We start from the raw sequence: 72,089 nt of genomic DNA, 5'->3' as shown, positions 1-72,089 counted from the left end.
CTTTTGAGGCTTCATGTAGTGAAGTGTGACGGGTTAGTAGGCCAGACTTGACTGAAAAATGCTTCCCTATTGTTTAAAGTTCTATGTATTTTGATGAATTGATTTGACTTTGGACTCAAGTAGAGCATTACCTGAACCGTATGAATCCATTCGATTTGTCTATTACTGTGATGCTGTTTTAATTAGACTGTCTTAAATTACTTGTTTATTTGTGTGTACCGTAGTGGACATTGGCTCTTGATTTGTACCACCTGGTATTTGCTTTTGCAGTTTGGCATATCAAGTTCGATCATTGTTCTGATTGTACTAATTTTATATTTAATTATTTAATTTCGGATCAAATTTACTTTTGTTGCTTGATGATCCCCAACATAGCCTCACATACATATATTTTTTAATTATTCTAACATTTGTTAGTTCAGGTCTATAGTTTTTTAATGTTGTTCTTACCCTTTTTCCCTTATTCCTCCTTAAATGTGGTTATTGGATTGTAGTGATGTGTTTGGGACAAGTTGGTTGCTTGTTTTTCCAAACCTTTACTGCCAAGATTTTTGCTCCTCCGCTCGAGCGGCCATTCTTGCACTCGAGCGGGCTTAGCACACTCTCAGTATTTTTGCAGAGCTGCAAAAAGACTAGGCGAGTGTATTCTACACTTGAGCGGTCTTTCTTGTGCTCGAGTAGTTTGTTTGTTGTCTACAAAATTACTAGAGGTGTGTACTCTGCGCTCGAGCAGGACTTCTTGTGCTCAAGCGGAACAACTTATTGTATTTGATGCTCGAGCATCAACTCTTGCACTCGAGCGGATTGTGCATATATCAGATCGTGAGAATGACATTTTATATTGCTTTTCAGATCTAAATCCTCCTAAAACCCTAAAGTTAAGACCCTCTCTCTCTAAACTTGCCTTCTCTCTAGATTTTCATCTAGTTCTAGTAATTTCTCACCCATTCGCCTTTGTTAAAAAGAGTGAGCACCTCAAGATGTCCATTTTGATCCGAATAAACTTTCGTTTCAACATCTTTGAAGTTTCATCCTTGCTTGGCTCGTCTTTTCTCTTTGAGGTACGGACTCTCTACACCTTAATATGGGTTATTGTGTGAAAAAAGATAGGATATTGGGGATATTTTGAGCAAACCTAGGGTTTGGGTTCAAGTTTGAGCTCATGGCATGAATAGAGAAGTATGTTAGAGCAGAGGAAGATACACCAGGAGCGAAGATACTGAAACAGGAGAAAAGAAACGGCTTGTCGAAATGAGGCTGAGGTAACAACGCTGTTAACAGGCAAGAGGTAGGATTAAGGGCTGCGCAGGCAGTTACCACTATATTCAAGATCCTGATCTACAAAGTTCTGGAGAGGATTAGGAGCCAACCGTATTACAGAACACCAGAGAAAGTTCACGGCGAGTTTATGGGAATGAGCATTAGGAAGCACTACGCTTACTACAATGAGGATTGGCATTTGATGCAAGGATGTAGGGCCTTGAAAACACACTTGGAGGATCTGGTCAGATAGGTTCATCTGAGGGACCTGGTGGATGAGGCCAGGACAAGGGAAGAGCATGCAAGGTTTCCCCCAGCACCGGCAGCATTGCCTCCACCACCACCACCGCAACAGGTAGATGGACCTCGAGTAATCAATGTGAGTCACCCAAAGGTGAACGAGAATGAAGTTAGGGGGGAAACACAAAGTGAAATTTTCTGAACATATCTGAAATAAAAATGAAACCTATGGCGTGAACAAAGAAGTTATGTGAAATAACATGTCATGTTAATTTTGATTTTGAATGTGTAATTCTTGTGAACATAAACATATGAACGTGAAAGACTATCTGACCTATGTGAATATATTTGCATTGAAATAAAATAACGGCTGATCTTCGGATCGGGCGAGTGGGGGTACTTTCCTTTCAGGACCTTCCCCTCTCGTACCTAAGTTCCCGAGCTGAGGCAACTTTGGTGATGACGGACTTTAGCCTTTGGCACGAGTCACAGGCTTTAAATCCCATTAAAGTTTTAATAGTCAGAATTATCCTTTAAACAATTATTGATCAACATTTATGATTATCTATAAAGAAACATGATGATTGGATATTTATTTTGATTTTTTAAAAAACAAATTTAGAATCATACACATAATCAAAATTTGCAATTAATCATACGTGCGCAGTTGCATCGACTAGCTGATCGATCCTGAGGAGAGGGAGACAATCCTTGGGACAAGCCTTATTCAGATTCATGAAATCTACGCAGATTTGCCAGGATCCATTTTTCTTCTTGACCACAACAGTATTGGACAACCAGGTGGGGTAACTGACTTCGCAGATTGCTCTAGCTTCCAGAAGCTTATTGACCTTGGCGACGACGGCCGAAGTATGCTCAGTCACAGAGCAACGACTTTACCTTGAGTTTATTTCAATAAAGCCCTTGAATTTTTGCTTAATTGCGTTTTAAACCCTATAATCGGGAAGCATCGCGGATTAATTCGAGTAAATCCTAATCGAACCTGGTAAATTAATAATCACCTTTAAAACCCTATTATTAATTATTAGACCCTATAATTATGGATTAATCACTTTAAAATCTTCATTTCCGATAACGCTGTTTTCGTTCGGTTTCTTGCCTTTGTTTGCAATTTAATTTAACGAGACCCGTGGCCCCAAGAGTTTTTGCGGGCAACGAGAGTCGAACCTGAGACCTTGGAGGAAACAAACCCCCAACTCCTAGGCGTCATCGACCAGGCTAAGCCCTTGGGGTTCATTTCTTATCATTCTCTGCTCATTTGGATGTTCAAAAATGGGGTGTCTACAGCGTCTTTCCAGCTGGAAGGGGATGCGGGTCAATGGTGGAAGTATGCGTGTGGGCGCATTGGAGGGACTTGGGAGGCTTTTGTCAACACCTTCCAGGACAAGTTTTTGCTTATATATGTATACAGAGATTGTAACGCCCCACATTTTTATTACTCGAAAACATTACCAAAGCCTATAATTTAGGTCCATTTATTATTATTATATATATACATCTATTACCCTTGGGTAATAGAAACAAAATAATACAAGTTCTCTCTCTCGATGAATACAACAATAACAATAATACATGCCAAGCTTCGCATCGATGCATGCGATACAAATGCATGGATGCAAATATGCATGCATAAGTATGCTAAACAAAACATGTCCCTAAACTAACCATCATAAGCTCTTCTCTTATTTTAAATTATTTTTTTATGTTTCAATAAGTCCTATAAATAATATAATTACCAAAATATCTAGGGTGAAATGCATATTAATGCTTACACCTTGGGGGAGGTGGGAGGGATAACTAATACTATATTAGGGAATTTTTTCCACTTGAGATCGATGAAAAAACATTAAGATTTCATATATGTATAGATGCACTCGAAACATTAATGTTGTGTTTGGTTGGCGGATTTGAGGAGGGATTTGGAAAGGGAAATGGAAAAGGTAGATGAAATGTGAATAAAATATACCTAAATTTCACCTAATTTTACACACCTTTTCCCTTTTCCTTTCCAAATCCCTCCCCAAATCACCCAACCAAACACAGCATAAATGATAATAAACTGACAGATAACTGAGGAACATAAAGGACATATGGAATAGAGACAACCGACATAGCATACGACAAGATAGACCCAACAGATATAACAGACATACCAGACCCATTAGCAGCATTAACAGTAATAGGAGATGGAAAGGGAGTACAATTTTGAAGTAAGAAGAGATGAGGAGTCATATGATGAGAGGCACCAGAGTCAATGTAGAAAGTTTAGAAATAGGAATTTGATTGGTGATATACAAGAAGTAAAAATTAAATGTAATTATAAAAAATAAAATATTAAAAAAGAAGAGAGTTCCCATAAGGAAGTGATGGATGATAAAATTGATATGCTGTCTTAAAACAAATCTGAGATGCATGATATAATATGGAAACTAGCTAAAATATTCGATCTAAACCATGTAAAGGTAAACTGAGCAAATGGCCACAAGCTTAGCTTCCTCAAGAATAACCGACAACCCCTTCCAAAATCTTTTAAATTTTGGAAAAACCATTGACACTTTCAAAAACTTCTTTCTCCTTTCTTTATTCCTGTGACTAGCATTGTTGGGGATTGTGACCAAACTTTCAATTACTTCGTCTTTCTTGACCAAGTTACTGCTCTCTGCTGAAATCAAAGACTTAACAACAACATCAACCCCTGCCTTTACTCCTTTTGGCCCAAGAGAAATAAGTGAGCTTGGCCCAAGGGATACTAGCACAGACTTGTTTTTCTCGACCGGAGAATTGCAATTAAATGATAATAATTCAAAATAATTATACCTTTATGGAGATGTAAATCAAAACAAATTGACTTCATTTGGAAAGAAAGGTTGGGTTGGGTTTGGGATTATTTTAGCCACAAAAAGATAAAATAAACTTTTTAGCCCAATAAGACAAAACATCACATCCAATCCATAATCTTATGTTCTTGCTCTTACAAAAAGTCAAAATCTTTCCCAAATGAGACTTTTTAACCCCAAACTAAAATATCTAGAAAACTAAAAAGCCAAAACCCACTCCCAAACGAACCCAAAAGGCGTGTATTCCCTAATTTCACTTACCCCGATCACAAACATGTTTCAAATTCTTCCTTGTAGCTTGGTTGATGAGGAAATGCAAGGCAAGTTAAGAGCAATGCCTAAAGAGTTGAACCCTCCATTCCTACGGGACTGGACCCAAAGTGGCGGTACATGTGGAGAGTTGGTCCTCGGCCATCAAACACCCGCTTCCAAATATTTTTTCAAGTGTTATTCCTTCACTTGTACTTGTTGTCTTCTAGCAAGACTTCTCCCGTTGCAACCTTTTCAAGCCTGACAGTTTTTTCGAGCCTGACAACTTTTTCAAACCTAACAGCTTGGTTGGTTATCTCGGGTTGGAATACCTTGGACAAGTATCAACTCGGACCCTCATCATCTCGAGTGCAGCCATAGTTGGTAACCTCAGGCCAAATAATCTCGGAGCTATCTTTTTACCGTGATCTCGGTCAAACCACACTTAAAAATATTTACTCTCATAAATATCAAAAAATAAAATTATTAAAACAAATATTTAAAATAAGTTATAGTTTTTTCAAAAGTTTTAGTTAGCAAACTTTAATCCAAACACCATCAAGTATCTAAAATAAGGTTCAAATAAACTTGCCACTTAATTACAAGAATTAAATTTCAAGTTCAGTGTGCATACCAATCGACAGAAAAAAACTTAGCCACAAAGGCTGAATTACATACAGAAATACTCCTAAGTACAAAAGCTATTGTTAATTAAGCTATGCTACTCCTAATTCCACATGCGTTGTGAATGTTGTTCTGGATCCACTTTACTCTAAATTTTCAACCTTTATGCTGCTGGCCTTGCTACTTCTCTGCTGCCACGTGTCCTACCATGGAGCAAGTTACCTCTACTTCCTGTATTACTGCCCATGATCTCTATAACCACTGGTAACTGCTTCTCTGCTGCAGCATTTTCTTTCCCTTGCAAACAAGACATGTACCCTGCATCACTTGCATGCCTAACTTCATGGCTTGACACCTAGGTCACATCCTATAGCACTATCAGATGAATCGACAGGAGAAACTGTGCCACATTTGCTCCTTTGACTGTTTCGCTCTTGTCATATGCTCTGCATTCTAGGACCCACATCTCACTATAAACTCATGGTCTTCCTCCCTGGCGTCCACTAGATCAGTTCTCTGTATTTTGTTATGTTTATTCGACAGAGAAAAATAAATTTTAGTGCCAACAATTAAGTTTGGAAATTTTGATGGGACATATGATATTTAATTCAAAAACTTACAACTCATGACCAAACACATAACCCAAAATTCTATTCAAAACTCATAAAAAAAATTTAAAAATTCTGAAAATATTTTTTTATTTAAAATATAAAATAACAGGTGCCAAAAAAAAAAAAACTGTTCTGGTCAACCAACCGGACAACCAGCCGGATGTCTGGGGGGACATACAGGAGGATGACTGGGTAGACATGTTTTCAAAGGTGGGTGTGGAATCAATTTTTGAAAATTTTAACTAAACACAGCACTCAAATCAATGTGTGAAATTACGTTTCAAAAACATAACCAAACACAACCTTTGATTTTCAAGTAGCTGGGCACCAAAACCAACTAGACCTAGTCTAATCGGTCACTATTACTTATTTAACGGCTTAATCGTTAAGGGGAGATTATAAGTTTAACTCTTCTTAGGAGAGTTGAATTAAGAGAGTAAGCACTTGGTGTTTTGCAAATAGTGAAAATGCTAACTCTCATAATTCTCATCTAACAACTAATAATTGACTTTTATTGATAAATTAAAAATAAATAAATAAATAAAAGAAGTTAGCACGGCACCAATCAGTATCTCCCTAAAACAAAGGACTAAAAAATAATTGTATGGATGCATCACTAACAAACATTCAATGATTGGTTATTTTTAGGACATTTACAAGTAAATCTTAATTTATGAATTTATATTTTATTAAATTTTAATTAAGATTTTTTAGATTTCAAGTCCTATTAAATTTTTAATAGTTAAAATTACCTTTCAAATAATGATTGTTCATAATTTATATATATAAAGGAACATTATGAGTTGACATTTATTTTGATTTTTAAAACTTTAAAATATCAACTTTCGAATTGAAAAAAAACAAAAATTATGTGCAAAATTAAAAATTTTGTGTCTATAAAGGAGCATAATGATGGAATATTGATGTACAAAATTGAAAAAAAAAAACACTTTAAAAATGAAAAAAACTGATAATGTTCTCAGTTTTAAAATTGGAAAAAAATAATAATCTTCTCGATTTTATTAGCTAGTTGAATCAAACCAATAAGTAAAAGGATAAAAACGTTTAGTCTTTTGCTCTTTTTTTTTTTTTTAATTAGTTAGTGAAACAATTATCTGAAATATTACTATACAAAATTGATAATATTCTTAGTTTTAAAAATTAAGAAAAACTAATATCCTCAGTTTTACTAAATAGAACTTATTGGTTCAAAAACTTTTAGGTAAGACCTGAGCTACTATAACATTTGTAAATAAGACTTTTAAGTAATTAACTTTTAAAATAATTATAAGACTAGTTGGTCTATAAATTCTGATTTTATGATTTATGAATTTATACTTTTGAGTTCTCAGATCGAAAAAATTAAAAATAAAAATAAAAAATTTGAAAAAAAAATCGATAAAGGATATAATAATAAAATAAAAAGTCAAAAAATAAATACTTCTTTAATTATTTTGCTTTAGTAAATATTTTTTTAAAACTTTTTTTAACATTTTGGATTCGTCTAAACCAACCCTACAAAGTTAAAAAAGAAAAAAAGGAAATTAACATAATGTTTAAAAAAAAATGAGCAACGCCAAAAATGTTTTAAAAAAAGTAACTTTTTAACTGTATGCCAAACATCCCTTAAGATAATTTACATAACTTTTCTTGAGATTTGAAAAAAAATACGTTGACTTCCATAAATTCGATATAATTATACTTGAAACATTTTAAAATCATACAATACTTAATATAATTTTCACTAATAATGCATTACTATAATAATTTTGTTATTTTTTTACTTCAAAAAATATATTTTACCTTTATTTATTCTTATATATATATATATATATCATTTGCATGAGTTTCACTCTGTTAAATTTTAAAAGTTGATGTAATTTGTAAATCTTGTTATATTCTATGAAACTTTAAGAGTAACCAATCTAATTTACCCAATTAAAAAAATATCTAATTTTGATGCCACCAACACCAAGTAATGGAGAGCCTTTAAAATTTTATACTAGAGTAATTATTCATATTACAGTCACCGAATCATGTTACAAATAAATTTGAGTCATTCATTTTTGTGGTGGAGCCTATGTAAAATCCATACAAATGATCAGTCCAACTTTATTTATGACATTGTTACATATAATTCTATTTACACCCCACTTAATTTCTCAATACCAACCATCTTTCAATTGTATCCCTTAATTAAATTATTCTCTTGTATAAAATTCTAGGGGAAAGCACCATTAAATCCCTAATTTGGGAATGTTAACCCATTTAGTCCCGATGTTTGTTTGTTGGACTAATAGGTCCTATTTTATTTATAAAGACATTAGTACCCATTTTTTTATGCGTCAAGGTCAGTAATTGAGGGGGTAATTTTGGGTTGATGTTTATGTGTAATTTACCGAATTGCCCAAAAAGCTTACTATAGACATTTTTTAGATTTCTCTCATTTTCCAAACATCAACAACATCTTCAACATCATCAAACATGGTTTCTGCCTAGCATGAGTCTAATGTTCATGAATCTGATGTTCGAACCTAAACAGTTCATTGATGTTTGTTGATGTTGTATATGTTTTTTTTACTGATGATGTTGATTGGTCCACCAATGTTGATTGGTCCGTTTTCAATGAATTAGCTTCAAAATCCCACATTTTAATTATATTTTATTTGGGTTTTTCTTGTTGGGTTTGGATATATATATATATATATATATAATCTTTCACTTCGTTCTTGGTGGGTACACTTCATTAAACAGTTCATTGATGTTGTTGATGTTGTATATGTTTTTAATCTTGAGTTACAATGTTTGGGAACTTACTATAGACATTTTATAGATTTCTCTCCTTTTCCAAACATCAGCAACATCTTCAACATCATCAAACATTGTTTCTGCTCAGCATGAGTCTGATGTTCATGAATCTGATGTTCGAACCACTAAACACCCATAAACATTAAGAACCACTAAACACCCTTTCCCATTTTGATTTCATGAATGTGATCTTCATGAATCTGATGTTCCCTCCTTTTCCCATTTTAATTGCCCAACATGAATCTAATGTTCGAACCACTAAACACCCACAACGTTTGGAACATCAGCACTCGATCGTTTGGAACATCAACAAACTGTCCAACGTTTGGAACATCAGCCATAAACAACATCAACAAACATCAACAAACTGTCCAACGTTTGGAACATCAGCACTCGATCTGTCCAAGAACATCAACACTCAATTGATGAGACCTTCGATGGAGGACCTTTGCCAATGATGGTGGTGGTGTTCGATCATTCTGCCAGAGACACAGTGTGCTCGGAGTGCGGTCTGATGTTGGAATCACACTCGATCGATGAGACCTCCGAGTGGGGGACCTTTGCCCCTGACGGTGGTGGTGTTCGATCATTCTGCCGGAGACAGAATGTGCTCATAGTGCGATTTTTCACCGATGGAGGCCTCTTCACCAACTTTTTGAAGCCTAACGGCGTCGCCTCCAATAATTTTGGGTGTGTTTCAGTGTTAAGGAAGAGGAGGAGAGAGAGAGATTAGGGTTATGATGGCTGCCATTGTTGGTGAGATTAGGAGGGGTAAAAATGTAAACACCGTATATAATATACCAAAAACATATATCATTCCAAAAATAAAAAGGACTAAATGGTTTAAGAAAAAACACTCAGGACTAACTAGAGCAACATTTACCAAAATAGGATTTATGAGTAATTTTTCCAAAATTCTAACTCTAATTTCTAAATACATAACACCACCAACCACTAGTACTACCTACTGCCCACCTCCAAATTCAGCTTTGGCACCGCCCCCTCCCCAGCCCCCAATGCCATCTCCTTTCTTCCCAGCCCTTGTTGAGTCTCCTTTTCCCCTCCCTCCCACTTCTTCTTCCCTGCCCTAATCGCATCTATCGTTCTCTCTTTCTTCTCTAAATATCGGAGTTGACTTCCTTTACCACAGACTGATCCGCGATAAAAGATTAAGTACACTTATCTTAAGATTGCAATTCAGGTTAAGTGAAGATGATGAATTGAAGGCGTGAACCATGAATCTATTCACTAAATTAGCTATAACATGTGCTTTGAAATCAAAGAGAGACCCGAGAAAGGGAATCGATATTCACTGTTTGATTAAGCTAGACAAAATTTCATTTCAAATAGCATAGAGGACAAGAAAAATGCAATAGCATCAAAGGGCATTATCCTATCTTCGTGCAGAATAAACATCTAGAGACATGACAGAATGTAGCAAAACTACCATTATACATAGATATAAAAAAAGGCAGGGAGTAAAGAACATGTCACATTTCAACAAATCCTGGAAGTTTGGCAAAACAATCCCAAATTATCATTCCTAATGAATATTATAGATGAATTATATGTTAAAACAATTTTAAATATTTGAATAGATAATTATTGTGGGCCAAGAATGAATGGTCTTAACATGTACAAAAACAAAGAGAATGCAGTAGCAGTTTTTAAGAATCCATTCATCCAACACATATTGCTCCTCTAACTTGGTTTTGCACTTTTCCCTTCTCATCAAGAGATCTCACCCCACACCTAGGGCAAAAGGTTCAAAAGGACTAGTAGATCCCACAACAATTATCTAAAAAATAAAAGATTAAAAAAAACCATGTTAATAGAAATAACATCTAAAAAAATGAAGGCAAACACATCAAGCATTGTGCCAATTCATTGACGCTGTGTTTGGTTGGAAAATTTGAGAAGAGATTTGAAAAGGAAAAAATAAAAAGTAGCTGAAATATGAATAAAATATACCTACATTTTACCTAGTTTCACAAGTCTTTTTCCTTTCCCTTTCCACACTACTACAAATATAGATAAAGATCACACTTTTTTGATGTGATGTATGTTTTTTAATCACACCTTTTAAGTTTTATTAAAGTGTGGTCTTTAGGAGTGTGATTAAAAATGGTCATTTTTAATCACACTTTTTAAGTGTCATTAAAAAATGCTTTCATCACACCTTTTAAGTGTGATTAATAATATTTAGATCACACCTTTTAAGTGTGGTTAAAAACATTTAGATCACACCTTTTAAGTGTGGTTAAAAATATTTAGATCACACCTTTTAAGTGTGGTTAAAAATATTTAGATCACACCTTTTAAGTGTGATTAAAAACTTTAGTTCACACATTTTAAGTGTGATTAAAAACTTTAGATCACACCTTTTAAGTGTGATTAAAAATATTTTGATCACACCTTTTAAGTGTGATCTTTGGAAGTGTGATTAAAAAGGATCATTTTTAATCACACTTTTTAAGTGTAATTAATAACGTTTAGATCACACCTTTTAAGTGTGATTAAAAATATTTACATCACATCTTTTAAGTGTGATTAATAATATTTAGATCACATCTTTTAAGTGTGATTAATAACTAATAAAATCTGTGACAAAAAAAAGGTGCTACATATTTGAAAAATAATCAATATTATTTTTGTATGCACGTTTGAATAATGTAATACACATTATATACTATATTTTGAATCATAACCACATATTGAATAGAATAACGTCATATATTTCATAAATGAAAATTAAATATTCAAAAATATATGCAAAGGAATTAAATAAAAAAAATTAACTGTTTTTACATATATTAAAAAATGAAAAAACTTAAAAAACTAAGTTCTTTAATTCTTGGACCATATTTTGCATCTCTCCAAAAAATTTCTGACCTGAAAAATAAAAACACAAATTAATCCAGAAACCGCTGATGCATACGAATAAACTAAAAGGTTAATTCAGCAAACCAAAATAGGAACATTAATCATTTATGCTTGATCTTAATCCTTTTGGAAGTAACTTCCCTGTTAACAATTAGATGCCATAACAGCTCAGTGTCAATGACATTGTAATTAGGAGGTCACTAATGAGCACAGTATTTAAAAATGATAAATCTCAATACAGCTTGTGTACGATCTTTTTGTGAATGTATATTATTATTACTGTTGAACCATAATTGTAGATACCCATAAATAAATAAATAAAAACTCAAGGAATTTACTCCATTTTTTTTGGGGGGGGGGTACATACTATAGCGACCCCGGTCTTTTCCCATTTGATTATTGTATCCGGACTTAGGTTCCGTAGATTCTGTCATTGTATAATTGTTGTTGTTGTCCCTTATTTTTTTTCTCATTTGGAATTATAGGATGTGTTGGGCAGGTTTGTTTCAGGTTGGTTGGGTTTAGAAACCAAGAGTTGCTGTCCAGGTTTTTGGTTCTTCGCTCGAGCGAGGAGTTGTTCGCTCGAGCGAGAGGTAGTGTTTGATTTGGACCTGTAGCTGTGCATTCTTGGCTCGAGCGAGTTTTTCTTCGCTCGAGCGAGTTAGTTCATCCTTCGCTCGAGCTATAGTTCCTTCGCTCGAGCGTGTGTCTGGGTTCAGACCTGAGGGTTTGAGTTCTTCGCTCGACCGAGCTTTCTTTCGCTCGAGCGAGCATTTGAGTTGTTGGCTCGAGCAAGGCTTCCTTGGCTCGAGCGTAGTTTCTCTGTGTCTGGTCGCTCGAGCGACCAAGTCTTCGCTCGAGCGAGCCTGTCCAGTTTATATACACAGCAGCGGGATTTGATCAGTCTTTTTCATTTTCTTTTGATTCCAAACCCTAGGTCCGACTTCTCTCTCTCCCTACTCACCTTCTTTCTTAGATTTGATCCACTTAGGGTGTGTTTCTACCCTAGATCCTTCATTAAAAAGATAGAGTGAGGCAAGGGCTACCATTTAATATGAGCATTTGGCGATTTGGAGCACTTTGGTATTTGGGCACTCATCTCTTTCTTCACCTTTTGGGTTGTTTTCTTTGAGGTAGGGATTTCCTACTCCATCTTATAGGTTTTGTTCTAAGTTTTGGTAATTTGATATGTTGGGAATACTTGGGTAAATTTTGGGAAAAACCCTAGTTGTATTATTGAATTAATTTGTATAAGTAATTCATGGAATTGGGAAAAGAGGGTTAAATTCACGGAATTGGGGAATTTATTGATTAAATGGCATAATTGGGTAATTGGTATCATTTGTCCATTGAATTGTTGACATGGTTATTTTCAGTTTAGAAATAACTGTTTTGGGCTATCGGTGGAGGATAGTCGTGATTGTTGTAGACATTGCATGTGAATTAGGAATAACTGAAACTAATCACATTGGTTAAGTCATTAATTTTGACTGTGGCATTGATACAGAAAATACGTGTATTGATTGAGCATTGCATTTGCATACATTGTTTGTGTGTGGGAGGAGATAGGGGATGTACTCCACGGTTTAGGGGAAGATAGGGGATGGACCTCTAAACCGGATTTTGTTTGGGAGGAGATAGGGGATGGACTCCATTAGCATCACTTTTATGTGTGCTTATTTATATAGAAGTGTTTTATTGATACAGCACTAAAATGTGTATCAATCTGGAAGTATGAAGTGTTTGATTTGAGCTTGAGTCTCATTTGTTGTTAATATTGGAAGGATGTGAGTATGATATTTGTGATTCACTGTTATAAGTTTGGCCAGGTTCTGAGCCATGTTGATAAAACTGGAAAGTAAAACGTATCTTTGGCAATAATGTCATGAGTCTGTAAAATGAAGTAATTGATTATTTTGGTTAACCATCTGTTGAATGCTATTGCTTTATTCATTGCTTATATGTGATTTAGTATATTTCTACTGGGCTGTGGCTCACCCTATATGGGAACATCATTTTCAGGTTCAGGTGATAAACTACCTCCAAGGACTTAGCTTGGGAGGGTTTGGCTTCTGGATTGGAGAAGACAACCTTTAGTTAATTGTCTTTAATTATTATTACATGTAAACATTCAAGCCTAGGGCTTTTCTTGTATTGAGTTAGAACTCATATTTTTGTATCCAAGTGTTGGCTTGGAAAGATGTAAGCCTGTAGGGCATTTTATTTGATGTTACATGTAATGCTTTATTTAGTAATACTCTGATGAATGAATTAATATATATTGTCTTCTTTAAATAATGCCTGTCTATGATATATATATAATGGGTTAATTTTGAGGACGTTACACATACATTGCAGTTACTATCACCAACAGCAGCAGGATTTGGAGAAGCAGAGGCTGCATTTATGAAAAGAATTCATCGGAGCTTCTAAATACACTCGCTTATTTTCTCTCTACACTCACTATATGCATTGTATATCTTGTATGTTACGAAGAAAAATTTGTGGATATAGGTATAGAGATGAACATGACGGGTGTGTGGTGGGTTTAGAAACTCCCAATTGCATCATTTAAAACGAGGATTATGTGTATATATATATATATATATGTTGTTTTATAGCATTATCCAAATGAAATTGTTTCTTTTGAAGTTGCAACATTTTTTCCATTTTGTTTTCCATAGCATTTAAAACAAGTACTCTGTTTTATGTAAAAAATCATTACAGCATTGTATGAGAATATCACCAATTATATTTATTTTCGAAAATGGATCCATTCTGTTTTGCAATCATCCAAGTTTGATTGGAGCTTTCTTTGCAATGACACTATACTAATGATGCATTTGGTTCTCTAGATGCCATGGAAATAGAAAAATCCATGGTATTTAATAATGCAATAAGAAGCTAAAATATAAAGCTGACCTGTGTGACCCACTGTTCTCTCTGAGTCATATATCTCAAAGTCATTTCCTCCTTGCTCAAACAAACACCCAAGCCCTTCATTTAGTCCTAAAAGAGTACTAAAAACAGTTAATGAAAAAAGGGCAAAATTTACTTTACCCCATATGGTTTACTCCATCTGTTGTCTACGCTCAGATGTTTAAAATAAGCATATAACCCTCTATGGTTCGAAGATTAAAGTGCACCGTCTATACACTTCAGTGAAAGGATCAAAATACCTCTGAAGTAGCCTTAACATTGAGCAAACTAAGGGCATTTTTGCCATCTTTTTGGGCATGAAATGTGTTTTAACAGAACCATTCGCATTCCAAGCACATGTTTTCACATAAGCTATTAATTTTGATGGTGCACCAAATCATAGGAAGGTTATATGGTTTTTTCTAAATATCAAGAGGGGTAAACAACAAGTAGAATTAACCAGGGCGTGTTGAAGTGAAGTTTGCCCCTCCAAAAATAAATGATCTAATACAACACATCACCACAGGGAATCAAAGCTTCTGAACAAGCTCATGGCACATGGAAAATAAGTGCAAACACTAACAGCTGGCACAAGCGTATGAAAAATCACAAAGAAAATACATTATTATCTCAAAATACCTGGCCAAGCATTGTAGCCTCAGATTCAATTCCTCCAACTCCCCAGCCAGCAACTCCTAAGCCAGCAATCATAGTTGTATAGGAATCAGTTCCAACCACGCTATCAGGGTATAGAATGCCATTTGTGTAGAAAACAGCCCGTCCAAGGTATTTAAGATTAACTTGAAAATTACCAGAGTCACTTGCTAAATGCCAAGCCTACCAAATAGTATTATAGTGCTAAAAAAATGAGAAAATTTGGACTATGATTTACAAGAGGCTAGAGGTAAATGTGGCTTTACTCCAGAAGCCCCACAAATAGTTAACAACAGATGCCTTTGCATGGACTATTGAATTCAACTAAAGCACCATGAAGGCATGAACGTTAGATTATATCTATGACAAACTATTATTGCATATTCAGAAAAATCAAATATTTTAATGCCACATTTACTTTAAAAGTATATTTAAGAGTTGGCTGACAAGTCAAGTTAAAAATTAAAGAGATACCTATAGATATTTATGAAAATATAATTGAATGTATATAATTAAAAAAAAAAAGAAAAAGGAAAAAACATCAGCATATGGAAATTTCTAAATGTAAGAATCAGCTTTATACAAATCTTCTTGTTCAAATAGATCACAATGACATACAATACAACTTAGTTCATCTGGACAAAGCAATAAATGCCAACAAGCTTGAGGTCAGGTGAACATATCTTTTCCGCCATTCAGCTATATTTAAAGCTAGATGCTCTAGGGAAAAATTAAGTTTGCATGGAACAAGTCCCCCCACCTCTTTCTGTAAATTAAAAGAACAAAAATAAAAGAATATTAACCCTTTAGAGAAACAGTTCTCATTCTTCTATACCATTATGAGCCATCATTTTCTCACTACCATGCCACTGTTATAGTCTTTTTGTCTTTATTTGACAAGGATATATTAAATTAAAAAGGCACCAAAGGTGCAGTGCCACCAATGTATCAAGAAATACAAACATGAGGAAAACATCTACTTATCAAAAGCATTCAAAATTCGGTACAAACTCCAAAAATTAGTTCAAAGATGGCTCACTACCACCTGAAAACCAACTATACAATATGCTTGTAAAAAATAAACACTTACTTCCCCAAGAGTCTCCCTTGAAAGATTACCAAAGCACCAGGTATCACGCCTTTTCCCCTACAGGAAGGGAGAAAAATTCAATTTAAACACAATAGATATATAAATATAATAAATATATATATATATATATATATATATGTGTGTGTATATATATATATATAGAGAGAGAGAGAGGGAGAACCACACAAAAGACAAGAAGTTAGAGAAATAGCATGGAAGAGATGATATGAGGCAATCAAAACAAATGAAAGCCACTTCAGACCTATCTTCTAGAACAAGTCTTCTCTCAAAGTTATTCATTGACAATTCAGTTTATTGTATGCTTTACAATGTTCAGGAGGCAAAAGTATACTGGTTATTTCCAAAATTCCTTAAGATAAGGCTTAGTGGTGGTTCATGGAACCTATTCCAGGTTGTCATTAGATCACATCTACGCAAATTCAAACTAGATGGAATTGTAACAAAATTAATAAAGAAGACTCTTCAGGCCAACCACTATTTTGGTTTCATAATTTGATCTAATCATGTTGGATTTAGGTAACCTTTGACGTGTTTATGATCATAATAAATCTAAGAAAAAGCGAAATCAAGAAGTAATTTAGACAATTGACATTAATAAAGCACCAAAGTTTGTGGTTATTTACTAGGAAGCGAGAGAGAGAGAGAGAGAGAGAGAGAGAGAGAGAGAGAGAGAGAGTCATTGTCATAGCACCTTCTTGGGCTGATCACGATTCTCATCCCTATTTGAGTACAACACCATTGAACTCAAGTTTTCAATCTTCTTAGCTTGCTCTTGCAACCTCTTTTCGCGTTCAGCTTGGGCTTTCTTTTCCTCCCCCAGCTCCATAGCTATCCGCTCCCTCTCCAATTCAGTCTATTGAAAATAAATCATAACCTTGAGGATACACAAATCATTATTTACAAGACAATCCACAAACTTAACGATATAAACCTGTAATAAAGTATTCCGCAGATTGAGAATCTCCTCTTCGGAATGTTCTGAATGGGAGCCCTTAATCACAAGAGACAAATTAACAGTTGATACTTTAAAAAGCAATTTGTATTTTAATCAAATCTCAATGGGTGTATTTGTAATTTACCCAAAATAGAATAAAACTTCAAGAAACCCAACAAGACTGCCCCTGAGTTTCAAGCTTTAATTGAGATTAAATGGAGCCTTGGAATCAAGTTTTGTTAGAATATTTTCCCTAAAATTGTTTTTCATCGCAACACATCAAACCTTAGGAAGAAGTTGAAAATAGAAGGGAACTTGAAAATGATGAACTCAAAATTAGCAGTTGACAAAATCATGCAAACACTATCAACTTAAGGTATTTTGAACAATGTTCACTTTTTCAGGTAACTTCGACAAATATTTTCATGTAAGCATCGGTACACTGAATTTACTAAGTGTTACCTGAGCAAGCATGATATTGCATATGGTACACTGAATGTGTTACCTGAGCAAGTGTAATATTGCATATGATGGCAGTATTTGCATTTCCCCCTAGTGCAGGTTGCAAAATACGTGTGAGTTTGCTATCTCGATAAGGAACATGACCCCTGCAACAGATATTGATTGATGTACATCAACTATAAAATGAAAAAATACATTACATAGCTTTCCAAAACAATTGTAATACAATAAAAAAATTCAAAAAGTAGTCTTTAACTTTGTAATCTCCGCCTGAGTTTGTTCATCTACCCAACAAGAAGTTCGAAGAAACATACAAAGCAAATTCAAAGTACCAACCTTTATTTGTCAAGTTCGTATGAGACAAAACTCAATAAAACCCACTAAATATGTTGATTTTTAGAGCCGGCATTGATGGTTGGAAAGTATCATATGAAAGCTAGTGAGAGAGAATAATGAGAAATGCATGCGGGTAAGAAAGAGAGCCAAACGAAAATCTGGTGAACATAAATCATAGAAAGAGTTCACATATGAAATTGATGAGTGTTTGTTAGTGTTAAATTGGGAATTCTAGAAAAACAGAGAGATTGATGGATAATGGATTACAGATGAAATTGAGTTGGGCACTAAAGCATTTAACTCAAATTCCAATGCTAATACCTATATCTACATTCGTATATACAAAAAATGAGTACTGTGAGAATTGATTGAATTACCCGTAGCTCTGTAGGGTTTGGTTGTCCTTCAAGATCTGCCATCGTCGGCACTAAGGTCGTGGTTCTGCGACAGAAGGAGGTGCTGCGCGACGGGCAACGGCGAATCGGTGATGGCAAATCCAACACTGATGGTGATTGTTGTTGTTGGGGATGGCAGTTTCAAAGCTAGGGTTTCTAATACAGGGGAGAGAAAGATAATCAAACCCTAGCTATTGCTAAGTGAGTGGTGAGAGGGGGAGAGGGGAAGACGGGGGGAGAGAGTGTTTGATTTGCTTGTGTTTCAACTATGATATTACATACATATAAATAAATATAATCACATTTAATTAAAAAAATAAGGGTAAATTACACTGACTCCCTTAATGTTTATGTTTATTACAGTTCTCCTAACTTTTTGGAAATAACATCTCCCTCTTGAGATTTAAAGTTTCGTTACAGATTTCTCCCTCAGCCCTTTTAATTTTTTTAAATACCAATTTTACCTTCATTGGGTAAATTACATTGGCACCCCTCACACTTTAGAAATTACAATCCTTTCGCTAAGGTTTAATGTAACGCCCTCAAAATAACAACATTAAACCCATCAGATAAGACATGCATTTACATATAAACTAACCACATTCCTTTATTCATTAGAGTTCCATTACATAACTATTACATGTTAACATCATAACAAAATGCCCTACGGGCTTACAGCTTTCCAAGTTAACACTTGGTTACAACAAAAGAGTACTAACTCGTTTACACAAAAAGCCCTTGGCTTGAAGTTACATGTAATACATCAAAAGTAAAACAACAAAACATGTCCGCCTCTAGCATCCCAAGCTATGTCCTTGGAGGTGGCATGCTTCCTGCACCTGAAAATGATATTCCCATATAGGGTGAGCCACAGCCCAGTAGAAATACACTAAACCAACCATGAACAATGGCTAAAATATTAGCAATTGATAGATGGTCAACACTGATACAATCACATAAATCATATATTTATGTCAAACGACCTATGAGTCTAAGTTACCTTTCATTTTCCCTTTTTCAACAGATAAGCATGCTAGCTCTATCATCACTTCCACAGATATGTATAAAAACTATATCTCACATTCAGATAAGCATAAAAGCTATATCTACATCCTCAAAAGATATGTATAACAACAATATCCACAGATATGCATTTAAGCTATATCCACACATCACAAAGATAAGCATATAAGCTCTATCTTCACTTCTTTAGACAAGCATATGAGCTGTATCTACGGAGTTCATCCCCTATCTTCTCCCATCACTATCCGGTTTAGAGGTACATCCCCTATCTTCCCCTAAACCGCGGAGTACATCCCCTTTCTCCTCCTCTACACATAACGTATACAAACACAATGGTTCTATATACAATCACCCAATACATACAGTTAATGTATTCTATCAACCGTCAAGTTCCATGACATACTTCATTGATTAGTTTCAGTTTGCCTAATCATCATGCATTGTCTACAACAATCACGACTATCCTCCACCGATAGCCCAAAGCAGTTATTTCTAAACAGAATATAAATGCACAAATGGATATTCAATCAACATTTCATTCCCTCACTTCTCGCCATTAATTATCCCAATTAATCAATAATGTAATTAGGTCATTATCCATAATTACCATTTCAACCCTTAGGTCCCATTTTCATCAATGGTTGAACATTCATTCAATTTTTCTATGCCAAACATGCATCCAGATTTATTATGAATAAAACCCCAACTTTTGTAAAATTACACAAAGGCCCCAAACTTTCACAAAATTACCAAACTAACCCCAACATCTCAAAATACCAAAATTTAAAGACAAAATCCATAGAGAGGAGTAGGATATCCCTACCTCAAATCCGGAGCCCCAAAGAAGAAGACGACAAAACCCAACGTGCTCCAAAACCCGAGATTTTCAGATTAAAATGAAGCCCTCGACGATCAACAACTTTTTTGTAAAGGTCAAAGGTGAGCAAATCACTTTTACTAGATCAAAACCTAGAGAGAAGGTAGAGTCTAGAGTGAGAGGCTCAACAATGGTGATTTTGGAAAAGTAAGAGAGAGAAGAGAAAGTAAAAAGTGATTTGAAAAGTCACAATTTCGGGACTTAAACCCAGTCGCCCGCTCGAGCGTAAAACACCCCGCTCGAGCGTCACTCACAGACTCCCGCTCGAGCGTCCAAACTTCCGCTCGAGCGCCGGATGCACTCTCCCAGCATTTATACAGAACCAGGCCTCCGCTCGAGCTTCCAACTCTACGCTCGAGCGGCACTCAGACAACCCCGCTCGAGCGGCCAATCCCACGCTCGAGCGTACAACACTGCACAAGAAATACTGGATGGGTGTATTCCCCGCTCGAGCGCCAAAACCCCCGCTCGAGCGTACAGGCCAAAACCTGGGCAACTAGTTTTGGTTTCTAAACTCAACCAACCTGTAACAAACCTGCCCAACACATCCCATAACTCAAAATACAAAGAAAAAGGAATGTAAACACGATAATAACCAACTACCAACATCCACGGACACATGTCCGGGTCACTGTACAACAAGGGTAAACCCGGGATCGCTATAACCTCCCCCCCTTAAAGAATTTCGTCCCCGAAATTAAGCACAAGTTTTCAAAAACAAGTTTTTCTTCATTTTAAACAATGTTACACTTTAACATTCAACAATTCGACCCATTACCGGTCATCCCCTCCTTAACAAGAGGCATATCACAATATGTAAACAACATATGTATTTTCAACATGCATCAACATTATGCACTATCTTTCCAATTTCAACAATATATTCAACATATACAATGTTACATTCAACTCCCATATGAGGCAAGTTCCCAAAACATACTTCCAATAAACCAAACATTTTCAATGTTTCACAACTTAAGACATATATAAAAGCTCTTAAGTTCAACAAAATGCAAAATGTAAATACAAGATTACATATCAACAAACAAGCCCGGATATTTCTCTCGAACTTCCAACTCACGTTCCCAAGTGGCTTCCTCCACTCCGTGATGTTTCCCCAAGACTTTTACCAAAGGAATGGTCTTGCCACGCAGGACCTGATCTCGCCTATCCAAGACCCGAACCGGTCTCTCCTCATACGAGGCATCCTCATCTACCTCTAAATCGGTCCAATCCAACACATGTGATGGATCTGGCTCATACTTCCGAAGCATACTCACATGAAACACGTCATGCACTCCGGACAACTGCGGCGGTAAGGCTAACCGATAAGCAACCTCACCAATCCTCTCAAGAATCTCAAAAGGACCAACAAACCGAGGGGATAACTTCCCACTCTTCCCAAACCTCATCAAGCCTCGCCTAGGTGATATCTTCAGAAAGACATGATCACCTACATCAAACGCCAAAGGTCTCCTCCTACGGTCGGCATAACTCTTTTGTCGACTCTGGGCTGTAACAAGCCTCCTACGGATAAGTTCAACTTTCTCCGTCGTCTCCCTAACCAACTCCGGACCCAACAAAGGTGCATCACCCACCTCGGCCCAACAAACTGGAGACCTACACGGTCGGCCATACAAGGCCTCAAACGGTGCCATACCGATACTAGACTGAAAACTATTGTTGTAGGCAAACTCTACCAATGGCAAGTGCCTCTCCCACGTCCCACTAAAGTCCAGGACACAACCCCGAAGCATATCCTCGAGGATCTGAATAGTACGCTCGGACTGCCCGTCAGTCTGAGGATGATAGGCCGTACTAAAGGTCAACTTAGTGCCCAAGGCACTCTGCAAACTCTGCCACAACCTAGCAGTAAAACGAGGATCTCTATCTGAGACGATCGTCACTGGGACCCCGTGCAATCTCATTACGTCCCGAATATACAAATCGGCAAGATGATCCACCGAATCTCTCACGCGCATAGGAATAAAGTGCGCCGACTTAGTCAACCGGTCTACAATCACCCAAATAGCATCACTACCCCGCTGAGTCCTCGGAAGACCTACAACGAAGTCCATAGTGACATGCTCCCACTTCCACTTGGCAATAGGCAAGGGTTGCAACAAACCCGCTGGCCTCTGATGCTCGGCCTTCACTTGCTGGCAAGTAAGGCACTTCGATACGAAAACAGCCACATCTCTCTTCATACCCCGCCACCAAAACTGGCGACCCAAATCTTGATACATCTTAGTACCTCCCAGATGCACCGCAAGGCACGAATGATGAAACTCTCGGAGTACTTCCTCACGGCAGGACTCCGGTACAAACAAACGGTCTCGGTATCTCACACTCAGGTCGGGATACACCGTCAAACCCTTCTCAACTTTCCCACTGGAGATCTTCTCTCGGAGGGATTCTACCTCAAGGTCACCTCTCTGTGCCTCTAGCACTCTAATCACAAGTGTAGGCTGCGCAACTACAGAATACAAGGCCGCAGCCTCAACAGATTCGCCCAGTAGCAAATCAAACTCTCCAAGTGCTCCCAACATCTCCCATTCTCGGATGGCTATACTAGCTACATCACCAATGGTCTTCCTACTAAGGGCATCGGCCACGACATTGGCCTTTCCCGGGTGATAGTGCAACTCAAAATCATAATCCTCGATGAACTCCATCCACCTCCTCTGCCTCAAATTCAAGTCTCTCTGTGTAAACAGATACTTCAAACTCTTGTGGTCCGAGAATACCTCGAACCTCTCACCATAAAGGTAGTGCCTCCAGATTTTCAAGGCAAAGATCACTGCTGCTAACTCTAGGTCGTGTGTAGGGTAATTCTTCTCGTGTATTTTCAACTGACGTGAGCCATAAGCTACCACATTCCCTTCTTGCATTAACACACAACCCAAACCCTCTCGTGAGGCATCACAATAAACCGCATAACCCAACCCTCTCTCCGGAATAATCAACACCGGAGCGGTGGTCAATCTAACTTTCAACTCTTGGAACGACTTTTCACAAGTCTCACTCCACACAAACTTGACTCCCTTCTGAGTCAGTCTAGTCAACGGTGACGCTAGCCTGGAGAAATCTTTCACAAACCGACGGTAATACCCAGCTAATCCCAAAAAACTGCGGATTTCAAACACACTCTTAGGCTGTGCCCAATCTTGCATTGCCTCAACCTTGGATGTATCAACAGACACTCCTTCCCCGGATACCACGTGGCCTAAGAATTTGACTTCCCTCAGCCGGAACTCACACTTCCCAAACTTGGCATACAGCCTATGGGCTCTAAGCAACTCAAGCACCACTCTCAAGTGTGCCTCGTGCTCCTCCTCAGAAGGCGAATAGATAAGAATGTCGTCCACGAAGACGACCACAAATCGGTCTAAGAACTCCCGGAAAATCCGGTTCATCAAGTCCATAAAGACTGCCGGTGCATTGGTAAGCCCAAATGGCATTACCAGAAACTCATAATGGCCATACCGCGTACGGAATGCCGTTTTCGAAATATCCTCTTCCCTGACCCTCAACTGGTGGTAACCCGATCTCAAGTCTATCTTAGAGAAACAACGGGAACCCTTCAACTGGTCAAACAGGTCATCTATACGCGGCATAGGGTACTTATTCTTAACCGTAGCCCGATTCAACTTCCGATAGTCAATACACAATCTCAAGGCACCATCTTTCTTTTTAACAAAGAGGGCCGGCGCTCCCCACGGCGAAACACTAGGGCGAACAAAGCCCTTATCGAGCAATTCCTGGAGCTGAATTTTCAACTCAACCAACTCTGCTGGAGCAAAACGGTAAGGTGCCATAGAAATCGGCGCCGTACCAGGCACTAAATCAATAGAGAACTCTATCTCTCGGTGAGGTGGCAAACTAACAAGATCTTCGGGAAAGACATCCGAATATTCACAAACCACCCTCGGCAACACAAGCTGGGTCTCACCACTCTCACCACTCTCAAAGCTGGCAAGTAGACTACTAAGCTCACTTCGCCCTCGCGAATCATACCCCGGTGGCAAAACACTACCAACCCGGTCTCCCAAGAAATGGAACCACTCCCCGCTTAAGGTACATAACGTGACCCTCTGGCGGTAGCAATCAATAACAGCCCGGTATGATGATAACCAGTCCATACCCAAAATAACATCAAAACCCTTCATGGGCATGACAACAAACGAAAAAGGAAGCCTATAGTCGGCGACCTCTATATCACATCCTCTAACACCCTGTTTCAGGATCAACTCACCACCCAAAGGCGATACCACACAAATAGGAGATGCTAACTGTGCTAACTCCAATTCCAAAACCGATGCAAATGCAGCAGATACAAAAGAATGAGATGCACCCGTGTCTATGAACACATTAGCAACCGAGTTGCAAAACAAAAAAGTACCTCTCACTACTGATGGAGCTGGTACTAAATCCTGCGCGGTAACAGCATACACGCGCCCCGTAGGCCCCTGGTCTACCTGCTCACCTCTCGGAGCAAAAGACTGTTGCACAGACTGGGATGACGAAGCTCCCGGATTGGCCCTCGAGGCCTACACAGACTGAGCTGGCTGAAAACCCTGCGTCTGCCTAGAACCAGACGCTCCCGAAGTGGCACTTAACTACGGGCAAAACCTCTTCAGGTGCCCAGGCTGTCCACACTGATAACAAGTCAAGGGCTGCCCCCTGCCCAAACTCTGACTCTGCGGTCTAGCTGAAGAAGAAGCAGCTTTCTGACCCCCACCCTTCTGCGGGCAAACTGAAACCTTGTGACCCAGCTGGCCACACTTGTAACAAGTGAATTCCCCCTGACCACCTCTCCCGGAGCCTACACTCGGCACTGGGAAGGTCGATCTAGCAACACCACCCTGCGACTGCTGAGGGTTAGAACCCCTCTGCCTCCTGCCATCACTCTGACTATCCTGGCTCCTCTTGGAGCCTCTCTGTCCCTCATCCTCCTCCTGCATCATAAGCTCCATATGAGCTGCAGCATCTACCAGGTGTCTATACTCTCGGATGTAAGACCCACCAACCCTCAACTTGAGGCCCCGCCTCAACTTCCGCTCAAACTCATAGCAACGGCGTTCCTCAGACGCCACCAGTTCAGGTGCAAACCTGGACAGACTGGTAAAAGTAGCCTCAAACTCGGCCACTGACAAGCCCTGTTGATTAAGCCGGCTGAACTGATCCCTCAGCTTCTCCCTAGCTGCTGCAGACAAAAACCTCTCCTGAAAAGCATTCACAAATGCCTCCCAAGTACCACCAACACGAGCCTTCTCGTACTTCCACCATTGACCCGCATCTCCCTTCAGCTGGAAGGATGCCAAGGTCACTTTCAGTGCTCCGTCCTCGATGCCAAGCATCTCGAACGTCTTACTCATTTGCTCTAGCCACTCATCAGCCTTCAGTGGCTCCTTCAGATCCCCGATAAACTCATCCGGATTAGACCGGAAGAACTCCCTCTTCAAGAAAGAAGGCCCTGCCTCAGCTGCCTGATTCCCAGCTCTAAGAATACCCAAAGCTCCTGCTATCTCTCTGGCCAAGGCACCCATAGCCTGCTGACCTACTAGCTCAGCCACATTGGCCTGCCCAACTCCCTCCTGCACTGCTGGAATCTCACCCGGTAACGGTACTTCCTGCCTCGCAGGTCTACCACGCCTAGCTCCTCTTCCTCGTCCTGACATCCTAATAAAGGCAACACAGAACGTTAGCACATTCACAAATGTGCCGGAACTAAACACTCACGTCCTAATACATGGACAACTGTAATTCATTCCACATAAGCACATAAACACATAAGCACTTACGAATTTCATTCCCGGATAATGATAGTCCCAAGGCGTTACTAGAGTTCCGGTTAGAAATAGCATTGATCAAGTGCTTTTCCAACAAGTCTCCCAGAAACTCAAGGATCCAATCAACATCCTAGAAACTAAATCCCATACCCACATAGTCACATAAGCATGTTAGCATTTAAGCACATAGCATATGATACTACATCTAAGTCTCTATCAAGCGAGACAAACCCATTGTGATACTAATCACTTCCCACGTACCCAAAGTATTCGAACCCGGTACGCTCTGATACCAAGTTGTAACGCCCTCAAAATAACAACATTAAACCCATCAGATAAGACATGCATTTACATATAAACTAACCACATTCCTTTATTCATTAGAGTTCCATTACATAACTATTACATGTTAACATCATAACAAAATGCCCTACGGGCTTACAGCTTTCCAAGTTAACACATGGTTACAACAAAAGAGTACTAACTCGTTTACACAAAAAGCCCTTGGCTTGAAGTTACATGTAATACATCAAAAGTAAAACAACAAAACATGTCCGCCTCTAGCATCCCAAGCTATGTCCTTGGCGGTGGCATGCTTCCTGCACCTGAAAATGATATTCCCATATAGGGTGAGCCACAGCCCAGTAGAAATACACTAAACCAACCATGAACAATGGCTAAAATATTAGCAATTGATAGATGGTCAACACTGATACAATCACATAAATCATATATTTATGTCAAACGACTTATGAGTCTAAGTTACCTTTCATTTTCCCTTTTTCAACAGATAAGCATGCTAGCTCTATCATCACTTCCACAGATATGTATAAAAACTATATCTCACATTCAGATAAGCATAAAAGCTATATCTACATCCTCAAAAGATATGTATAACAACAATATCCACAGATATGCATTTAAGCTATATCCACACATCACAAAGATAAGCATATAAGCTCTATCTTCACTTCTTTAGACAAGCATATGAGCTGTATCTACGGAGTTCATCCCCTATCTTCTCCCATCACTATCCGGTTTAGAGGTACATCCCCTATCTTCCCCTAAACCGCGGAGTACATCCCCTTTCTCCTCCTCTACACATAACGTATACAAACACAATGGTTCTATATACAATCACCCAATACATACAGTTAATGTATTCTATCAACCGTCAAGTTCCATGACATACTTCATTGATTAGTTTCAGTTTGCCTAATCATCATGCATTGTCTACAACAATCACGACTATCCTCCACCGATAGCCCAAAGCAGTTATTTCTAAACAGAATATAAATGCACAAATGGATGTTCAATCAACATTTCATTCCCTCACTTCTCGCCATTAATTATCCCAATTAATCAATAATGTAATTAGGTCATTATCCATAATTACCATTTCAACCCTTAGGTCCCATTTTCATCAATGGTTGAACATTCATTCAATTTTTCTATGCCAAACATGCATCCAGATTTATTATGAATAAAACCCCAACTTTTGTAAAATTACACAAAGGCCCCAAACTTTCACAAAATTACCAAACTAACCCCAACATCTCAAAATACCAAAATTTAAAGACAAAATCCATAGAGAGGAGTAGGATATCCCTACCTCAAACCCGGAGCCCCAAAGAAGAAGACGACAAAACCCAACGTGCTCCAAAACCCGAGATTTTCAGATTAAAATGAAGCCCTCGACGATCAACAACTTTTTTGTAAAGGTCAAAGGTGAGCAAATCACTCTTACTAGATCAAAACCTAGCGAGAAGGTAGAGTCTAGAGTGAGAGGCTCAACAATGGTGATTTTGGAAAAGTAAGAGAGAGAAGAGAAAGTAAAAAGTGATTTGAAAAGTCACAATTTCGGGACTTAAACCCAGTCGCCCGCTCGAGCGTAAAACACCCCGCTCGAGCGTCACTCACAGACTCCCGCTCGAGCGTCCAAACTTTCGCTCGAGCGCCGGATGCACTCTCCCAGCATTTATACAGAACCAGGCCTCCGCTCGAGCTTCCAACTCTACGCTCGAGCGGCACTCAGACAACCCCGCTCGAGCGGCCAATCCCACGCTCGAGCGTACAACACTGCACAAGAAATACTGGATGGGTGTATTCCCCGCTCGAGCGCCAAAACCCCCGCTCGAGCGTACAGGCCAAAACCTGGGCAACTAGTTTTGGTTTCTAAACTCAACCAACCTGTAACAAACCTGCCCAACACATCCCATAACTCAAAATACAAAGAAAAAGGAATGTAAACACGATAATAACCAACTACCAACATCCACGGACACATGTCCGGGTCACTGTACAACAAGGGTAAACCCGGGATCGCTATATTTAAAGTAGCATTACCAATTGCCCCCTCAGTTAATATTAATTGGAAAAAAATTTATTGAAAAAAAAATTAATTAAAAAAAAATTGTTAATGAATTTTTTAAATTTTTGTTTGAAAACCAACGTAAACTCATTTTTTGAATTTACGTTTTCTCCTCAAATTTACAAACTGAGACAACCATTTATAAACCAAAAAAATTATCAAATAAGTTTTTATGACAATTTTTAAAATTTTTGTAAATATAAATTGAAAACTGAAAATGAAATGGTTACCAAACAAGTCTCAGATAGTAAAAATGTCGTAAAATTAACAAATAATTAAATAAGTTACCAATGTAAGAAATGACTTATCAAAAGATTCTTAGGTTATGTATGGTTTGATTTTTAGAATTTTTTTTTAAAAATTAAAAATTAATTTGGTTAAGAAATAAAAAATAAAAAAATTATTTTTTAAATGAAATTATTTTTTAAAAGTTATTATTTTTATTTTTTATTTCTTAACCAAATTTATTTTTAATTTTTAAAAGAAATTTCTAAAAATCAAACCATACATAGCTTAAGAATCTTTTGAGAAGTCATTTCTTATGTTGGTAAGTTATTTAATTATTTGTTAATTTTACAACATTTGTTTGGTAACGTTTATGTTTTCAGTTTATATTTACAAAAAGTTTATAAACTGGTTTTTGTTTATTTTTTGTTTATTTTTAGAAAAACATAAACTACAAACGCGTTTGATAATTGACAAAATATTTAAAAAAATTAAAAATATAAAAAAGAGTGATAAATGGCAAGTGGTGGCAAGTGGCGGCGGAAGACGGTGGTAAAAAGTGGTGACGGTGGGTGGTGGGTAGCGGGTGGTGGTGGGTGGTGGCGAGTGGGTGGTGGTGATTTGTAGGTGGATGACGGTGGCGGGTGGTAGCGAGTGGGTGGTGGTAGTGGTGGTGGTGGCGGGTGGTGGTGGCGGGTGGGTGGCGGATAGCGGGTGGTGGTGGCGGGTGGGTGGTGGTTGCGGGTAGGTAGCGGGTGGTGGTGGCGGGTGAGTGGGTGACGATTGCGGGTGGTGGGTGGTAGCAAGTGGGTGGTGGTGGTGACAGGTGGGTGGCGAATGGCAGGTGGTGGTGGGTGGTGGCAGAGTGATGATGGTGGGTGGATGGGTGACGGTAGCAGGTGGTGGGTGGTAGCGAGTGGGTGGTGGTGGTGGTGGGTGGGTAGGTGACGATGGCGGGTGGTGGGTGGTAGCGAGTGGGTGGTTGTGGTGGTGGTGGTGGTGGTGGTGGGCGGTGGCAGGTAGGTGGCGGGCGGGTGGGTGGCAGGTGAATGGTGGTGGTAGGCAGGTGGTGGGCGGTGGATGGTAGTGGCGGGTGGTGGGTGATGGCAGGTGGGTGGTGGTGGTGGTGGCGAGGAGCGGGTGGTGGTGGCGAGGAGCGGGTGGTGGTGGCGAGTGGGTGGCAGGTAGGTGGTGGGTGGTGAGTGGTGGTGGCAGGTGGTGGTGGGTGGTGGTAGCGGAAGACGGTGGTGGAAAATGGTGGCGGGTGGTGGCTAGTGTTGGGTGGTAAAAAAAAAAAAAAACTCAAAACTCAAAACGGAAACACAATTTTTGAGTTTACATTTTTTGGCCAAATTTATAAACTGAGACCATTGATTTATAAATCAAAAATTTACTAAACAAGTTTTTATTGAGTTTTTTAAATTTTTGTAAATATAAGCAGAAAATTGAAAATGTAAGTGTTACCAAACGGCACCTAACCATTTCGTCTTCAGTTTTCAATTTATATTTACAAAAATTTAAAAAACTGTCATAAAAACTAGTTTGATAATTTTTTTGGTTTAGAAATAATTGTCTTAGTTTGTAAATTTGAGGAAAAAACGTAAATTCAAAAAATGAGTTTACGTTGGTTTTTAAACAAAAATTTAAAAATTTTACAAAGAAATTTTCTTTTCAATTAATTTTTTCCAATGAATTTTTTTTTTCAATGAATTTTTTTTCCAACTAATGCTAACCGAAGGGGCAATTAGTAATATTACTTTAAACCTTAGGGAGAGGATTGTAATTTCTAAAATGTGAGGGGTGTCAATGTAATTTACCCAATGAAGGTAAAATTGGTATTTGAAAAAATTAAACAGGCTGAGGAGGGAATCTGTAATCAAACTTTAAATCTCGGGGGGTGATGTAATTTTCAAAAGGTGAGGGGGGAACTGTAATAAACATAAACCTCAGGGGGTGTCAGTGTAATTTACCCAAAAAATAAATATAATCACACTTAATTAAAAATATATATATAATCACACTTAGAAAGTGTGATTAAAAAACATATATATAATAACATTTAATTAAAAAATGACATAAAAAATAAATATTATCACACTTAATGATTAAAATATTAATTTAATTTTTTTATCACATTTTTAATAAAAGTGAGATACTTTCATTTATCAAAGTGTGATCTTTAAATGTTTTTTGTAATAGTGAGTTTTTTTTTTTTTAATTCGAAGAGAAGTCTGAAAGTTTAGGGATGAGCGAGACAAAGGAAGGGGGTGGGAGAGGGAGCGAAGGTAATTATGGATTAAGTTTTTGCAACAAGTTTAAGGACCATCATTAATGAGCAAAATAAAATCTTTTGCCACGGATTAATAAAAGGCGTTGCAAAAAAAAAAAGAAAAAAAGATAGGTAATGTACCGTTGCGTATAATATTACTTTTTGTCACGGCCTTAGATTTTCGGTCTCCAATAATGGTATTTAGTTGATGTCTTTTTTGAGATAGTCAAATGCCGTAGCAAAAAAATTAATTTCGCGACGATTTTTTTTGCCATCACAAAATCATGCTTTTTGCAACGATTTTCAAACCGTTGCAAAAAGTTCCTCGTCTAAAGCTTTCTTTTCTAGTAGTGAGTCGTCTCTATCATTCATGGGTAGAATAGAGGCGCAGATTTGGGAATTGTATATTTTATATAAAAATCAAATTGAAATATTTTATACAATCACACCTATTTAGGGAGTGTGATTATATATATATATCTATATAATAAGGGAGGACTGTTTTTGAAAATGTCCCAAATGTATGTGAGATACATTTGGTTTTAACGGCTAAGATCAATCCTGAGTTTAGATCAATGGTCTATATACATTTTCCCACCCGTTTGACTTCATCTCTCCCTCTCTCCCACGTCCCCAAACACGCTCTCTTCAGCTCCCTCTCTCCCACGTTCTCCCTCTCTCCCACGTTCTCTGTCACAGTGTCTCTAATCAGCACAGCCATTGAAGACTCTTCGATACCCACCCTCCCTCTTCGATACCCAACCCTTCGATACCCACCCTCCCTCTTTGCTACGCTACTCCTCCTTCCCTTACAACCCTTCTCTTCGACCTGACCGAGGCTGTCACCGACCGAGCCTCCCTCCATCCGACGATCGAGTCGAGTCTCTCTCTCCGACGATCGAGTCTCTTGCCTGACTCGCTTCTCGCCGCTCAGTCCCGCCGGACTCTCTTCTGTCGACGCTCTGTCTTTTGTCGACAGATCTGTCTTCTCTCGACTCTATCTCTCCGACCAGCCCAGTTCTGCCTCCGACCCGACCCAACGACTCCAACCCACAGGTATATAACTACAAATTGAAATCTGTTGTTGTAGAATTTAGGTTTTTTTTTTGGATTTTTTTAAGGGGGCAAAAAAAATAAAAGTTAAATCTGTTGTTGTTGTTGTAGAATTTGGAATTTTTTTTTTTTAGGGTTTTTTGTAAGGGGAAAAAAAAGAAAATTGAAATTGAAATTTGAAATTAAAGGTGAGCAAATTTAAGGTGAGCAAATTTAATTTGTAGTGGCTATGCATTTTATTCTCCACTGCTATTTATGTTTGAACATCTAATTGATGCCGTTCACTTCATTGCATAAAGCTGCATGCTCCTTTAAATTCTGAAACAAAAAATAAAAATTAGAGACAACTTGGTATTTGCAGACTCATGTTTCTTCTACCCTTAAAGCTTCTGTTAGATTTTCAGCTTTAGCAAATGCGATTACGCTCAAGAATCTCATAAGGAAGGGAATTCTGGCGGTTTTACGGCCTAAGGTCTGTCGAGAGCTATTACAATGATTTAATTAAGGCTGCTTTAGCAAATCCATCTTTTTTCTTTCAGCATTACATTGATTATTGTGGCACATTTATCATCATGTGAAAATTGGATGGTTGATCATTGTAAATTTGTAATGTTTGATGTTTGTGGGACTCCACTTCATTACAAAAGATGGATTGTTTTGCAATTGGATAACGGATTCTTATCTTAATAATGCTATTTGTTTGATCCTGAACATGAAATCTCCAGGTTCAATTGAGCTTATTTAGTTTGCATTACATTACTTAACGACATAATTTTTTATCATACATGATGCTTGCTTGAGGACAATGTTTACTGAGGGAATAATTTTCTGTCATTGTCAATATCCAGAATGGAATAGAAATACTGGAAATGGTTTTGGAAACCTCTTTCTGCATTGAGTCAAGTGGCTGATTTTATTATAGGCCAATTGGGGAATCTCTTGATTTAGTTTAATATATTCGAAGGAATACAAATGTCAATATTTTCTAAGTTAAAGAGTTAATAGATATAGATGGATTTAATAATTATGGAGATGAATATGAGATCATAGCCTATTTTAGGTACACTTCTACTTTTTTTTGGCAACATTTGATGTGATATGTAAGGACTGTGGAGACTTATAGCTGTTTTTTCTCTGAGAAATTTCTTTTTGTAATTTTTCATTTGTTTATGTCTTGGTAAATGCATTTATGTCCTCAAGTTGAAGCTTATGGGTTGTGATCAAGCAGTAAGAATAGAGCATAAACAATATCTGTTTGTGTATGTATATGTTTGTAATTGGCTTTATTTAGAATATGTTTGTTCAAATTTCTTCAAAATTGGAAGAGTCTGCACTTCATCAGAACACATTTCTTGGGTTCCATGTCCATCCGAAACACCGCTATCGTTCATCAAAAGCTGTATTTTCCCCAATAAATTCTATTTTTATTTATATATTTGTGTTTTCAATTCATGGCTATATTCAGAAAAACTTTATGGATTACCTACTAGATCTGTTTGAATGATTTTGATCGATTTTGGTGTTTAACTGACTATCTTTGATTGAGTCTCAAATTTTTTTTTTTTGATTGACTATTTTTCGTCTGTTGCAATTCGGGTTTGAACTATGTATAATATTTTGTTTTGCCTCTGATTTGGAGATATTATTTGCTTAATTTTATGGTTTCTTTGTGTATGTGGACTATGTATGTATGTATTTAGTTCATTTGTGAGGATGTGGAGGATTGCAAGGCAAAAACTTGGAGCTGGAGGATTTCCTGTTCCGGTAGGTCTTTCAATCGTATGTTTTGATTTTGAAAAAGGAAGATTTTTTTGCATCTAATAGATAGTATTTAATTTCAGATTTTAGAACAATCCTTGCAGAGGATACAGCAGCCTGCAGTATCCGCGTTGAGATGTTATTCATCTGCTACCAAAGAGGTAGTTGTGGATTATGTTCATTGTGTTCAATTTTTTCGTTTTTCTTTGATGCTTATTTGGTTGTTTAGAGATGTTAGAATTAATTTTATTTCATGAGCTGATTTTTCCTATTTTGAAAATCATGAAAACATCAATTAGGTTATTGAAAACTTAACTTCTCACTTTATTTTTTTAGTTAGTTATTTATTTAGTTCAAACCCGTTAGTTATTTAAATAACTTAACTCCTCTGAAGGTGTTTAACTGACTATCAGATAATATTTATTTATTTATTTATTTATTTATTTAGGTCTCAATTTATTTATTTATTCGATAATAACTTCTCACCTTCAGATTCAAACTTAACTTCAATTAGGTTATTTATTTAGTTAGTTATTTATTTATTGTCAAATACCATGACCTGATTCTAACATATCCCTTTTTGGTAATGTTTATTGAGATGTTGGTAATGTTTATTTATTGAGATGTTGGTAATGTTTTTTTTTTTTCCAGTTAAATTCTCAACCTTAGAACTTTCTTTGTTTTTTTAATTCTGTTGTATGTGTATTTTTTATTTTTATTTATTTATTTATTTTTGTTCTAATTCTCAACCTTAGCACTTTCTTTTGTTCTAATTTATTTATTTAATTCCGATCGTACGAACTTTACTCTCTCGAATTGGATGTACTTACATTTGTTATATATTATTGCAAGAGCTTTACTTTATGGATTACCTACTGGATCTGTTTGAACGATTTTGATCGATTTTGGTGTTTAACTGACTATCTTTGATTGAGTCCTGTATGAATAGGATTGCTTTAACAGTGGTCTATGATAAAAAAATTTAAAACAATTTTTTTTTTTTTTTTGGATTGACTATTTTCTGTCTGTTGCAATTCGGGTTTGAACTATGTATAAAACCAGGCAACTCAAAGGTAATACTCTCTCTCTCTCTCTCTCTCTCTCTCTCTCTCTCTCTCTCTCTCTCATAGTAGTAGCAGCAGCAGTAGTAACAATATTCTCTCAAATTCTATCTTTAGATGGGCATATCCTTGCACACATCCTGGCTGCAACCTCCATTGGAGTCATCTCTGCCACTGCGTTTCACTATTACCATCGACAAAAGCCCCAAAAACAGTTGGAAGATCAAACCGTAGTTCCATTGTTAGACAGGAATGAGTCTGGTTGTGTTGCCAAACTTGAAAGATTCTCCAATTATGTCGGTAAAAATCTATTCATCTCCATTCTTTTCTTCTTTTTTTTTCATAATGTTTTTCCACTTTACAACAACTAAAATGTTTTGTTGTTTTTGTTTTTTGGATTTTGGGGATGGGGATGGATCAGCTAGGCAGATAGGACTTTTGGTAATGGTGATTTTTGGAATTATTAAGTTAGGTAAATATCAGAGTTCCAATCACCCCGCATCGACTTCATCCTAATCTCTTTGTTCGTCATTTGTTTTTTCTACGTTTTATGCTTTCAATCAAAAAAATTGGAAGAGTCTGCACTTCATCAGAACACATTTCTTGGGTTCCATGTCCATCCGAAACACCGCTATCGTTCATCAAAAGCTGTATTTTCCCCAATAAATTCTATTTTTATTTATATATTTGTGTTTTCAATTCATGGCTATATTCAGAAAAACTTTATGGATTACCTACTAGATCTGTTTGAATGATTTTGATCGATTTTGGTGTTTAACTGACTATCTTTGATTGAGTCTCAAATTTTTTTTTTTTTGATTGACTATTTTCCGTCTGTTGCAATTCGGGTTTGAACTATGTTTAATATTTTGTTTTGCCTCTGATTTGGAGATATTATTTGCTTAATTTTATGGTTTCTTTGTGTATGTGGACTATGTATGTATGTATTTAGTTCATTTGTGAGGATGTGGAGGATTGCAAGGCAAAAACTTGGAGCTGGAGGATTTCCTGTTCCGGTAGGTCTTTCAATCGTATGTTTTGATTTTGAAAAAGGAAGATTTTTTTGCATCTAATAGATAGTATTTAATTTCAGATTTTAGAACAATCCTTGCAGAGGATACAGCAGCCTGCAGTATCCGCGTTGAGATGTTATTCATCTGCTACCAAAGAGGTAGTTGTGGATTATGTTCATTGTGTTCAATTTTTTCGTTTTTCTTTGATGCTTATTTGGTTGTTTAGAGATGTTACAATTAATTTTATTTCATGAGCTGATTTTTCCTATTTTGAAAATCATGAAAACATCAATTAGGTTATTGAAAACTTAACTTCTCACTTTATTTTTTTAGTTAGTTATTTATTTAGTTCAAACCCGTTAGTTATTTAAATAACTTAACTCCTCTGAAGGTGTTTAACTGACTATCAGATAATATTTATTTATTTATTTATTTATTTATTTAGGTCTCAATTTATTTATTTATTCGATAATAACTTCTCACCTTCAGATTCAAACTTAACTTCAATTAGGTTATTTATTTAGTTAGTTATTTATTTATTGTCAAATACCATGACCTGATTCTAACATATCCCTTTTTGGTAATGTTTATTGAGATGTTGGTAATGTTTATTTATTGAGATGTTGGTAATGTTTTTTTTTTTTTCCAGTTAAATTCTCAACCTTAGAACTTTCTTTGTTTTTTTAATTCTGTTGTATGTGTATTTTTTATTTTTATTTATTTATTTATTTTTGTTCTAATTCTCAACCTTAGAACTTTCTTTTGTTCTAATTTATTTATTTAATTCCGATCGTACGAACTTTACTCTCTCGAATTGGATGTACTTACATTTGTTATATATTATTGCAAGAGCTTTACTTTATGGATTACCTACTGGATCTGTTTGAATGATTTTGATCGATTTTGGTGTTTAACTGACTATCTTTGATTGAGTCCTGTATGAATAGGATTGCTTTAACAGTGGTCTATGATAAAAAAATTTAAAACAATTTTTTTTTTTTTTTTTTGGATTGACTATTTTCTGTCTGTTGCAATTCGGGTTTGAACTATGTATAAAACCAGGCAACTCAAAGGTAATACTCTCTCTCTCTCTCTCTCTCTCTCTCTCTCTCTCTCTCTCTCTCTCTCTCTCATAGTAGTAGCAGCAGCAGTAGTAACAATATTCTCTCAAATTCTATCTTTAGATGGGCATATCCTTGCACACATCCTGGCTGCAACCTCCATTGGAGTCATCTCTGCCACTGCGTTTCACTATTACCATCGACAAAAGCCCCAAAAACAGTTGGAAGATCAAACCGTAGTTCCATTGTTAGACAGGAATGAGTCTGGCTGTGTTGCCAAACTTGAAAGATTCTCCAATTATGTCGGTAAAAATCTATTCATCTCCATTCTTTTCTTCTTTTTTTTTTTTTCATAATGTTTTACCACTTTACAACAACTAAAATGTTTTGTTGTTTTTGTTTTTTGGATTTTGGGGATGGGGATGGATCAGCTAGGCAGATAGGACTTTTGGTAATGGTGATTTTTGGAATTATTAAGTTAGGTAAATATCAGAGTTCCAATCACCCCGCATCGACTTCATCCTAATCTCTTTGTTCGTCATTTGTTTTTTCTACATTTTATGCTTTCAATCAAAAAAATTGGAAGAGTCTGCACTTCATCAGAACACATTTCTTGGGTTCCATGTCCATCCGAAACACCGCTATCGTTCATCAAAAGCTGTATTTTCCCCAATAAATTCTATTTTTATTTATATATTTGTGTTTTCAATTCATGGCTATATTCAGAAAAACTTTATGGATTACCTACTAGATCTGTTTGAATGATTTTGATCGATTTTGGTGTTTAACAGACTATCTTTGATTGAGTCTCAAATTTTTTTTTTTTGATTGACTATTTTCCGTCTGTTGCAATTCGGGTTTGAACTATGTATAATATTTTGTTTTGCCTCTGATTTGGAGATATTATTTGCTTAATTTTATGGTTTCTTTGTGTATGTGGACTATGTATGTATGTATTTAGTTCATTTGTGAGGATGTGGAGGATTGCAAGGCAAAAACTTGGAGCTGGAGGATTTCCTGTTCCGGTAGGTCTTTCAATCGTATGTTTTGATTTTGAAAAAGGAAGATTTTTTTGCATCTAATAGATAGTATTTAATTTCAGATTTTAGAACAATCCTTGCAGAGGATACAGCAGCCTGCAGTATCCGCGTTGAGATGTTATTCATCTGCTACCAAAGAGGTAGTTGTGGATTATGTTCATTGTGTTCAATTTTTTCGTTTTTCTTTGATGCTTATTTGGTTGTTTAGAGATGTTAGAATTAATTTTATTTCATGAGCTGATTTTTCTTATTTTGAAAATCATGAAAACATCAATTAGGTTATTGAAAACTTAACTTCTCACTTTATTTTTTTAGTTAGTTATTTATTTAGTTCAAACCCGTTAGTTATTTAAATAACTTAACTCCTCTGAAGGTGTTTAACTGACTATCAGATAATATTTATTTATTTATTTATTTATTTATTTATTTAGGTCTCAATTTATTTATTTATTCGATAATAACTTCTCACCTTCAGATTCAAACTTAACTTCAATTAGGTTATTTATTTAGTTAGTTATTTATTTATTGTCAAATACCATGACCTGATTCTAACATATCCCTTTTTGGTAATGTTTATTGAGATGTTGGTAATGTTTATTTATTGAGATGTTGGTAATGTTTTTTTTTTTTTTTCCAGTTAAATTCTCAACCTTAGAACTTTCTTTGTTTTTTTAATTCTGTTGTATGTGTATTTTTTATTTTTATTTATTTATTTATTTTTGTTCTAATTCTCAACCTTAGAACTTTCTTTTGTTCTAATTTATTTATTTAATTCCGATCGTACGAACTTTACTCTCTCGAATTGGATGTACTTACATTTGTTATATATTATTGCGAGAGCTTTACTTTATGGATTACCTACTGGATCTGTTTGAATGATTTTGATCGATTTTGGTGTTTAACTGACTATCTTTGATTGAGTCCTGTATGAATAGGATTGCTTTAACAGTGGTCTATGATAAAAAAATTTAAAACAATTTTTTTTTTTTTTTGGATTGACTATTTTCTGTCTGTTGCAATTCGGGTTTGAACTATGTATAAAACCAGGCAACTCAAAGGTAATACTCTCTCTCTCTCTCTCTCTCTCTCTCTCTCTCTCTCTCATAGTAGTAGCAGCAGCAGTAGTAACAATATTCTCTCAAATTCTATCTTTAGATGGGCATATCCTTGCACACATCCTGGCTGCAACCTCCATTGGAGTCATCTCTGCCACTGCGTTTCACTATTACCATCGACAAAAGCCCCAAAAACAGTTGGAAGATCAAACCGTAGTTCCATTGTTAGACAGGAATGAGTCTGGCTGTGTTGCCAAACTTGAAAGATTCTCCAATTATGTCGGTAAAAATCTATTCATCTCCATTCTTTTCTTCTTTTTTTTTTTTTCATAATGTTTTACCACTTTACAACAACTAAAATGTTTTGTTGTTTTTGTTTTTTGGATTTTGGGGATGGGGATGGATCAGCTAGGCAGATAGGACTTTTGGTAATGGTGATTTTTGGAATTATTAAGTTAGGTAAATATCAGAGTTCCAATCACCCCGCATCGACTTCATCCTAATCTCTTTGTTCGTCATTTGTTTTTTCTACGTTTTATGCTTTCTTGATCTATGTGATTTTTATTTTATTTTATTTTTTTTTTAAAATGATCGGTTGTTGGAAATTTTGAAGAAAATAAACTAAAGGAATTTGTGATATCTCTCTTTTCTTGAACTGCAAATATGATTTCTAATTTAGTTGGTTGTTTAATTTATTTGTGAGCGAGTAATTAATATTTGGGATTGTAACTTTGACATATTTTTTCTAATTTTGTTTGCAAGAATAAGTTTAGATTATCCTTAATTTGTTTAGTTACCATTACATTTACATATAGGCTCCATTTGGATGGGTGGATTTGAAATGAAAGGGTTTGAGGAAGAACCTTCATAAAATTGTAGGAAGGTTATCTATTGCATGTATAGATTGATAATATTAAAATAGGTGATTGAATAGAGAATATAGATAGGAGAGTTGTATTTTGGTAAGATCCCTGTATAAGAATAATTCGTATAAGGATTTCAGGTAAACTATTTAAAATCCATCAATCTACAGCTCTTGTGTAACGCCCTCAAAATAATAATTTTAAACCCATTAAATAAGACATGCATTGATATTCAAAAGCTCCACATTCTTTCATTTATCAGAGTTTCATTACAAAAAGTATTACATGTTAACAACAAAAGCAAATGCCCTATGGGCTTACAGCTTTCCAAGTTAACACTTGGTTACAACAAAAGAGTACTAACTCAAACACGTTAAGCCCTTGGCTTGAATTTACATGTAATACATCAAAAGTAAAACAACAAAAAGTCCGCCTCTGGCCTCTCAAGCTACGTCCTTGGAGGTGGCATGCTACCTGTACCTGAAAATGATATTCCCATATAGGGTGAGCCACAGCCCAGTAGAAATACACTAAACCAACCATGAACAATGACTAAAAGATTAGCAACTGATAGATGGTCAACACTGACACTTCCATTTACATCTCCCTACGTTACCATGACAGCCAAGTCTATATTACAATTCACTTTTCATTTTTGTTCAACTTTGAGTTTGAAAAACAAGGCTCAGTACTCTGGCCCGAACGTTTGATGAGATCATAGTTCATCACTAGAACACTTTCGAAATCCAAGGTGGATACACATTATTTTGTTGTATCAATAACACATAAACTACTCCCATACTTCGCAAACAATGATGATATACATTTTAGTGCTATATCAAATCAAACAAACTTTTCAATAGATAAGCATATGAGCTATATCACTACTACAACAGATAAGCATATGAGCTGTATCAACACTTCAATAGATAAGCATATGAGCTGTATCAACACTTCAACCGATAAGCATATGAGCTATATCAACATTCCAACAACCGGTTTAGTGGTACATCCCCCATCTTCCCCTAAACCATTAACCGGTTTAGAGGTACATCCCCCATCTTCCCCTAAACCGTGGAGTACATCCCCTATCTCCTCCCATACACAAGTAATGCATATAAACACAGAATCACATATGCAATCAATCAATACATAAAATTAATGTATTCTATCAACCGACATGCTCTATGACACATCCAATTGATTAGTTTTAGTTTGCCTAATCATCAAGCATTGTCTACAACAATCAACACTACCCTCCGCCGGTAGCCCAAGGCAATTATTTCTAAGCAGGAAATAAATGCACAATGGATATTCAATCGACATTTCAATTCGGTGAGTGATAAATAATTCAACTACACCCTTTAACCCCATGCACTCCCAATCTCAGCAATTCCATTTCATTTCCTCATTTCCCACAATTAATTATCTCAACTAATTAAACAATGTAATTAGGTCATTTTCCATAATTACCATTACCACCCTTAGGTCCCATTTTCATCAATGATTCAACATTTATTCCATTTCTCTATACCAAACATGCATCTAGGTTTATTACAAATAAAACCCCAACTTTTGTAAAATAACACAAATGGCCCAAACTTTCACAAAATTACCAAACCAACCCCAACATCTCAAATTCCCAAAATTTAAAGACAAAATCCATAGAGAGGAGTAGGATATCCCTACCTCAAATTCAGAGCTCCAAGGGAGAAGATGAGTAAAACTCAGAAGTGCTCCAAATCCCAAATTTCTCAGATCTCAACAAAGCCCTCGACGATCAACACACTTCTTACAAAGGCCCAAGGTGAGGAAAACACTCTAGGTAGATCAATCCTAAGAGAGAAGTTCGGTTTTAGAGTGAGGTGCTCTCCAATGGAGGTTTTGAAAAAGTAAGAGAGAGAAAGGAAATCAAAAAGTGATCAAAAAGGTGGTTTCACGAACTGATATAAAAGCAGGTCCGCTCGAGCGTACAACACCCCGCTCGAGCGTACAGACACAAGTTCACGCTCGAGCGTCCAACGATCCGCTCGAGCGCCGGGTGCACTCTCCCAGAATTTTCTGCAGACGACCAAAATGCTGAGAGAAGGAAATTCACGCGCGAGCGTCCAAACTGCCGCTCGAGCGTAAAGGCAGCAACAAAAGCTCGCTCGAGCACAAAACCGCCGCTCGAGCGGAGAGACCAAAACCTGGGCAAAATTTCAAAGCTTTAAAACACAACCAACTAATTCCCAACTTGCCCAACACAACCCAAAACTCTAAAACAAAGAGTAAGGGATAGAAATGAGGATAAGACAACAACGAATCTACGAAACTGAGTCCAGATTATAGTTATACAACAACAGGGAATACCGGGATCGCTATAACCTCCCCCCCTTAAAGAATTTCGTCCTCGAAATTAAAGATACATCAAAACACAAGGCCAAATGATCATAGAGCATTCAACAACCGAACCCCAAGGAAAGAAATTACTTTCAAAACAAGCCTCCGACTCACTCTACCAAGGGAAAGACCAACCAAGGGAACACATTCTAAATAACACCACCTTAGGTGCGCAAGTCTCAACAAATCAAACCTCCCCCGAAACAATTCACCAAAAACCGACTAGTGCTCCAAACTTAGTCACCACTCAACAACACGACTTAAAACAAATCTTAAAGTAGATAATAAGAAAACATTTTCTTGTTCAAGAGGCATTTCTCAAAGATGTTTAAATTTTCAACGTTAACGTTCCAGGATAAATCTTGCATTTTCCATACGAAAACTCAAAAGCTTTGTAAACATTTTTCACAAATACGCTGTTACCCAAAACGCAGAGTTATCCACAGTTTATTTGCCCAAAAGAGTAATATGGAATTCTTAAAAAGAAAAACCTTGAATTAAATCAACTTTTCAACAACGCATTTAGATGACCCCAAACACTAGGAAAATTTTGTTTTCCATTTCTTTCCAAATTAACACTATCAACAACCATCACTCACGTAGTGATGACACAACCAACACGGAACACAACATTTCTATAATGATAATTAATAGAAATAACAACCGTACTATCAACACATAAGGTATAAGAAATTCATGGTTTTGCAATTTTATCCCGCCTCCCTTTACTTAACCACTTTATAATCATAAACATGGCTCAGAAACACACAAATGATACACATTATAGTGCTGTATCAACATCAAACTAAACACCATACATTCATAATGTATAAAAAGCCAATCATTCACAATGATCAATCAATACATATATTATATGTATTATTCCAACCGTCAGACTCAACGACAAAACATGTTCGATTAATTTCAGTTTTCCTTAATCAACATACGGAGTCTACAACGAACGAGACTAAACTCAAGGTGACCAATGCCACCCCAACACCCGATACCGACAAGCTGACTAGTCAACTCAATAAACTCTACACTCAGTAATCCACACACTGATGTGCTACTCAGACCACTAACCCCAACCACGGAGTTCTCTACACGAACCACAAATTTTGGAATCTCACTGGATTTCCTAAAATTTAACCGCCTCAACATCGCGTCTAAGGGAATCACCATCCCCCGCCATGGTTATCTAGCAAGCCTGCTCACTTCCTTGACCGAAGACCGACATGGTCAACCTCAATCACAACATCCCGAATACGAAGGACTACTTTGACCCACGCTATACTCATTACTTTAGGATACGAATTGCTCTACCTTCAAAGAATGTTGGCAGCATCCACTCATAACCCACACCCAACAATGGATAACCAATCACAATATGAACACTACCCCTATACAACCAAGGGGGTCACCACGGACTCACTATCTAGCAAGGCCCAACACACGAACCAGCATATAGGTACCATTCCCACTAACTCGAGATACAAATCTCACGTTCCCTCGAACATTCTCATATAGTCCTGCCAACACCGCGCACCTCTCGAAACCATCCCATCTAACACATTCAACCGTACTAGGAAAAACCTCCTTATTTTGCAAGCCCTCTTACTCCTACACCGAATCCTCCAATAACTCATAGGGTCCACTCGTTACTCTATATCTTACTTGTCACTCATCTCGAGAGTACCATCAAGAGGCCCGGCCTCCGTGCTAAACCACTAGTCCACACTACCGCTAGGCAACCATCATGAACCAAACCCCGACACCGTCACAAGTCGCCGATAGGGCTTCCAAAGATTCACTCATCTAACTTTCCAGAGGGGTAAAAGTCCTCGCCTCCCTCGTCATTAACCCACATCTTCATCCGCAAACACCATACCACTGTGACTCCACCCACGGGTCACACTCCAACCATGGGCTATATACCCAATTAACGCTTCTGATAATATCCTCTGACTTGACCAGTGCTAAGGTACGAACTTATCACATTCAATCCAAATAAAGAAATTTGAAAACTTAGGGAGACATCCATTATACTACAGCCCGAGGTATAGTACCAGCTACTTACAACACATCGCTCCCGATACAACAATCACAACCTTATATAGGGACTGACATCCTTTCACTTGAAACGGCCAATCAGTACACCTGCAATCTTGACAACGTTACTTACCACGAAGGTACGAGTCCAACCTTGACAAAATTATGTGCCATGCCCCCGTAGGACACCATATTAAATACGTGTTACATCTAGTATTAATCGTACACTTCACATCCTCTCAAGTTCACCCGACAGTAGATCAAAAGCTATACCACGCACAAACTTTAAATGGGTAGTACTCATGTAATTCCACATACTCGGCAAGTAAAACAGTTCTCGCTCCAATATTACCTTGGCTAGGACACGTACCCCTCGGTGGTTCTTCCAAATTTTGAAAACATGGCTCTCTAGCCCTCATCCTCCCCAAATCAAGTCACAAGCATAAAATTTTTTTTTTTTTTATATAGGAACTTTATACATTAATAAAATTTTAGAGCTACGACATGCTCCAATTCACCCACTCTAGGGAAATTAACAAACAAAGCATATATGTATATATATATAGATAAACAAACAGTTTAGATGTTTCAACCTTCCCAAAACACATTGGTTACACAACGGAACCCAATGATCACAAAACAATAATCCACTGATTACAAAACGGATTAGTCAAAACAAAACCATCCCATCAGTATTACTACTACTACCGTCCCTTGTTGGACCGCCGAAGTTGGTCATCCCCGAACATAAGGCAACCTACGAGCTTACAAGTCACGGACAAGAACCACTGGTATGCCCCCTCTGCCCACACCTGGAACAACTACAAACTTCCCTAGCTGGGACTTGGGAACTCGACTCTACTGAGGCCCTCGCAATCTGGCCTGCTAGTCCCCCAAAACGATACTGTTCCTGCCCAGTCGAAAGAAACTGAGCCTGGTTAGGTTGCAAAACCCCTAAAGAAGCTCCCGGCTGAGTACAAGAACGCCGAATATGACCCGGCTGATTACACACCCAACAGGTAGGCGGTGCCTGAGCACGAGATTGGTTCAGAATCTGGGCTGATGAAGACCCCAACAACTGCCTCCCCACTGAGCATTTAATCGGTCCAAAACCCGACTGGTTGGATGATCCTGGTGGTACAACTACTGGTTGAACTGCTAACCCCACCCCTTTCTTCTGTGGGCAAACCGAAACCCTGTGGCCCAGCAGACCGCATCTGAAACAAATGATGCCCCTCTGCTTACTTTCCCCCGAACCCAAATCTGACACTGGAAGGGCAGTTCTAGCCCGTCCTCCCTGTTGCGAGTTTAAAACCCTCTGCCTCTTAAAAGGCCTACCAACACCCTGAGTCACAGGAGTTGCCGAGATGGCTTCCTCTCCACTCTGCCCCATTGCTAGCACTGCAGCCTCTACATGGGCGGCCGCCTCAACAAGCGCCCTATATCTTTTATGCCAAGACCCCGCTATCCTTACACGGATGTCGTCACGCAGCTTACTCTCAAACTCAAAACAACGTAAGTCCTCCGTCTCCACCAATTCTGGAGCAAACCTCGACAGATTAGCAAACCATCTTTCGAATCGCACCAAAGGTGTAGTACCTTGGCGTAATTCCACAAATTGTTTCCGCAGCTCTTTCCGAGCGGAAGGAGGAAAATCGCAACTTCCTCGCCTAGGCATCCTAGTAAAAGTAACGGAGACACGTTAGCACACTCATACATGTGCCGAGGCTAAACACTTACATCCTAACACATGGACAACTGTAATTCACTCCACATAAGCACATAAACATGTAAGCACTTACGAATTTCATTTCCAGATAATGATAGTCCCGAGGCGTTACTAGAGTTCCGATCAGAAACAGCATTGATCAAGTGCCTTTCCAACAGGACTCCCAGAAACCCAAGGATCCAATCAACATCCAAGAAACTACATTCCATACCCAAATAGTCACATAAACATGTTATCACAAAAGTACATAACATTACGTCTAAGTCTCTAACAAGCGAGAGAAACCCATTGTGATACTAATCACTTCCCACGTACCCAAAGTATTCGAACCAGGTACGCTCTGATACCAAGTTGTAACGCCCTCAAAATAATAATTTTAAACCCATTAAATAAGACATGCATTGATATTCAAAAGCTCCACATTCTTTCATTTATCAGAGTTTCATTACAAAAAGTATTACATGTTAACAACAAAAGCAAATGTCCTATGGGCTTACAGCTTTCCAAGTTAACACTTGGTTACAACAAAAGAGTACTAACTCAAACACGTTAAGCCCTTGGCTTGAATTTACATGTAATACATCAAAAGTAAAACAACAAAAAGTCCGCCTCTGGCCTCTCAAGCTACGTCCTTGGAGGTGGCATGCTACCTGTACCTGAAAATGATATTCCCATATAGGGTGAGCCACAGCCCAGTAGAAATACACTAAACCAACCATGAACAATGACTAAAAGATTAGCAACTGATAGATGGTCAACACTGACACTTCCATTTACATCTCCCTACGTTACCATGACAGCCAAGTCTATATTACAATTCACTTTTCATTTTTGTTCAACTTTGAGTTTGAAAAACAAGGCTCAGTACTCTGGCCCGAACGTTTGATGAGATCATAGTTCATCACTAGAACACTTTCGAAATCCAAGGTGGATACACATTATTTTGTTGTATCAATAACACATAAACTACTCCCATACTTCGCAAACAATGATGATATACATTTTAGTGCTATATCAAATCAAACAAACTTTTCAATAGATAAGCATATGAGCTATATCACTACTACAACAGATAAGCATATGAGCTGTATCAACACTTCAATAGATAAGCATATGAGCTGTATCAACACTTCAACCGATAAGCATATGAGCTATATCAACATTCCAACAACCGGTTTAGAGGTACATCCCCCATCTTCCCCTAAACCATTAACCGGTTTAGAGGTACATCCCCCATCTTCCCCTAAACCGTGGAGTACATCCCCTATCTCCTCCCATACACAAGTAATGCATATAAACACAGAATCACATATGCAATCAATCAATACATAAAATTAATGTATTCTATCAACCGACATGCTCTATGACACATCCAATTGATTAGTTTTAGTTTGCCTAATCATCAAGCATTGTCTACAACAATCAACACTACCCTCCGCCGGTAGCCCAAGGCAATTATTTCTAAGCAGGAAATAAATGCACAATGGATATTCAATCGACATTTCAATTCGGTGAGTGATAAATAATTCAACTACACCCTTTAACCCCATGCACTCCCAATCTCAGCAATTCCATTTCATTTCCTCATTTCCCACAATTAATTATCTCAACTAATTAAACAATGTAATTAGGTCATTTTCCATAATTACCATTACCACCCTTAGGTCCCATTTTCATCAATGATTCAACATTTATTCCATTTCTCTATACCAAACATGCATCTAGGTTTATTACAAATAAAACCCCAACTTTTGTAAAATAACACAAATGGCCCAAACTTTCACAAAATTACCAAACCAACCCCAACATCTCAAATTCCCAAAATTTAAAGACAAAATCCATAGAGAGGAGTAGGATATCCCTACCTCAAATTCAGAGCTCCAAGGGAGAAGATGAGTAAAACTCAGAAGTGCTCCAAATCCCAAATTTCTCAGATCTCAACAAAGCCCTCGACGATCAACACACTTCTTACAAAGGCCCAAGGTGAGGAAAACACTCTAGGTAGATCAATCCTAAGAGAGAAGTTCGGTTTTAGAGTGAGGTGCTCTCCAATGGAGGTTTTGAAAAAGTAAGAGAGAGAAAGGAAATCAAAAAGTGATCAAAAAGGTGGTTTCACGAACTGATATAAAAGCAGGTCCGCTCGAGCGTACAACACCCCGCTCGAGCGTACAGACACAAGTTCACGCTCGAGCGTCCAACGATCCGCTCGAGCGCCGGGTGCACTCTCCCAGAATTTTCTGCAGACGACCAAAATGCTGAGAGAAGGAAATTCACGCTCGAGCGTCCAAACTGCCGCTCGAGCGTAAAGGCAGCAACAAAAGCTCGCTCGAGCACAAAACCGCCGCTCGAGCGGAGAGACCAAAACCTGGGCAAAATTTCAAAGCTTTAAAACACAACCAACTAATTCCCAACTTGCCCAACACAACCCAAAACTCTAAAACAAAGAGTAAGGGATAGAAATGAGGATAAGACAACAACGAATCTACGAAACTGAGTCCAGATTATAGTTATACAACAACAGGGAATACCGGGATCGCTAATCCATTCTTGATATCTAAATTTAAAATACTACACTGAATTAATAAGATATACTTCTTGAATGAATGATGCCAAATGTATTAATCTGAAACCCATAAATCCAAATGTAACCTCAAATTTTCATGTCATGTTGTGGTGTGCTTGACCTTCTGGATGTTGATGGATATGTAAATGGATGAAATTTGTATTTGAATTAAGAATGGAGCAGATTTGGATGAGGTTGAGCCATCATTATCATATTTCCAAACTGATAGAACAAGTTGATGAAAGGGTTTAGTTTAGCTTCCCTACCTTTTCTTTCTGCTGTGATCTGAATTTTTTTTAGAGAGAAGTCCCCCTATGTTTTGGTAAGATCCCTGTATAAGAATAATTCATATAAGGATTTCAGGTAAACTACATTTACCAACTATTTAAAATCCATCAATCTACAGCTCTTGAATCCATTCTTGATATCTAAATTTAAAATACTACACTGAATTAATAAGATATACTTCTTGAATGAATGATGCCAAATGTATTAATCTGAAACCCATAAATCCAAATGTAACCTCAAATTTTCATGTCATGTTGTGGTGTGCCTGACCTTCTGGATGTTGATGGATATGTAAATGGATGAAATTTGGATTTGAATTAAGAATGGAGCAGATTTGGATGAGGTTGAGCCATAATTATCATATTTCCAAACCGATAGAACAAGTTGATGAAAGGGTTTAGTTTAGCTTCCCTACCTTTTCTTTTCTTCTGTGATTTGAGTTTTTTTTAGAGAGAAGTCCCCCCCCTCTCCCGCGGCTGAACCGGGCTGCTCAGAAGACTAGGTTCACTGTGTTAAAAAGCTGGATATGTCAATTTGTTGAATTTCCTGTTAATGTGTAAATTATTCAGTCCTTATGTTCCTTTTGTGTAGGATGAGAATGTAGCATCAGATGATGCTGAGGATGATGGTGACGCCAATGGTAGTAGGCAAGATCGGAAAGGAGATGAGGTTGAAGAGGAAGATGAAGGCAGGCATGCAAAGATGTTGCAAGAAATCACTGGGCTTCCAGCTGAGGCTTTCGAAGGTAACATTAGTCATCAAAATTTTAATAAATTCTGAAGAGGTGACTGCTGGATTTTTAAACAGCACCTGTATCCATCATGACTTCATTTTTTCCTGCATCTTTTGTGTGCAATGGTTGATTCACACTGGCAGATTTTTGGCTGATTGTAGAGATGTTTGTTTAGGGGGAGTTGTTACCCATTAAAATTTTATGTCCTTTTTCTAATTTATGTATTTTTTTACTGCTAGCTTTCTATTGTCACTTTCCTAACATGAGAATTAGACGAGAGCTATGAAATTGGATCTAAAGTTTGCTCAACATCAAAAGTGGGTGATGTCATTGAATCCAGATTTATTGAATTTGTAATCACAACTGTCTTGATTTATTTGAATTAATTATATGTTATATTTGATTTATATTGTGATTGCATTAATTAAAATAAACTTATAATGCTAAGGACATTCCCTCAAGCATTTACAAGTCAATTTAAACTTACACAGTAAATTAATTTTCTGAGGAAGGTAATTTTCCTACGTAAGGATCACTTCATCACCCATGAAGAACTTAGGTTGAGTCTTAATATCCTATTTCATCTAATATGTGAGGCTATCAAGTAGTATCATATATATCCAGTTTGCCTAATGTTCCTTAATCATAAATTGTTTTATGGGTGGAAAATTGGTGGGTTTGGCGTATGTTATCATACACTTGAGCCACACCACATCACAGAAATATCCACGAATCCCATTTTGATTTGTGGGTGGAAAATTGGTGGGTTTGGCGTTTTCCACCCATAAATCACAGTACTGGCCCGAAATGGAGTACTTGGGTTATGTGTAGAATTGTGGATACTTTTCTCAAGGTTTCAAATATTTTTCCGAGTATCACTGTAATTTTCCCAACATGAGAGTTAGGTTACACTACTACCCAAAAAAATAAAATTGAATAATTTGAGATGTTCTAATCTGTTCAAACACGCATCTGTTGTTGTGGAACTTTTCTCCAACATGTAACCTTCTAATGAAAATAATTTTGTTGAATGATAGAATTTATGTGTGCGCGTTGTATTTTTTGTAATCAATTTCTTAGTCTCTACCATTTCTACATCCAAAAACTACTCTCTTTTTTTGTTTCTCTAAAAAATAAAAAATTAAATGATGAGTTTATTTGAGATTCTACTACTCTCTCTCTTACCTAATTTGAAAACAACCTCTCCAGAATAGAATAATTATGTAGTTTTCTCTGTATGGTATATTTCTATTTGGTATTTTTTCATTTTTTTTTCTCCTATTAAATTTTTTTTGTCCTATTAAATAGTGTTGGGATTAAATTTAAATTTAAGTAGTGTTGGGATTAAAAAATAAATTTAAATAGTATTGGGATTAAATTTAATTTTATCAAATTAAAAATAAATTTAAATAGTGTTGGGATTAAATAGTGTTGGGATTAAAAAATAAATTTAAATAGTATTGGGATTAAATTTAATTTTATCAAATTAAAAAATAAATTTAAATAGTGTTGGGATTAAATAGTGTTGGGATTAAAAAATAAATTTAAATAGTGTTGGGATTAAATTTTATATTAAATTTGTAATTTTATCAAATTAAAAAATAAATTTAAATATTGTTGGGATTACTTGAAGAACCGAATCGATCAGCAGAATACGATGGGGGAGGTTTCGATCACTCGGTTGTGGTTGAGATTGATGAATTTTATTCTTATTTCGGATAGATATTGAATTTAATATATAAAAAATCATGTAATCGACCCAATCAACTTATTCATATGCGTACAAATTTATTAAATGTGGCATTGTCCAGATGTACATCTTTTGATCGTATAAGTATTCTTCTCCCTAAAGATAGTTTGGATTCTACTACAAATATTGTTTATCCTGAAGTATTGTTGTAGTGTTCCATGTTCATAAAATCACGTTTTATCAAAAGGTAACCATGTAAATTTATTTCTATTGATTATATATCTTTTTTAATAAAATTTCAATTTAATAATAATTGGAAATATGGATTTTTTTTTAGGATTGGATCGAAAAATTTATGGAGTTTAAAAGAAGAAATACAACTAGCTTGCTTCGATGGGGATGTAATAAGATAATTTCAATCTCAAAGTATTTTGATATGTATAATTTCAACAAATATACCGGCTTATATAGATATTTTCTTTGTTTCCACAAATTACCAGATTGTTGTGCATGTTCCTCATTGGGGATACATACAAGTTGATACAAAGACTTTTTCGAGAGTAATGATGAGGAAGTTTGGGCAAATACATGTTTGAAGACATGTTATTGACACATCTTCTGTAAAGCATACAAATTCTGGAAAGCTTTAACCCACTTTTTTTAATAAAGTTTTAATCCACTCTTTTGGTGTATGACAATATAATGTTTGTTTTTCTTATGTAGTTTTAATTTGATTTGCAATAGTAGCACTAACTGGTGTGCATTTTAGTTTTAATTTCTTTTAAATTGTAGAATATAGTCTGCTAAATATATTTTTATAACTGCATTTTAATCTTAATATTATTTACATCGTGCCTTTAGGCACGGGCATACGCTAGTATATATATATAATTACACTTATTTAAAAACTGTGATTAAAAAGTAGTAATGCATATATAATCACACTTATTTAAAAAGTGTGATTAAAAAATAGTAGTGTATATATAATCACACTTTAATTAAAATGTGTGATTAAAAAATATATATATAATCACACTTATTTAAAAAGTGTGATTAAAAAGCAGTAGTGTATATATAATCACACTTTAATTAGAAGATGTGATTAAAAAATATATATATAATCACATTTGTTTAAAAAGTGTGATTAAAAAGTAGTAGTGTATATATAATCACACTTTAATTAGAATGTGTGATTAAAAAGTATATAAATAATCACACTTTAATTAGAATGTGTGATTAAAAAATATATATATAATCATACTTGTTTAAAAAGTGTGATTAAAAAGTAGTAGTGTATATATAATCACATTTAATTAGAAGGTGTGATTAAAAAATATATAAATAATCACACTTTAATTAGAATGTGTGATTAAAAAATATATATATAATCACACTTGTTTAAAAAGTGTGATTAAAAAGTAGTAGTGTATATATAATCACACTTTAATTAGAAGGTGTGATTGAAAAATATATATATATAATCACACTTAATTGAAAAGTGACATAAAAAATAAATATTATCACACTCAATCAAATTAAGTGTGATTAAAATATCAATCTAATTTTTTTTATCACACTTCTAATAAAAGTGAGATCTTTTTTTTTGTTAAAGTGTGATCTTTAACTCTTTTTGTAGTAGTGCCAAATTCCTTCCCAAATTCCTTAACCAAACATAGCATGAGAGGAGGGAAATATTAGATCCTTTTAGGCAGAAGCATAGAAAACATTGCAAAGCAGCCTACAAACGACACAGACAAAACTCCAATTATTTCCATTCCATCCCTTAACTGGGATAAAATTCTGTACTAATACCCAAATTTGAAGGAAAGGACTTGAACACTTGTTTTTGAAGGAAAGTACAAGCAAATGAAACAGGATTGAAACTCAAATCAGAGGAATTAGCTAATGTTAACTATTCAAATTGTCTAAGCTATCCAATCAGAGGAATTAAAGGAATATCAACTATCGATATTGTCTTAACTATCCATTTTGTCTAAGCTATCCATTCATATGCTACCAAAAGCTCAAAAACCAAATGCATTGCAGAAAGTAGCATAAATAAATGCTCGGGTTATTTATCTGATCGAGTGACGAATTGACCTTTGCAGAACATCAGTGCTGATTGTTCCGTTCTTGTTGTTTGAATCCTTAGATCGAAACCAAACTCTCTACATAGTGAAAAGCTTCGAACTGAACTCCACTGATAGGAATATACTTAGTCTCTCCATTTTGGGGGTTGTGAATGTTGGAAAAAATGGTGTTTTATATGGTTTATTTTGGGCCAACTGTAAAGCCAAAATTAAGTGGGCCCCAAACGTCTTTTGCAGTGGGTCCGAAGAGGTGATGTTTTCCTTACCGCGTGGCAAGTCACACGGTGAAGATAGAACGTCAAAACCATTTATGAGTGAATGGAAAGTTGACGTCGTTTTCGAGTTTAACATTAATTTTTTAGACAAAGTTCATTTGAATTTTTTCAATAAAAATTATTGTGGGAATTTTATTTAAATATAAATTTATTTTTTGGTTTCCTAAAGTGGTTTCCTAAAAATGATTAAACTATTCAAGTAGTTTAATAAGAATATTTCCAATTGTTTGAATAAGTGTGTTCAAAGTGCAACGGACACATTTTTCAAAAAAGTTTGAAAAACTGTTTGAATAAGTGTGTTCAAAGTGCAACGGATACATTTTTCAAAAAAGTTTGAAAAACTGTTCCATGCAACGGTTGGATTTCAAACAGTACTTGTTCGGGTCAAATGTTTGGCTATATATACAGCCAATTTCCAGGAGTCAGGATGATCCAAAAATTAGTCAAAATATTCCATCTTTGTTGTCCAACTTTGTTCTTTTAGTGCATTATTCTCCATATTAATTTTAGAATAAATATTCAGAGAGTTAGAACACAGGTTTGGTTCGCTGAACAATTTGTTTTGGAGTGCTACTACAAATTGGTTAAGATCATTGTATCCTAGGAGATAGACGCCACTCAACCATAAGCACCGTAGCGGGGCGAATCTGTCTTAAGGACAGAGTGTCACACACTCGACTTGGTCTTTCAATTTTTATTTGGTTCAACAAAATAATTTCTGTAAGCTTTATTTTATTTTGTTTGAATTAATTTCAGTTTATTTTATTTACACAGAAGATTGATCCAACAATCTTAAGACAGATTAGAATTATTCTGTTTATAGAATTTTTCGTTTGTTTTCTATTCTCTTTCTTCTTTTAAGAAAATGATTTTATGTGGATTTATAAAATAATATTCTGGTTGGAAAAACAAATAGTAATTATATGCTTTTTGACAGATAGTAGTAATTTACTGTCTATTTTCTTTGACAACTAGTAGTACGATACTGGTGTCATTCACAATTCAAAATATATTTTTGTGGAATTTTTTCAGTAATTAATTTTGGGTTTTAGAAATTATTTTCTGAGTTTTCATTACCTAAAATTCTGTTTTAGTATTGTAATTATTGAAGTGTTACGGAAATTAATTTTCTGTGTGGAATTAATTTGGTTGAATAAAATTTTATTTTATTTCCAAATTAATTGAAAAATAAAAGTTATTTTCTTAGTTCTTTCATTTTACAAAATTTAATTTCCTGTGTGGAATTAATTTGGTTGAATAAAATTTTATTTTATTTGCAAATTAATTGGAAAATAAAAGTTACATTCTTGTTTCTTTTATTTTTTACAGAATTTGGTTTAATTTTCTGTGTAGTGTAAATTCTAATTATAATTTTGTTTTATAAATTAGAATTGATGGCTACTGAAACTAATGCCCAAACAGGTACTACTGTGGTGGCTGCAATTGCACCAACCCCCTCTCCTGTGGTGACAGTACCAATAAATCATGGAGAAAAGCCAGAGCAGTTTTCAGGAACTGACTTTAAAAGATGGCAACAGAAAATGTTGTTCTATCTTACAACTCTGAAACTGGCTCGTTTCCTCCATGAAGATGCTCCTATCCTGAAAGAGGATGAAGCCGATCGGCTAGTGGTTGTTGCGGTTGATGCCTGGAAACATGTCGATTTCCTTTGCCGGAACTACAACTTGAACGGACTAGACAACACATTATACAATGTCTGCAATCCTATCAAGACGGCAAAGGAACTTTGGGAGTCTTTAGAGAAAAAATACAAAACGAAAGATGCCAGCTCAAAGAAATTTATGGTTGGCAGATTTCTAGATTTTGTAATGGTTGATTGAAAAACTGTGATCAGTCAAGTTCAAGATTTCCAACTCATTCTGCATGACATTCACACAGAAGGCATGTCTCTTAGTGGATCCTTCCAAGTTGCAACCTTAATTGAAAAATTACCACAAGGCTGGAAGGAATTCAAGAACTACCTCAAACACAAGCACAAAGAAATTTCGATGGAAGAATTAATTGTGCGTTTGAGGATTGAGGAGGACAACCGCAATTCTGAAAAGCGGGCTGGTAAGCATCCTATAGAGTCTAAGGCAAATGTGGTGCAACATGCTTCAAAAACCAAGAAACGAAATTCTTTTGGAGAAAGTTCATCACAAGGCTCTAAAGGGGGGGGGGAAATAAAAAGTGCAAGTTTAATGGCAAATATTACATCTGTGACAACGAGGGACATCGGGCCAGAGATTGCCATAGCAAAGGCAAAAGAAAAAGAAGAACAAGTAAAAAGCCTGCTCAAGCCCATATGACCGAAGTGGACAAGATTTCCAATGGTGTAGATGACATCAATCTTTCTGCAGTTGTTTTCGAGGCAAATCTTGTCAGAAATCCTAAAGAATGATGGGTGGACACTCGCCATATCTGTGCCGACAAAAAGATGTTCACATCTTATTCTATAGTGGACAATGGTTAACAACTTTTTATGGGCAACTCCTCAACTTCCAAAGTTGAAGGACAAGGAAAGATTGTACTCAAGATGACATCTGGAAAGGAACTCACTCTCAACAATGTGTTACATGTACCGGATATTCGCAAGAATCTTGTTTCTGGATCTCTATTGGGTAAGAATGGGTTTAGGCTAGTATTTGAGAGTGATAAATTTGTACTTACTAAGAATGTGATGTATGTAGGAAAAGGTTACATGTCTGATGGCCTTATTAAGTTAAATGTAATGACCGTTGTACCCTTAGTTATTAATAATACTACATCTTCTTCTTACTTGCTTGAGTCTTCAAATTTATGGCATGGTAGACTAGGACATGTTAATTATGGATCTTTGCGTAGATTAATTAATATGGAATGTTTACCTAAATTTGACATTGATTCAAATCATAATTGTGAAATTTGTGTTGAGGCAAAATTATCTAAAACTCCTTTTCATTCAGTTGAAAGAAGTACAGAACCACTCGAATTAATTCATAGTGACATTTGTGATTTTAAATCAATTCAAACTAGAGGTGGGAAAAAATATTTTATTACTTTTATAGATGACTATACCAGATATAGTTATGTTTATTTAATTAGAACCAAGGATGAAGCTTTGGAAACTTTCATTCAATATAAGAATGAAGTTGAAAATCAACTTGGTAAGAAAATCAAGAAACTTAGAAGTGATAGATGTGGTGAATATGAATCACCTTTTGGTAAATTTTGTAAAGAACATGGAATAATTCATCAAACCACCGCTCCTTACTCACCTCAGCAAAATGGAATTGCTGAAAGGAAAAATAGGACTTTAAAAGAAATGATGAATGCCATGTTAATAAGTTCTGGATTACCTTAGAACTTGTGGGGGGAAGTAATACTTTCTGCTAATTATATACTTAATAAAGTATCCTGAAAGAAAGTGAATCAAACACCTTATGAATTATGGCATGGAAGGGTACCATCCTACAAATACTTAAAAGTGTGGGGGTGTTTGGCTAAAGTGGCTGTACCTAGTCCTAAAAAGACTGAGATAGGTCCTAAGACCATTGATTGCATTTTCATTGGTTATGCCAAGAATAGTAGTGCATATCGATTTTTGATTCATAAATCAGAACATACCGAAATGCATGTAAATACTATTACAGAGTCTCGGAAAGCATCATTCTTTGAACATGTATTTCCAAATAAGACTAGACAAGAGACTAGTAACAATAAAAGATCTCATGATGCCATTACTAGTCAAGATCAAGAACATGATCAAGAACAAGAGTTAGATCAAAATGAGGAAAAAGAACTTAGGCGTAGTAAACGTGCTAGAACCTCAAAATCTTTTGGTCCAGATTTTCTAACATATTTGTTAGAAAATGAGCCTTTAACTTTTAAAGATGCTATGTCCAGTCCTGAAGCTCCTTTATGGAAAGAAGTTGTCAATAGTGAAGTTGAATCCATTTTGTAAAATCACACTTGGAAAATGGTGGATTTGCCACCAGGTTGTAAACCTCTTGGGTACAAGTGGATTTTCAAAAGAAAATTGAAAGCGGATGGATCAATTGACAAATACAAGGCAAGACTTGTGGTCAAAGGATTTAGACAAAAAGAAAGTCTTGATTACTTTGACACATACTCACCGGTTACTAGAATAACATCCATTAGAATGCTAATTGCCATTGCATCTCTATACAATCTAGAAATTCATCAAATGGATGTGAAAACCGCTTTCTTAAATGGTGAGTTACATGAAGAAATTTACATGGAACAACCAGAAGGTTTTTCTGTTCCAGGAAAAGAAAAGAAAGTGTGTAAATTGGTTAAATCATTATATGGTTTAAAACAAGCGCCACAGCAATGACATGAGAAATTTGACAAAGTAATGATGTCAATTGGATTTAAAATTAATGAGTGTGACAAATGTGTTTATATGAAAAAACACAGACAAAGGTTATGTCATTGTATGTCTTTATATAGATGATATGCTCATCATAGGTAGTAATAATCATATGATTAAAACTACCAAGAAAATGTTGAATAAACATTTTGACATGAAGGACATGAGCATTGCTGATGTAATTCTTGGTATGAAAATTACCAAAACATCAGAAGGTTATGCTTTGTCACAATCTCATTACATTAAGAAAATACTTGACAAATTCAGCGAAGATGATGATCATCTTGCTAGAACACCTGTAGATGTTAATTTTTTTCTATCTAAGAATGTACAGGAAAGTATTTCTCAATTAGAGTATGCCCAAATTATTGGAAGCTTAATGTACTTGATGAACCACACTCGCCCAGATATTGCTTATGAAGTAAGTAAATTAGGTAGATATACGAGTAACCCGGGAGTAGAACACTGGAAAGCAATTATAAGGGTTCTAAGATATCTCCGATTTACTCGTAACATTGGGCTTAATTATACTAGATATCCAGCAGTACTTGAAGGATACTGTGATGCAAATTAGATATCAAATACTAGAGACTCAAAGTCCACCAGTGGGTATGTCTTTACTCTTTGTGGGGCGGCTGTATCTTGGAAATCTTCCAAACAGACTTGTATTGCTAGGTCTACTATGGAATCAGAATTCATAGCTTTAGATAAAGTTGGGGAAGAGGCAGAATGGCTTCGCCACTTCCTTGAAGATATTCCAATATGGCCAAAACCGATGCCTGCTGTATGCATACATTGTGATAGTCAATCTGCAATAGGTAGAGCACAGAGTCATATGTATAATGGTAATTTTTGACCTATTCGTCGTCGACATAATGCCGTAAGACAACTACTCTCTAATGGAATTATTTCCTTTGATTATGTGAAGTCTAATGACAACATAGCGGATCCACTAACCAAAAGGTTAGCAAGAGAGCTAGTCGAGAATTCATTGAGGGGAATGGGACTAAAGCCTATTAAATAAGAGTTACCACAATGGCAACCCAACCTAGTTGATAAGAGATCCCAAGATCTAGGTTCAAAGGGACAACCGAGTTGTGTATGACTCAGAAGGATCACTGGGGAGTCCAACTCCTACCCATTTCTATGACGACGTAGTGATGTCTGCAGCGTTTTAGGTTAAGTAAGATTTTAATGATTCTTATATCTAGGTAAACCTAGTGGAGTATGGTAGGATACTCTTCATAAGAATCACCTATGTGAGTGTGAACTGGGCTGGCTCTATAAGATTTGTGAAGGGCTACAAGTCTTTAGAGCACTCATGAAAGACCAGGTTGTTCAGGGCCAAAATGAACACAATAGTGAGAACTAAACTGTGTCTGGGAATATACTATGTAAGTTCTATTGTTTTGGTTTACACAAACGGCTGAACAGTTTAAGACATCATGTTCACTGGTTAGCTAGTAAATCCGATAGTGTCTCATAAGGAAAGGTTCAAAGCCAAAAGCTACCTATCATTTATAGAATATTTCCAATTTCTGTACTCTCTGTAATTAGATCATGTTGTTGCATTTTCTCTCCATCAAATTCCATTCATGTGGGGGATTGTTGGAAAAAATGATGTTTTATATGACTTATTTTGGGCCAACTTTAAAGCCAAAATTAAGTGGGCCCCAAACGTCTTTTGCAGTGGGTTCGAAGAGGTGACGTTTTCCTTGCCGCGTGGCAAGTCACACGGTGAAGACAGAACGTCAAAACCATTTATGAGTGAATGGGAAGTTAACGCTGTTTTCGAGTTTAACATTAATTTTTTAGACAAAGTTCATTTGAATTTTTTCAATAAAAATTATTGTGGGAATTTTATTTAAATATAAATTTATTTTTTGGTTTCCTAAAGTGGTTTCCTAAAAATGATTAAACTATTCAAATAGTTTAATAAGAATATTTCCAATTGTTTGAATAAGTGTGTTCAAAGTGCAACGGACACATTTTTCAAAAAAGTTTGAAAAACTGTTTGAATAAGTGTGTTCAAAGTGCGACGGATACATTTTTCAAAAAGTTTGAAAAACTGTTCCATGCAACGGTCAGATTTCAAACAGTACCTGTTCGGATTCCTCAGCACCTGTTCGAGTCAAATGTTTGGCTATATATACAGCCAATTTCCAGTAGTCAGGATGATCCAAAAATTGGTCAGAATATTCCATCTTTGTTGTCCAACTTTGTTATTTTAGTACATTATTCTCCATATTAATTTTAGAATAAATATTCAGAGAGTTAGAACACAGGTTTGGTTCGCCGAACAATTTGGTTTGAAGTGCTACTACAAATTGGTTAAGATCATTGTATCCTGGGAGATAGACGCCACTCAACCGTAAGCACCGTAGCGGGGCGAATCTATCTTAAGGACAAAGTGTCACACACTCGACTTGGTTTTTCAATTTTTATTTGGTTCGACAAAATAATTTCTGTAAGTTTTATTTTATTTTGTTTGAATTAATTTCAGTTTATTTTATTTACACAAAAGATTGATCCAACAGTGCAAGAATATTCTTTCCCGTGCATCTTCTGCTATAATCTCACCATTCTTCGTGCATTGCAACAAGGAAAATCATTCAACACCCAAAACCGGTCCAATCACAAATTTCTTACACCAATTGCTCTCACCACCACAACAATCCTCTAGCATCCACACATCAACACATGGGTTGCCAGGACAATACACAACCACAGCAACATTATGTTTCCAGTCCATTAATTTGCAGTCGACAGAAGTCCCGTTGTAGGACCCAGAAAAATGGAGCCCCGGCAACATGACAAAAGCGTCATTTTGAACATCAAACCATGTGAAGCCAAGACAATGATTTGAAGCAGTTGAGAGCAGCCAATAGGGAGCTCCATTGACAATCACCTCACAAGACAATTTACGGATATAAAAGCACAAATCCATTACCTGAATCTCTCTCCAACAATCAGAAATTGAAGAGTAGACCTCGACTCGGGTATGTGACTTGAAAGAAACTATCCTGACAACCTTGTAGTCACTGGAAAAACGTAGTAGAATGGAATTGGAATCCGAATCCGAACCCGAGAGAGAGTTGAAGAAACCTAGGAGCAATTTGGATGGTGAGAGGGGGGAGAGATTTGAAGAGTTTAGTAGCGAGGTTGCAGAAGAGGAGGTGGATGCGTTGATGGAAATGGAGGGTTTGAGAGAGACAGAGGAGGCCATTGATGGAGCCGATTAGGTGTAGATCGCGAGTGTGGTTAGGAAAGGGGTGGACCAGAATGGTAGGGTTTTGAGACGATGAGGATGATTGTAACATAGAGAGGATGGAGGAGGAGCTGTGTTTGAAGGTGAAAATGGTGGCGGTAGTGGTGTTGGTGTGGTGGTGGAGGAGGTGGAAGGAGATGAAGGTAGGGTTAGAGATGACGTGGCGAAAGATTTTACATACTCACCTGAATCGAATGAGAGGTTTGACTGGGAGACGATTCAGAATGTCAAAGGTGATTTCGATTGGGAGATAGAGATTGTAGTCTAACGAAGAAGAAGACGATGAAGATGAAGACAAAGACATTGCATCATCGGCAGCCTCTGTATTTCTTTCTTGACTTGCCATTGTTGCTTCTTTCCAAGAATGGGAATAAAGAAAGAAGAGAGAGGAAGGGTTTTCAGAGAGGTTTTACACACAAGATCAAGAAATGAATAGGGACAGACCCCAACCAACTCCAGATAAAGTGGGTTAGTTAGAGCAGTTTGTATGTAGACTGTAGTGCACCAATGAACAAAAGCAAATAAGCAAATGCATTGGCAATAGTGAGTGCGTATAGGGATTCCGGGTTTTTCCTCCTTTGGTTGTTGTATCCGGACTTAGTTCCGTGGATGTTGGTAGTTGTTTTCATCTTATTTCTGTCCTTCAACTCTTTAAAATTGAGTTTTGGAATGTTTTGGGCAGGTTCGTTCAGGTTGGGTGTGTTTGGAAGCAAATGGTTGCTGTCCAGTTTTTAGCCTCTTCGCTCGAGCCAAGACTTTGTCGCTCGAGCAAGCCTTGAGTTGTTGTTTCTTCGCCCGAGCGTGGGTTTGTACGCTCGAGCGAGCTTTGTGTGTCTTCAGGTTTTTGTTCAGACGCAGCCTTGGCTCGAGCGAGCTTTTATTCGCTCGAGCGACCGAGCTGTATGTTTTGGGTTTCTTCGCTCGAGCGAGCATTCTGTCGCTCCACCGTGCTTCTGGGTTGCAGACCTGAAGCTTCGTGTTGTTCGCTCGAGCGAGGCTTTGTGCGCTCAAGCGAGGTATTCTTGTGTCTGGTCGCTCGAGCGACCACTTCTTTGCTCGAGCGAGGAACGTATATATCAATTCGCAGCAGCAGCTTCTTCTTCCATTTTTGATCCTCTTTCTTTTTGAAAACCCTAGATCGGCTGCTCCTTCTCTCTCTACATATCTTCTCTCTATAAATCCATCTAGCTCTAGTATGATTATAGCCTAGTGCCTTTGTAAGAAAGGTGGAGTTTGGCGTGGCCTTCGTCTTGATCCGAAAAAGTTGGATTTTTAAAGCACTTCCAAGTTTTGCTCTTCTTCTCCTTGGGTTCTCCATTTGAGGTAGGGATTTCCTTGTTCTTTTACAATGCCTCGTCTATAGATAGACATGTGGTAGTTTTGTATTGCATAAAAATTATATCCATTTTGTTGGGTTTGTTGGAAAATCATGAGGGAACCTAGGGTTGGTTGATTGGGAATGGTTTTATTGTCATTGGTTATTCTTTGGACTATTGAGGAAGTAAAATAGCATGTTGTTGTTGAAATAAAGAAAAGCCCTAAATTATATTTTGAGGTGATAAATTAAAAGAGGGCATGGTTAAGTATATTGGTAAATTTCCATTTTTTTATGAGATTGTGTAAAAGGCGCTAACGGTTAAGGAATTAACTATGGCATTGGGGTCATCTGAAATGAATATATTGAACCGAGTTGGGTTGTGGATTTATCATCAATAGAACCGGGTTTTGTACAATGAAAAGAATGGGTTTGACTGTGTAAAATGAAAGGATTGAAATTGGTTTTTTTTTTAAATGGGAATAGTGTTTCGGAATATGTAACGAAGTATGTTGATTTGGAAAATTATGAAAGGTGATTTTGAAAAGTGGAAAATATAGTGTTAACTCTACGTGAGTCTCGAAAAATAAATATGTGAATTGCATTATTGTATCATGAGTGTTGAATACACACATTTGGGGAATTTAACTTTGTAATTGTCGTGCTTGTACCATTGTTGGGTTTAAAACCTCATGATAGTTGAGTCTTTTAATAGATGTACTAAATACATGCATCTAGAGGTTTTGTCCTTGGTCATCGGTGGAGGATGACATTGTTGTATTGAATTGTTGTGTTTGCATTACATCTGTGTCTTTTGAACATTATATGTAATGAAGTGCTGAGATATGTATTACACTTGTTGGTTGTGCCTTGTCACATTGAGATGGTTGATGTTACGTACCGCGCTTATAATGAGGGGTACCATTACCTTTCAGCTAGCGCCTGGAGAATGTGGACGAGGTACCATTACCTTCCAGCTTGTGCCTGGAGAATGTGGAGGAGGTTCCGTTACCTTCCAGCTTGTGTCTGGAGAATGTGGACTGGATGTCATCGCCTTTCAGCCTATGTCTGAGGAACGTGGCTTATCATTGGTTGTAGGTGTATCCTTAGCTTACCTTGCCTATCGCAGGTAGAGCAGAGTTGTTAACGTTAATATTCTAGTGTATCTGAGTATATCATGGATTGTGATGGGTATAGTATTGGAGGGCCGAGTTGCCTCATTTGTTGCTTATACGCGCGTTGATGATTTGTTATCTCCTTTTTATTTAAGGGCATGAGTGTGTAGATTTGAATGTATTGGGAATAGGCCAAAATGCCATTTTGAGATTTTGGAAAGTGTGAAGGAAATTGAGTATTTGAAAATACGTTTAGAAAAAGGCAATTCTTTTGTAAGTATGGAAAATGGAAGAAAGTAATGGGCTTAGTGAAATTATTTCCTAAGAAGTTGTTAATCTTATGAAAATTTGGGGTTAAGGGATAATGAAAGGGAATGAAAGATGAATTACTTATAGCGTTGAATGAAATGACTGATTTTAGAAAAAGTTCATACATATATATATTTTGTATAAACTGTCACCTTACTATTCTAGTATGAGATTGGGTGTTCATGATCATAGCTATCTGTAAGTTGTTATTGTTAAGGATCATGTTGAGATCCCTACTGGACTATATGTTCATCCCACGTTGTTGAATCTTTTTCACGTGTTAAGCAGGCTATGCTACAAGATTTGGATCTTCTTATTTGTTGGCCACGGGGCCTCTTTTGTGTTGGCGGAATGCCATTGTTGTAAGAGGGTTACACCCTTCTTTTGATTCTTTAACGTTGTAAGCCTACGGGCAGTTTATTTAGAATTCTCATGTCGTACTTAGTTCGCATTCGTATGAGAGAATTATTGTTTAACTCCACTAGTCGAATACTTGAGCTTATTTCCGCATGTTGTCTCTAAACTTCATTTAAAGTAATGGATTTGGTAATGATTTCGAGAAATAAAAAAAAGTGGGGCATTACAACTTGGCATCAGAGCGTGCCGGGTTTGAATACTTTGGGCTCGTGGGAAGCGGTTTTTACCACAGTGGGTTTACTACGTATGATGAGGACGTTGCATATAGATAACATGAATGTTAGGACTTATGTGTTGCATTTATGTGAGCATGGGGTTAAGTTTCCTGGATTGTATTTCATAGCAGGTGAACTTGCTTTGAGGTCCTTTTGGAAACACGCCTGATCAATGTGGTTTCTGATAGGGATTCCTTGAGAGTTCCGGGATGAGTGGCTATCTTTGTGGACTTGATTCGATTATGTGTTAAATTGTGTAGATGTTTATATGCAATGGAGATGTATGTGTTGAGACTAAGTGCGTCTTATGACTTAGTGGTGGTTAGTGTGTGTGCCTCGGAGAAGGCTATTGTGTTATGCACTAAGTGTGTTTTGCTTTTGTGCTTTATAGGATGTCTACACGAGGGAGTAGAGGTCGGTTGAATAGTAGGAGTGTTGGTAGGGGCGCAGCAGTTCCTTTAGCACCTGCCATTGCAGCATCGGCTATCGGCGATGACGTTGCACATGAGATTGTGAGAGTAGTGCAGGACACTCTAGCGCGCACTGAGGAGGGCAGCGGGCGTGCTCTCAAACTTACTAAAGAGTTTTTCCTCTCCGGCCCACCAGAATTTGTGGGGGAGGCTAAACCGTTGGAGGCAGAGAGTTGGTTAGAGCAGATTACCAAGACTCTTGATATGCTCAGAGTCGAAGATGAGGAGTTGAGCGTCTGTTTGGCGACTTTTCAGTTGAAGGAGATGCGAGTTATTGGTGGAAGTATGCTAAGAATACTGTTGGTAGCACGTGGGTTGCTTTTACCGAGGCCTTTTGGGCCAAGTATTTCCCTCCTTCTGCTCGGTAAAGGTTGAGGGAACAGTTTGTTGAGTTGTGTCAGGATGATACTCCTGTGGCACAGTTTGAGATGTGGTTTACCAGTTTGTTGAGGTTTGCTCCAGAGTTGGTGGCAACAGAGGAGCATCGTTGTTATGAGTTTGAAAGTCGGTTGTGTTTCGATATTCGGGAGAAAGTAGCTGGATCGTTTTGGAAGAATTATTATAGTTTAGTTGAGGCAGCGGCCCATGTGGAGGCCATGGTTGCGAGTGATGGTCCGATTAGGGAGGAGACCATCTCGGTAACTCCTACGGTTAGTAAATACTCTAGACCCAGTAAGAGGTGGAGGCGGAAGCTTGCTCAGTCTTAGGCTAAATCTTTTTCGTCGTCTAGAGTTTCAGACTCTACAGTTGGGGGGCCCAGTGAGGTTCAGATTTCAGACCAGTCTCTGAGTAAGGGGCCTGCTGGTTGTTTTGGTTGTGGTCAGCTCGGCCATGTTAGGCGTTTATGCCCTGGGCGTGTGATTTCCGCAAGTGTTTCGAAACCTAGTCAGACTCAGTTGCATCCGCCTAGTCAGGGGCGTTACCGGTACCAGAAACGTGCAGGCCAGGCTTCGAGAGCCTCATGAGGGGCAACTTATTAGCTAGCCCTATAGTATTACCCTGGAGGGGGACTTTTGTATTGGTGACCAGTGATGTATTATGAGAATCCTTTTTGTTGTTGACCAATGTACTGTTGGATGCCGAGGCATCATGATTATGTATTGCTTACGTATGCATATTGTTGTTTGTTTAATCCTCGTGTATTGGGGACATGCATGGAATTTCGGGTCCTCTATTATATATATTGAGAAGTTGTTAATGGGATCAATGATCCTAGTGTTGTTGCATGCTTGGTACTGTATGTTGAGGTAGTTTTGTGGCGGCTTGTGAGCCTTGTTCACTTTTAATGTTATTTGTTGAAAACAGGGAATCCGTGATTGTATGTGGTTGGTTTGTTGGTTTCGAGGGTTGTGTGGTATTGGCAAGTCATGTAAGAGTGTTTGTTCTCGGGTAACGAGAGTAGTGTTGGTCTTGAGTAAGGAAATAGGCAAGTTTGCTATGTAGCCATGGAGGGTAGTGACTCCCTTAGAAACAGTGTTGGTGTGGTTCGATTTTAGGAGATCCGGTAGGATTCCAAAATTTGGGGTTTGTGTAAGGAACTCTGTGTTTGGGGTTAAAGGTTTGAGTGGCACATCAGTATTTGGTTTACTGAGTGTGGTGGTTTCTTGAGTCGATTAGTCAGCTTGTCAGCATCGAGTTTTGGTTGGCTTTAGGCACCTTGAAAAAAATAAAAATAATAATAAAAATATCTATATTGTTGTAAACATTGTTTGTTGATTAGAGGAAACAGAAGCTAATCACCTGGAATGTGTCATTGAATATGACGGTTATAATAATACAGCAAATATGTGTATTGATTTATTGAATATGTATATGATAATTGCTTATATACATTGTTTTGTGTGGGAGGATGTACTCCATGGTTTATTGGAAGATGGGGGATGGACCTCTAAACCGGATTTTGTTTGTCATTGATACAACACCAAAATATGTATCATTTGTGAAGTATAGAAGTGTTTTTGTTGGCATTGATACAGCACTAAAATGTGTATCTATTATGAAACTGGAAGTGTTTAATATGAATTATTAACTCACCTGAGATGGCAATACTGTGTATATGAGGTGTAATCTCGTTTAAATCGATTGGCCAGGCTTTGAGCCATAGTTATGAATTGTGAATGGAATGAGAATGAAAAGTGAAATGAAGCATGGACACCTTGGTCATGTAATTGAAACGGGTTATGGATTGAGCTATGTGAATTAAACATTTATCAAATGCCCATGTTTAGTTATTGCTCATCTTATATGATTTTAAATTGATTAAGTAAGGGAAGGTGAATGAAATTGCAAGCCATGAATTTCTTATGCCTTATGTGTTGATAGCACTGTTGTTATTTCTATTAACTATTATTATAGAAATGTTATATTTTGTGTTGGTTGTGGCATCACCGTGAGAGTGATGGGTGTTACTAGCGCTATTTTGGAAAGAAATGGAAAACAAAATTTTTCCTAGTGTATTGGCCATCTAAGGGCGTTGTTAAAAAGGGAAAGTGTTGAGAAATTTATTTAATTTAAAGGTTTTGAGGAATTCCAAATGAAAAATTCTTGGCAATAAACTGGTGGATGGTTTTTTGTTTTGGATAACACTGTGTTTATAAGAAATGTTTACAAGACTTTTGAATTTCGCATATAAAATGCAAGATTTAATTCGGAATATCAACGTTGGAAAATTTGAACATCTTTGAAAAATGTTTCATGAACAAGAAAATGATTTTCTTATTACTTTTGCCAAAAGATTTGCTTTGGTCGTTTCGTTGGGAATTGTGATTGTTGACTAGTGACTTAGCTTGGAACGCTAGTTGGGCATTGGTGGTTTTTTTCGGGAAAGGTTTGGTTGTTGAGGTTTTCGTACCTAAGTGTTGTCTTTTGGAACGTGTTTCCTTGGTAAGCCTTTCTTTTGTGAGAGTGAACCGGAGGTTTGTTGTGAGAATAGTTTGTTGGGTTCTTTGTGATCAGTTGGTCCTGTGTTTTGGCATTTCCTTAATTTCGCGGACGAAATTCCTTAAGGGGGGGAGGTTATAGCGATTCCAGGTCTTTCCTCCTTTGGTTGTTGTATCTGGACTTAGTTCCGTGGATGTTGGTTGTTGTTTTCATCTTATTTCTGTCCTTCAACTCTTTAAAATTGAGTTTTGGAATGTTTTGGGCAGGTTCGTTCAGGTTGGGTGTGTTTGGAAGCAAATGGTTGTTGTCCAGTTTTTAGCCTCTTCGCAAGAGCCAGGACTTTGTTGCTCGAGCGAGCCTTGAGTTGTTACTTCTTCGCTCGAGCGTGGGTTCGTACGCTCGAGCGAGCTTTGTGTGTCTTCAGGTTTTTGTTCAGACGCAGCCTTGGCTCGAGCGAGCTTTTATTCGCTCGAGCGACCGAGCTGTATGTTTTGGGTTTCTTCGCTCGAGCGAGCATTCTATCGCTCGAGCGTGCATTCTATCGCTCGAGCGTGCTTCTGGGTTGCAGACCTGAAGCTTCGTGCTGTTCGCTCGAGCGAGGCTTTGTGCGCTCAAGTGAGGTATTCTTGTGTCTGGTCGCTCGAGCGACCACTTCTTTGCTCGAGCGAGGAACGTATATATCAATTCGCAGCAGCAGCTTCTTCTTCCATTTTTGATCCTCTTTCTTTTTGAAAACCCTAGATCGGCTGCTCCTTCTCTCTCTACATATCTTCTCTCCATAAATCCATCTAGCTCTAGTATGATTCTAGCCTAGTGCCTTTGTAAGAAAGGTGGAGTTTGGCGTGGCCTTCGTCTTGATCCGAAAAAGTTGGATTTTTGAAGCACTTCCGAGTTTTGCTCTTCTTCTCCTTGGGTTCTCCATTAGAGGTAGGGATTTCCTTGCTCTTTTACAATGCCTCGTCTATAGATAGACATGTGGTAGTTTTGTATTGCATAAAAATTATATCTATTTTGTTGGGTTTGTTGGAAAATCATAAGGGAACCTAGGGTTGGTTGATTGGGAATGGTTTTATTGTCACTGGTTATTCTTTGGACTATTGAGGAAGTAAAATAGCATGTTGTTGTTGAAATAAAGAAAAGCCCTAAATTATATTTTGAGTTGATAAATTAAAAGAGGGCATGGTTAAGTATATTGGTAAATTTCCATTTTTTTTTTATGAGATTGTGTAAAAGGTGCTAACGGTTAAGGAATTAACTATGGCATTGGGGTCATCTGAAATGAATATATTGAACCGAGTTGGGTTGTGGATTTATCATCAATAGAACCGGGTTTTGTACAATGAAAAGAATGGGTTTGACTGTGTAAAATGAAAGGATTGAAATTGTTTTTTTTTGAAATGGGAATAGTGTTTCGGAATAAGTAACGAAGTATGTTGATTTGGAAAATTATGAAAGGTGATTTTGAAAAGTGGAAAATATAGTGTTAACTCTACGTGAGTCTCGGAAAATAAATATGTGAATTGCATCATTGTATCATGAGTGTTGAATACACACATTTGGGGAATTTAAATTTGTAATTGCCGTGCTTGTACCATTGTTGGGTTTAAAACCTCATGATAGTTGAGTCTTTTAATAGATGTACTAAATACATGCATCTAGAGGTTTTGTCCTTGGTCATCGGTGGAGGATGACATTGTTGTATTGAATTGTTGTGTTTGCATTACATCTGTGTCTTTTGAACATTATATGTAATGAAGTGCTGAGATATGTGTTACACTTGTTGGTTGTGCCTTGTCACATTGAGATGGTTGATGTTACGTACCGCGCTTATAATGAGGGGTACCATTACCTTTCAGCTAGCGCCTGGAGAATGTGGACGAGGTACCATTACCTTCCAGCTTGTGCCTGGAGAATGTGGAGGAGGTTCCGTTACCTTCCAGCTTGTGTCTGGAGAATGTGGACTGGATGTCGTCGCCTTTCAGCCTATGTCTGAGGAACGTGGCTTATCATTGGTTGTAGGTGTATCCTTAGCTTACCTTGCCTATCGCAGGTAGAGCAAAGTTGTTAACGTTAATATTCTAGTGTATCTGAGTATATCATGGATTGTGATGGGTATAGTATTGGAGGGCCGAGTTGCCTCATTTGTTGCTTATATGCACGTTTATGATTTGTTATCACCTTTTTATTTAAGGGCATGCGTGTGTAGATTTGAATGTATTGGGAATAGGCCAAAATGCCATTTTGAGATTTTGGAAAGTGTGAAGGAAATTGAGTATTTGAAAATACGTTTTGAAAAAGGCAATTCTTTTGTAAGTATGGAAAATGGAAGAAAGTAATGGGCTTAGTGAAATTATTTCCTGAGAAGTTGTTAATCTTATGAAAATTTGGGGTTAAGGGATAATGAAAGGGAATAAAAGATGAATTACTTATAGCGTTGAATGAAATGACTGATTTCAGAAAAGGTTCATACATATGTATATTTTGTATAAACTGTCACCTTACTATTCTAGTATGAGATTGGGTGTTCATGATCATAGCTATCTGTAAGTTGTTATTGTTAAGGATCATGTTGAGATCCCTACTGGACTATATGTTCATCCCACGTTGTTGAATCTTTTTCAGGTGTTAAGCAGGCTATGCTACAAGATTTGGATCTTCTTATTTGTTGGCCACGAGGCCTCTTTTGTGTTGGCGGAATGCCATTGTTGTAAGAGGGTTACACCCTTCTTTTGATTCTTTAACGTTGTAAGCCTACGGGCAGTTTATTAAAAATTCTCATGTCGTACTTAGTTCGCATTCGTATGAGAGAATTATTGTTTAACTCCACTAGTCGAATACTTGAGCTTATTTCCGCATGTTGTCTCTGAACTTCATTTAAAGTAATGGATTTGGTAATGATTTCGAGAAATAAAAAAAAGTGGGGCGTTACAGTGCGCGTTTTTTTTTAAAGATAAAATAAATTAAAATAATTAAAATATAAAATATCATATCGAATTTATGATTATTTTATTTTATTTTTACAAATATCACATTTAATTATAAAAAAAATCCATTCATCTTCTTAAATACAAAAATTTTAGTCTATTAAAATAATTAAAAACTAAAATAGCCTACTAAAATAGTTAAGTTTCCAAACGAGGCCATTATTTTGTTTCACTTTTCAAAAAATTTAATTTTTTATTTTTCATTTTTTTTATTTCTATTGAATTTTTTTTTTAAATATTTTAAGAAATTTTTTTAATTTTTAAATACACCTAATATAAATATACTTTAAAAAATATAATATTTGTAAATTTTTTTTAAAAAAAAATTCAATAAATAACAAAAATATAAAAAAATAATGAATATTTAATACATTTTCGTATTCTTGTGTATTTATTAATTTTTTTATAATTTTGTTTTAGATACATTTAAGGAAAAATTAGTCTAAAGTCCCTCTCCTATTTTTAATAATGAAAGAGATCTATGATATTATTTTGTGATGTCTAAGGTCCCTCACACATTCCCATACATCTCCCTCTATATCTGATCTTCCCAGAGAGAATAAGACAGAGACTGATCTTCGAATTTGAGATTTCAAAATTTGGTTTTCTTCCTTACCCGGATAATCTGACAATCTCGTCGGCGACCAAATCTAGTCTAGAGCAGCAACACACTGCACAATCACACTGGCGAAACTAATGCCAGATGAGAACAAAGAAATTCTTTGTGAATAGAGCTAGAGAAATTTGTGAAGTCAGAGAAATTTTATCTGATTTTATTTACAAATTTTCTCTAGATAGAGCCATATAAATTTTCTCTACACAATTTTCTCTGGATAGAGCCACACAACTTTTCTCTACACAATTTTCTCAATATGAAGCCATACAAATCCATACAAATTTTCTCTCCACAATTTTCTCTAGATTTCTTTGGTACTTAGAGAAATTTCAATTTTCTCTAGTTTGAATCCAGAGAATTTCTCTAGAGAGAATTTCAATTTTCTCTGGAAAGAATTTTTCTTGGATTGAAAATTTTCTCTAGATCGATGTTGAGGGACCTTAGATATCATGAAAATATTTGATGTCCTTTATGTTATAAAATCTTAATATTAGGAACCTTAAAAAAAATCTGCCTACATTTAA

General features: G+C 36.7%; 1 protein-coding gene and 3 long non-coding RNA genes across 9 annotated transcripts; 3 read left to right on the top strand and 1 right to left on the bottom strand.

Moving 5' to 3' along the window:
- The first annotated feature begins 31,379 nt into the window (after window positions 1–31,379).
- Window positions 31,380–35,310, top strand: LOC145820500 (uncharacterized). The gene is made up of 3 exons (XR_014362203.1): window positions 31,380–32,426; window positions 33,655–34,785; window positions 34,891–35,310. It is a non-coding gene; the product is annotated as an uncharacterized LOC145820500 (long non-coding RNA).
- A 34-nt stretch (window positions 35,311–35,344) lies between these two features.
- LOC145820499 (uncharacterized) lies at window positions 35,345–37,392 on the top strand. The gene is made up of 4 exons (XR_014362202.1): window positions 35,345–35,789; window positions 35,874–35,944; window positions 36,971–37,153; window positions 37,279–37,392. It is a non-coding gene; the product is annotated as an uncharacterized LOC145820499 (long non-coding RNA).
- A 340-nt stretch (window positions 37,393–37,732) lies between these two features.
- Window positions 37,733–49,858, top strand: LOC114319116 (uncharacterized). 6 transcript variants are annotated; one of them, XR_014362196.1, is made up of 5 exons: window positions 37,733–37,872; window positions 37,957–38,027; window positions 39,043–39,225; window positions 39,351–39,401; window positions 49,408–49,858. It is a non-coding gene; the product is annotated as an uncharacterized LOC114319116 (long non-coding RNA). The 6 variants fall into 6 exon arrangements; XR_014362197.1 differs by having other exon boundaries at window positions 37,741–37,872; window positions 37,950–38,027; XR_014362199.1 differs by lacking the exon at window positions 39,351–39,401.
- Window positions 49,859–60,584: 10,726 nt separating this feature from the next.
- LOC145819305 (uncharacterized) lies at window positions 60,585–60,923 on the bottom strand. The gene has a single exon (XM_082913283.1). It carries the CDS (start codon window positions 60,921–60,923, stop codon window positions 60,585–60,587), a length of 339 nt encoding a protein of 112 aa, XP_082769409.1.
- Between the last annotated feature and the right edge of the window lie 11,166 nt (window positions 60,924–72,089).

The sequence above is a fragment of the Camellia sinensis genome, chromosome 2 (assembly GCF_055761805.1).
Source record: "Camellia sinensis isolate YWXY chromosome 2, ASM5576180v1, whole genome shotgun sequence".
In the NCBI taxonomy this organism is placed as follows: domain Eukaryota; kingdom Viridiplantae; phylum Streptophyta; class Magnoliopsida; order Ericales; family Theaceae; genus Camellia; species Camellia sinensis.
This window is presented reverse-complemented; position numbering and strand designations above follow the sequence as displayed.

What these genes read in the sequence shown, in the direction of transcription:
- LOC145819305 (XM_082913283.1), bottom strand. Translation starts at nt 60,923, where the DNA reads ATGGATTTGTGCTTTTATATCCGTAAATTGTCTTGTGAGGTGATTGTC.